Raw genomic sequence first — 72,089 nt, forward strand, 5'->3', positions numbered from 1 at the left:
TTCTCATACACCTTTCTCCAGCTTTCAGCCCTGTTTTAAATCTCCCACTCCCTCCACCCCCCCATCATCAGGAGTATACACGTGGTGGTAAATGTGTGGTTGAGCATAGCACCTTAACTCTAGGGACCTTGCTGAGAGGAGCAACTCATCCCTATCTCTGCCCCAAACCTGCAGGAGGGCCAGTGTCGTGATTCTGAGCACTTTACAACACTCTTACACAGAATTGAAAAAAGGGCTAATAGCATGGATACCTTTGCTTATGTCCCTGGCATCTTCATGTCAGAGTCCCCATCTGTTTATTCCATCTTCTGATTATCAGAAGGCCACATCTAAGAATCTGTTTATTAAACATGAAACAGCTAAGTAAAATTATTTGTATGCTGTATGAAAACAATACAGAATTCTACTTCTTCTGAGGTAAGGCGGAAGAAGGTGCTGGACCTGTATCTCCTGGAAGAATGGGCTGCAAGAAAACTGATGGAGGCATTGAGGTTGGGTGGTTGCTCAGATCATATGAGGGAGATTCAAGCTGTACTGGAGAGGATTACATTTCCAATGGAAGTTCAGAAGTATAAGCTCAAGCAGTTTTGACAGCATGTGGTGCTTTGCACCAGCTGTGGTTGATATCTCAGCTGCAGCCCTATCTGGAAATGGAAAGTCTAGCTGCAGGGATGCATAATCTGGTAACCTCCCATTTGGATAATTGTACTACATTATACATGGGACTGCTGCTGAAGCAGGTTCAGTTAATGCAAAACATAATTGCAATAGAACTGACTCAGATTGGGTATTACATTCCTTACAGGCTTTGAGTTTATTCCCTAGTCCAAGTTGAAGTACTGAGTGTGCAGTCAGATAAACAGCTCTTAGACCTTCTAACAGTCTCTCCATTAAAGACTATTTTTTCTAGTAAGGAAAAAGAATAAAGCAAGCAGTGGAAAAATGTGAGAAAATTACACATAGAAGACAACATCATCTAGACAACGGCTTCCATTAAATCAACGAATAATGTGGTGTAATTCCAATACAGAAGCCTCAGTTAGAAGCACAACTTGAAAAGTCCTACATGGCTTGACACAATAGGATATGATGAAACTCTTCCTTCCTTCATATCAAACTCAACTTCTGGTTGCATCCATGTGGTCTTCTTGGCAACAGTACTGAAGTGGTTTTCTATTGCCTTATTGTCTAGCCTGAAGATTTAGGTAGCATTTGGTTAGATTTGGCTACCTACCGCAACCTTTTCTATATGTACTGAACCCTTAAAACCAGCTACCTGGATGGTTTCCACAAGTATCTGATCATTCTCTGTTTGAGGATCCTATGAAAAAATAGCTGCTTCAATGGTAGCCTCCTAAAAGAGGGCTTCGGTGTGATGTCTTTACAGGAACTCACCTGGCACATACATTGCAGTTGGGGCCTGTTGTGGAGTTGCACAATTTTACATATTTTAAAACCATTTCTTTCTCCTGGGTTTACACACAAGTCACTGCGATAAATTTCTCTGTAGAAGCTCCAAGCTGCAGTGAAGAGTTTTCATAGAAAAAAATGAAAGATAAGCCTCTATAACAAATAGTTTCTATGCAGATATGAAACAGCCTTTGTATGTGGGTGTGTGCGTGCTCGCCTTCAAGTCAGCGCTGGGTCCTGGCAACTGCCTGGACAAGTCCCTGCAGTTATCTTGGCAAGACTTTCGGAAGTGGTTTGCCATTGCCTCCTTCCTAGGGCTGAGAGCAAATGGCTGGCCCAAGGTCACCCAGCTGGCTTTGTGCCTAAGGCAGGACTAGAACTTGCAGTCTCCTGGTTTCTAGCCTTGTCCCTTCACCACTCCACCAAACTGACCCTCAAAGCAGCTGTAGTGATGATTTTCTTGGTAAAAATCTTTAAAGAACCCATCTTGATTGGTTTTTATAGAGTCTAAGGATCTAGCCCCCCCCCGTCCCACCTCTCTCTCCAGGGTTGCAATTTTAAGTTTATTTCTTCCAATCTGTTGTTATCATGGATTTGTAGCAGCCTCTTTCTGAGACTTGGTTGCTGATGACATCTGTGTTGTATTTACACCACAGTCTTCTCTGTTCCTAAGCTTGATTCCCTCCTTGCCGGCTTCAGCCATCACACACATCCCATTCAGGGACAGGCAAGCAGGCTTTCTCATCTTGCTTGGAAAGGCTTCTGCCAAGACTTCTCCCAAAGCTCCCTTGGTCAAGGTCTTTTTCCTAGAGGCTGCTCCTGGGTGAGCTTCCTTCATCCTCACCACCTTCTGAGTTATTTGTGCACGTGGGTTAATGTGTGTCAATGGGCAGGATGTAGGTTTATAACTCTGCATGTATGGGTGAGAGATTTTTTTCTGTGTGTGTGTGTGAGAGGGGGGGGGAAGAAGAAGGAATGATATGTATACATATACATACATGTGAATAGAGTGTCAATAAGCCTGGAATGAATTTCCTACCTTGCTTTACTCCCTGCGGTTTGCTTTAGCTTCACAATACTGTATTTAATTGTATTGTATTGCAATTTGTATTGAACTTCATTGATTTTCTGTGATTTTTATTTTATGTGGGTGATGAAGAAGAGGATAATGAAAACTGGTGTGCTTTTAACTTCTGAAATTATGTTTTGGGGTGTTTAATAGATGCATTTATCAATCCACAGCTGATTCTTTTCCTTCCTTCAGAGTAGCTCTTTTGTCCACCAGGATTAAGGATTTTGAGAGTAGGTTTGCTCATCAGTTTATTTTTAACAATCTGGTCTTGGGTCTCTACTGAACTCTACAGGAACTCTCTGCAGCTTGCAAAGTATGTTTTGCTGGGAAATGAAATGATGAATTTAGGGTTATGATCTAACTTTCTGTAGACACTTGAGAAGGGGAACTTCAATGACATTTATTCAACTTTATGTTTAAAAGGCCTTTATTTTAACTTGACATTTTGACCACATTGTTGAATGATGAATATGTCTAGATACTATGCTATATATTTTTAAAATCCAGATACATGTCAAATGCATTAGAGACATGTCTACTAAATGAAGTGTCTTGTTCCTGCAGCATGCTAAAGAAGATGCTGAAGAAGATAAAAAATTTTGAGAAGGGTCATTGGTTTCATCCTGTGAAGAAATTGCATTTCCCCCCAGTTTGACTTGATTTAATAGCCAGATTGATTTTTGCAGCTGAAAATCATAAGACAAACTATGTCTTTCATTACTACTGAAATAATGCTATGATGCTTCAGTAGTTCTAAATCATTTTCCCTAAACCATCCATTATCCAGATGTGCATCTTGTATTAATTGCTATTAATTTTTTTCCCTGCAAAGGGAAGTTAAATTAATGCTCCAAATCTCTGTCATATTCAGCTTTCTACAACTGTCTTTCATTTGTATTCCATCCTTTAAAAAAAAAAAGTCTCTTCAAGCTTACACACAACAGAAAAGGAATTAAGAGGAAAGATGAGAAATATGCATGATACAGATTACATTAAAATGCACATCGTTTCAGAATATGAGACTTCAATGTAAATATTGGTAGTGCATATACTTATTTTAATATAGTATATTACAATCATTTTAAAGGGTTAGGGTTTAAAAAGAGGCAGAAATCTAAGTGTTAACAATATAATTCATCACTCTTCGCCTTATTTCTTAACACTTAAGGTAAAGTATTTTCATTAGATTCTGCAAAACAAATATGTATGTCACTTATGTTTCCACTTCACTTGCCTGATTTTCAGTGCATTTAGCTATACCAGAAAACCAGTCATGGACACATTTCTCAGAGCATAGAAAGCTGCCTAAACTGATGAATCAGACTATTGGCACTTCAAGCTCAGGATTGGCTACATTGGCTGGGAGAAGTTCTCCAAGGTTTGGTGATTCTTCTGCGTCGTCTATACTGCTCCACTGAACTCAGAAATCTTTGCTTGCTTGCTTGCTTACCTCTGATTAGTCATACAGTATGCATGGGATTACACTGTCAACTTTTGATTCCTCTCTCTCCCAGCAGCATGGAATACCTTTTAAACCTTATATCTGCTCTTGCACAAACACCTTTGAGATCTTTACAATGAATTCTAAGAAGAATGGAGTATTTATTTTCTTGTTATAAGCCTAAGATTGCATGGAAGAGCACACTGTACAATAATTAAAAAAAAAAAATCCCATCTCACCCCTATGGGTGGTATGTGTCTTCCTCAGTCTCGGGTCCTCTACCAGAAGCCTGGGAGTTTGAGGGTTCTCCGCAGTATCTGAGCTGTTCCTAGCCCTGCCCTCTTCTGGACAGAGAGCTCTGAGGTTGTTCCTGGGATCTGTTGGAGCCATTCTCCCAGCTTAGGAGTCACAGCCCCGAGTGCTCCTACCATCACTGGGACCACTTTGGCTTTTACTTTCCATATCCTCTCTATTTCCTCCTTCAGGCCATGGTACTTCTCCAGCTTCTTATGCTCCTTCTTCCTGATGTTGCTGTCAGTTGGCACCACTACTTCTATCACCATCACTGTCTTCTGGTCCTTTTCTACTGCCACGATGTCTGGTTGATTGGCCAGTACCCGCCTGTCTGTCTGGATCTGAAGTCCCACAGGATCTTAGCCCCGTTATTCTCCACGACCATCTACTGTTGGATGCTGCTACTGTGATGGTGACTGGTTCCTTTGCACTGGTGTTATGTGTCTTCTCTTTCTCGCATATGTTCTTCCAGTATAGTTCAGTTTCTGCTGTTGGTGGCTCTGGTGTTACTGTGTTGTTATGCTGCAGTTGGGAGTACATATTGGATGGTTCTTTGGAGAACAGGGCATTTATCTTCTTGGCCTCTGCTTTTCTAGTGTATCTCCTTAGCCTGGTAGCCAGTGCTGTGACCCTTTGTTTAGCAATCTCTAGGGCTTCAGATGGAGTAAGGCCCTTGTATTTTTTCAGTAGCTGAGTCTTATCCTTAATCTCCACACCCTTCTGTAGTTCCACCAGTTGACTGACTTCTCTCCAAGTTGCCTTGACCTTAGCCTCCAACCTCATTTTCCGGGTGTGTGTGTGTGTGGTATGTACTGCTGTTCTTGATTGTGTAGCCAAGCACCTCCAGGATTACAGTGGCTGTAGCATATACCAGTTCGTTGGTTTGAGTTATGGTGGTAGTATGAATTGTCATGAGGGCTCTATTGGCACCTTCTAGCATACTATCTGATGGTACTTCTCAACTGACCCTTGGTAATCAGTCTTGAGGGTTGACTGTAGCTAATTTATCCATGAGCGTATGCCTCATACCAGCTGCTGTGCTCTGTAATGGAGGGGGTGGCAGTGACGTTCCAGCTTCAGGTGTCGGCTGCACATCCAGTTGTTCTTCTGGGCCTTCTTGAGTGTGTAGTTGGTCTGTCTCAAGTTGTGAGAACAGCTTCCACTTCACTGTGTTGAGGCATTGGATAACTAGCTGTTTCTCAGTTAGTGTGTATGTAGGTCTTCTGTCCATCCATAGTTCCCTCATACATTTCATATATGCCCTCTCGTTAAGTCTACTGTTGCAGTAGCATTCCATCAATTCCAGGTCCTCTTATCTCATCCATGTATGGTTTGTTCCAGTAGCCCACTTATTGTCAGATTGTCTTGGTTCCCCAACATCTGGCGCAGACTTGCTAATCTGGGCAATGTCTAAGTCGGCATAACTCTCTTAGTTCATGTCACTCTCATATTCGAGGTAGGCAAGTGAAGCATTAGGGGGTCTTAGGTAGGTACCAGCTGGAATTCGAACCCCGGTCTCCTGCATCAAAGAGTGGTGGTCTACCCATTACGCTATCCAGCCACTCAAAAATGGAATATTTATTTTCTTGTATTAAAGTTATAAGCCTAAGATTGCATGGTAGAGCACACTGTACAATATATATATATAGTAGCTGCTTTAATTGCTGTCTTCTTTTCAGGTGGAAGTTTTTAGAACTGAATTATTTATATAACGTGAGTTGCTGTAAGAACGATTCACCAATTCAATCAAAGTGAGTGTTTTTCTGTAGTAATTACCAGCAAATTACAAGGTAGACAATATTTATTTTTATAGTGGCTTTTTGAAGAAAAACAAAATAGCAGCCACTCCGAGCTTCTTGCCCTCTAGAAGAATTTTTGTTCACTTCCAAAATATAGCTGAATGAAAATAGCTGGATTTTGTGGTAAGGAAGGATCATTTTTGTACAATTTAACCCGAATATATATATATTTGTCTTTATTTTTATTTTTGCTCCAGGAATCTCCTCTGGAACACACTCACGGTGGCTAACAAAATTTAAAAACAAACTAATAGGCCAGTGTTAACTTCTACTCCTCAAATCAGTTTTCAAACCCTAAAAGATATTATAACCCTCAAAAATACAATACAGATATAACAATGCAAATAAAATTTGAAAGTGCAAGGTAGACAAGTGTCAAATAAGCAATTCCACATTTCATTTCTCCCTGCAGTTTCTAAAGACACACATGGCATAATGGAAAAACTGGTAAACAATTTTAAACTTTCTAATACAATTCAACTTTATGAATTTTTACAGTCTTCTTTCTTTTTAGGTCTAATAAAGGGGATGAGAAATGAATTATTTGTTAACACCTATGGATGCAAATTCTTGGCCCAATGGCATCAGTCTTCAATAATGATTTTCTGCACTTTGTTGGGGTTTGTTGTATATTTATGCAGGATTTCACGCTGATTCTAAATAAGCTTGTGCTTTTCTCAGTAGATTTGCCTTTAATCCAGTCACTTAAAAGTAGTTTCAGAGCAGAAATATCTTGCTTCTTAATTAAGACAGTTCAGATCTTGGGAGCCATGCATTCAAAACAAACTAATTGTTGCCATTAAAAAAAAAAAAGATCTGTATGGTGTAAAATAGACATTCAGAGCCAGCCAGCATCTGAATCTGAATGCACATTCACATGGGTTAGATCTAGTTTTGGTCACGGGGGCACCAAGAAATTCCTCCATCTCTTCCTCTCCTCAACCGTAAACAAAGGTTAGTCTTTTAAAGGCAAGAGGCAGAATTCCAGAGAAATGGATCAAGAAGTTGCTGTGCCTGAGTTGAGAAACTAGTGGGGGGTACCATCTCCCCAGTGGCTCTGATAACAGCTGGAATTACCCCAAGAAGCCAGGGGAACTCCAGATAAAAGAAACAGAGGATTTTTGCTGCAAGACGATTCTGTTTAGAAGATAAGAGGCAACCAAGTTTAGGTAAAATACTGTGTCAGAATTTTTATCTTTATTGTGTGTACTACTTAGGTCGTCATGTCTCACGTCACATGATGACTTAAGTCACATCACATGATGACACATCACATCATGTGTGTACTACTTAAGTCATCATGTCTCTTGTTCTTATTTTCTTGGACAAGCAGGACATTCTGTGAAATATCAAGAATTATTTTGTTTTTCTATTAACTTCTTGTAAGATATAGACTACTTTAGAAGCAAAGGTCCTCTCCTAGCTTATTAATTAGAATAGACCAACACCACCTTATAGTCTGTCAAGAACACTGCATGTATTTTTGTCAATCAGGTTTCATACATCGTATCTTTGGGAGGCTTAACCCTAACCAAACTTTGTTTTTGTTTATCTCTTGTGAGATTGGTTTCTCTCAAGCAGGGGAAGAAGGGATGGAAAAACCCTAACCCTAACAGTTTAGCCCTGCCATAACCAGTTTTCCGTGTCTAAAGCTAGGCTTGCATTATTTCACCCTCTGGAAAGCTGATCAATATGGAAGAAAACATGGCATTACTCACCCTGTCCCCCAACCATGTGGACAGGGCAGCTCATTTTTCTTGTAGCTGAGAGGCCAAGAAGCCATACAAAACTGAATCACTGCTAGAAAGTAACAGTTAAATCCAGTCCTATTATTTTAAGCTTAAATAGCTTTGAAAAGAAAACGCACTTCATGAAAAAGTTCAAAGTGCTAAACTTGTAAGTTGTGAGCCTTTCACGGTTGATCTGGAGTGAAGTGACACCTAAGCTGAATAAATGAAATGAAAAGATGAAATATCTTGGAAATGGGTGAGGAAAATCCCTAAAATATTTGCCAACTTTCCTCTAAAAAGGATGGGACATTTACTTTTAAAGTGCCCAAAGGATTTAAACCTACTTTGCAGTATGATAATTATTAGCTGCACTACCTTCAATGTGTGCTATCAGCCTGAAGAGAGTTGTTAAATCAGCTCTCCTTTGTCATCTTCGGGGGGAAAAAAAAGAATGTAATAAAGGTGGCCAAAGATGCAAATATTATTGATGTAGACTACTTAGAGCTGGTGCTCTCAGGATGGATGGATGGATAGATAGACAAGAGTTGTAGCCAAGGCTTCTTCCAAGAGACTGTGTAGATCTGATCCTTTTATATATATGTATATAATTTTTATTATTTTTTAAAGAATAAAAACAAGAGAAAAGTAAGGAAAGGAAAGCGATAAGCAAGTGAAAAAAGTACAAAGAAAGAAACAGAGAAGAGAAAGTAGGAAGGGAAGGGAAAGGAAGGGAAGGGAACATTATAAAGAAGCGGCTTCTGGTCTTCTTTACAGCAGTTACAAGTACGTTTATATTCTACCCTCTCTGTCTAAGGTTATGACATAATTTGCTTCTTTCCATAGTCTACCCTTTCTAATCATCAAATCCATAAATCACAAGTTCATTTTTTTCTTTTTTCAGCAAAAAGCCCAGAAGGGGTTTCCAGTCACTAATAAATGTAGTTATTATCCTTCCTCTAATCAAACAAGTCAATTTTGCCATCTCTGCTAATTCAGTCATCTTCACCAGCTATTCCTCCATGGTGGGTATTTTAGAGTCTTTCCACTTTTGAGCATATAATAATCTTGCAGCAGTTATCATATATAAAAACAATTTTCCACAACTCTTTTCTAATTGTGTAACCATTAGTCCCGACAAGAAGAGTTCTGGTTTCAGCTGAATATTAATGTTTAAAATTCTTTGTATCACTGTTATGTATCTGAACCCAAAATTTTCTAGCTTTTTTGTTTTCCACATTTCAAACATAAATTTGAAGTACTTTTATACATTCTAGATAATTTTTCTGGAGTCATATACCAATGGTACATCATGTTATAAAAGTTCTCTTTTAAATTATAACATAATGTAAATTTCAGACCTCTCAGCTACATATTTTCCCATTGTTCCATCAGTATATCATGCCCAAAGTTCTTAGCCCATTTTATCATACCCTCTTTCACTTGTTCTTCTTCCATTTCAAATGTCAACCAAAGTTTACACATTTTAGCAAATACATGTTCATCATTTGTACATAGTTCAATTTCAAATTCTGTCTTGTGCTGTTCAAATGTCTTGTTATCTACCTGTAGATCTGATCCTGAGTGGAATTCTCTGGAGAATTCTCTACAAACTTGAGTTTTTCGTCAAATGTGCGTGTCCTACTTGCAAGTATCAAATATCAGTGGAAAAGCAGCTTTTCAAAGAGTTATGATGCACTGAGCATTCCTTGGCCACTGAAGGAAATGATGACGCGCCTGCTCTTCAACTTCTGGTCTCCTGATATGGTAGCGGAGTGTTAGGACTAGGAAAAGGATACTAGCTAGCAGCATAAGCAGCTTGCCATTAACACATGCCATCACCATGGCTGGTTTTTATTCTTCATACAAAGGCCTTTGTTCAGTGCAAAATTGAGCTGCCTGGAAGACAGCACTAAAACTCTGCTGTGCAAATCTTATTTGAAAACAACAAAGAGAACGTGAGTGGAATTTAGATCCACTAATAGGAACAGTTAATGCAGTTTTCTCTGTTGAAGAGCTGCATAATAAACATGATTTGTCAAGAGAACTGATTAGCAATATCTCTAGTTAAAGCATCTTTTATCTAGAGATAGGCCCATGGCCTGAAGTGCTTTGGATCTTCTTTGACTTACAGAGAATTTAGCAGACTATAAAAAATAATCAGCCATCAGTTATTATTTATAAGTGGTTAATTTACACCAAGTTATTCAAGAGTTTAGGAATGTATTCACAGCTATGGAAGATTATTTTGGCATCTTTAACTCATGTTTCTGTAAGTTTCTGTACAATTAATTCAGCAAAGGTTATTTTATGCACAGGCAAATTTTCAGCAAGAAAACTCTTCTAGTGAGATCAGAACAGTTTTAAAGTCAAACCATTTTTATATTCAAAATATTTGCTTATCTTGAAAGGACACCCATTTCCCATCAATTTAGTATTGATCTAAAGAGTTTATGTCTCTTTCCATATTTGGGAATCTTGACTGGAAGATATGTAGTAATATAGTTTGCATATAACACTAATTAAATGCTTGATAAATTGATTCACTCTAAACAAATTATTTGCCCAGTATGATATAAGCATATATGTAAAACTAATTGATAGTTTATGAGTGATGAGTATTCATGTAACTTATTTTTTTCTTTATTTTGCAAATAGTAAATTTTTAAAAATGAGAAAAAGAGATACTTTTTTAGAAAGGGCAAGTTTTGATTGGCTATTAGGTCTTTGACAGTGTAGCAGACTCACAAATGATCCTGTAGCATTCTAGGATCCTAAAATAGTCAAGCCCTCCTTCATTTTAATTGAGATTATCAGACAACCTGGCCAATGAAAAGGCAGGTCATATGGAAGTTCTCCATAACTAGCAATCTAATAATAGACCCAGTGATATTGATGGGAAAATTATTGGGTCAATTAACATCTTTGATCTCTCTCCCTGCCCTACTTTTGATTACTATTTAGACTTTCTGTTAACATTTTTCAATTTTCATCTTCACTTACTAAAATATAGGGTGCAAAGAAATAAAAATAACTATATTACCCAAGTTTAACATACTTCATACTGGTGGATAGTATGTATATCTATTACAAATTGGTGTAGTCTTAAAGTCTTGATAAAAAATTGCTTGCATTTCTCTTGTCATAAATACTTTTGTACTTTATTGAAAGCAAAGTTTTGAACAGATAATCCTAGAGGTTCACATACTTTTGCCATACCCAAATACATAGCTTTGAATCATTTTCTTTGATAAATAAAAAACAAGTACAATGTTTTTGACTCATTTGTTTAATTGGGTTCTCTTTTTCTAGTTTTAGGAATTGTGTGGAGAACATATCATGTTTTAGGTCATATTTATGCAGAAATATTGAAAATTCAAAAGGGTTCATCAACTTTTAAGCACTACTATAAATGCAATATGCTTCATGCACTTTCAGAAAGTGTTAATCAAATAAATAGAAAATGGAATCCAAACAAATGTCTCCACCATCCCTAATCAAGGTTAATTAGTTTTTCCTCATATTAAAATGGTACTTCATGCTTTAGGCCTTTCTCTGATTTAACTTCAGCTCTTTGAAATCAACACTACCTTTTAAGTTTTTCTTTTTGTAGGATCTTTATGAAACTAGAAGAACTTCCTTTGCTATTAGTCAATAAAGATTTATGTTATGGTTGTGCAGGTATTAGAAAATGAGTAGTACTAATTATTTTACTGATTTATTGTTAATGTTGGTTATGTTTTGTGCTTAGTGATAAGCACATACAAAATAACAATTACTACTAATCTCCAGTTCAGTGACACCACCTTTGTTTTTCCTTAGCTTCACAGTATGTGAACATCAATACCCAACTCCAGCTTCCAAAATCCGTCCTCTACCTGAGATAGCCAGGCAATGGGAAAATTTTCTTGGGCCTCACAGAAAGAGGAGGTCCTTTCCACAGTATGCCTAACTATTTGAAATTGTCCAAAGCCTTCAAGGCAATAAAATAGTCAATTACCCTATACTTCCAAGGCTTATTTCAACATTTGAGGATTACCTATGTACTCCCATTTACTGGATCATTGACTTTAATGAACAAAAAACAAAGAAGGAAAAAAGGAACAGCAACAACGAGAAGAAAATGGGTTGAAATATTCGATTTGACATTTTGTGCCTTGGGCCTTTTGGTATCTTACAAAGACGAATAAGATTTAGAGTGGTAGTTATGGTTAGTGGTAGTTGAATTGTATATTACAGTTGAGGGAGAGGGAGGGAACAAGTGGTGTTACAGACAGGGTAAGTATTTCAGTTGATATGAGTATGAATTTATGGTTAGGGTTAAGCATCCTTTAGGTCTATGAATAAATATAACGTAGGATTAGATTCAGGGTGAGCTTTTATACTTAATGGTAGTCTTAATATTATGGTTGGAAGTGCATGATGATTTTCTGGCTTGGATAAATATTTGCATACTGAAGAGGATGAAGATGGGGTTAGGGCTAGAAATTTCTAAGGCTTATGGTTATATTTAGCATTTGGGTCATATCTAGGATGAGTGATAGTGATAGTTTTATGTTTATATCATGACTGGACATGTATGATGATGTTCTGATTTGTATAGATGTTTGTATTGGGGTACAGAATTTAGGGTTAGTGTTCCTTGAACTCTATAGATAAATTTAGCATCTGTGTAAGATTTAGGGTGAGTTTTTAATGGGTAGCAGTAGTCTGATATTAAATTACAGTTGCTCAGGAGTGATCATGTGATGGATACAGAAAATACTTGAATTGTGCTAAGCGTGAATTTAAGGTAAGTATTAGGCTCCCCTGAGATATGTGACTAAATTTAATGTTAAGATTAAATTAGGGTTAGTTTTTATGGTTTGTGGTACTTTTATGCTCATGTTATCAATGGGGAAATATTTCATTTGCATTGAAAATAATTTTAGAGTTAGGTTAACTTTCCTTGAGGTCAGTGATTAAATTTAATGATAGGATTATATTTAGGGTTAGTTTTTATAGTTAGTAGTAGTCTTATGTTCATGTTATCAACAGGGGAATTATTTGAACTGCACTGAACCTGAAGTTACAGTTAGGCTTAGGCCTCTGTCAGTCTATGAATAAATTTAATGTTTGGATTAGATTCAGGGTAGCTTTCGTGGTTAGTGACAGTCTTCGCTCTTTTTATGTTGTTAAATGTGCAATGGTTTTTCTGGTTGGGGTAAATATTTGTAATAAGATGAGGATAGGATTAGGGTTAGGCTTCCTTGAGGTTTATTCTTAAATTAAGCATCTGAGTTAAAGTGTGGATGAATTTCTATGCTTACTGTTAGTTTTAAATTGATATGGTCAGAAGTGAGCACTGGCATTATTGATGAAGAAAATATTTTTATTTGTGTGAGGAAAAGGGGTTAATTTTATGCTTCCTCGAGGTCTATACTCAAATTTCATATGTTTAAGCAAATAGGTTAGAGATTTCTTTCTTTCTTTCTTTTAAATGGGGTAATGTGATAGGTGAAACTTCTCCCTTCATGTTTGTTTAATCTCAGTGAACCAGTTGGTTTAACTCTGTAGGGCAGAATCAAAACAAAGAGAGAGAATGACCTTGTTCAAATGCATAGTTGACTAATAATCGTGGCCTTTTATTTGTGGCATTATTATTGTTTAAGAAATGCTGAATGCATAGATATAGAGACAATGGTGAGAGATACCGAAAACAGGACAAAAATCTCTGTTATCTCTGTTAAACTAATACAGGGCAATAATAATGTAGATATAAACCATGATACCTACATTATTATTGCCCTTTATTAGTTTATTATTTGTAAAACTTGGGATCTCACTTGTTGCCTCAATTCTTTTAAGTATCTTGGAATAATCATTCCAAGGAAACTTTCTTCAGTTGTGGATGTAAATATATTGAATCTATTTCAGATAAAAATAAACACAAATAGTTAAAAATTCTGTTGAGTTTATGGGGAAAGACAAATACTGTAACCATGACTATTATTTCAGGATTGATATATTTACTCCTGTACTAATACTTTTAAGTTATTTTAAGCCAATTGATGAAATACTAAGAACTTTTATGGGAATAATTTTTTTTATCTTTTAAGATGAATTTTTTAATAGGAAGGGCAATCTTATAGGTTTTCTATATGTAAATCAAAGCTATCTTACGATGATGGGGATTTTAATTATCCTGACTATCAGCTTTATTGTTGCTCATATATTTTGACTTCACTTTCTCTATGGAATGTAAGTGACCAAGTAAAAAATTCATTATGGGCACAATTTGAAAGTTGTTATGTGACCTCTTGATATTATGGCGTGGATTTGACTCCATCTTTACCAATTCTGTTGTATTTACTGCATTAAAGACTGTGAGGCACAATAGGAAGATGTTGGTATGAAAATAAAATTTTGACCCTTATTCTGGGACAATCCTAGTTCGAAAGCTGCAGGTAAATGTTTTTGTTTTTTGTTGTTTTGTTTTAAGATCAGCTTATTGCCAATCAAATTTTTAAATAATTTGAAACAGGAATTTGAATTGCCTAAAATTGTGATATGGCAATATATTCAATTAAGAAATCTCTTGATTTCAGAGTTTGGTCCAGATGTCTTAGTAGCATCAAAAACTTGAGTGATTTGTTAATATGGGGTTTTTATTTTTGTACTTGGAAGCAGTCTGACTCCTTTCTTAGCAAGATTTCGGAAGTGGTTTGCCACTGTCTCATTCCCAGGGCTGAGAGAGAGTAACTGGCCCAAGGTCTTTGGCTTTGTGCCTAAGGCAGGGCTAGAATTCACCAGAATTCTCCCAGCTTCTAGTATGGGGCCTTAACCACTACACCAAACTGGTTCTCATTTATTGAGCATTGGGTGCAGCAAAAAGAATATTCTTCAATTTATTTATTTATTTATTATTTATTTATCAAATTGATATAGCCGCCCATCTCACGGATGTGACTCTGGGTGATGTACAATAGAAACAGAACAATTAAAAACAGAGTCTTAAAAACCCATTAGAAAGCAATTAAAAACATAAATATAAATGAAACCATGGGAGGATACATTCAAGGTCTCACATGCGATATAGCCATTTCATGGGATCCTATTTCCATGGGATCCCCAAGCCTGCTGACAGAACCAAGTTTTAAGGGATTTCAGGAAAATCAGTAGGGGTGGGCCCAATCTCACCTTGGGGGGTGGGAATGATGTTCCACCGGGCGGGTGCCACAGCAGAGAAGACTCGCTTCCTGGGTCCTTTCAAATGCAACTCCTTCGCAGGTGGGATCTATAACATGCCCTTCCTCCTGGTCTTGCCAGGACAGATAAATGTAACCAAGGAGAGGCGGTCCCTCAAATAACCTGGTCCCATATCATGTAGGGCTTTGAAGATCAAAACCCGCAGCTTGAATTGAACCTGGAAACAAACTGGCAGCCAAGGCAGTTCATGAAGTAGAGGTGACAGCAAGACCCAGATTTAAAATCTTGAGTTGCCAATATGCATTTGCTTTCTGCTTATGAATGGACTTTCTATTGATGCAATTGAAAGACTGATCAATATTATTTTCTGTGATTGGGGTTTAATAAGTTTAAAAATTACCCTTTTCATGACATGCCAGGATTTGCACTTCAAAAAAATAGGTGGCACCAAGCTAAAAAAAAAAGGATGGATGGAGCAATACAGCCTTCCACACACATTTGATATAACTTAAATAACAGTAGATCTTTGCTGTGCCCAGAAATTAGTTTGAGAGCAGCACTGAACTCATAGCTAGTTTACCCAAGTCTCTACACCTAGTTTCCTCACATACTTTTCTTATTAAAGCAACCTAATTTTGAGGGAAGTTTAAGGTAGGTAGGGATTGAATTGTGGTTATGGCTTAATATGTGTTGCTGTCTGAAGCAGGGTCTCATTTCCCCACTTGCTAAGGTCAATAGGATGTAGGCATTTCTAAAAATCTGTTCCATTTTACTTTCCACTTTGGAAGAGCAACCTTCCGTTCTATCCATTCTTTAAAACACAGTTCTTAAAAAGCCAATTGATCTTTATAAGTAGTGCAGGTCTCCCTTAACAGAAGCTTCCTCTTTGGACCTTGCTTCCTAGAAAGCTCATAAGATCCCATTACGTTATATAATCATGCAGGTAGCCTAGGAAGTGCTGATGCAGGTTAAACAGATGGCGTATGTTAAAAGTAAAGAGAAGAGTAAGGACTTTCTACACTTAACAAACTGAGTGTAAGCTCCATCCCTGTTGTATCCACCTTTTACATTTTTGGTATCTAGGCTTTTCAATCTAGCCTTTGCTGGGAGTTACTATTCCTGCCATGATGAGTTCCACTGGGGTTGGTATACTGAAGTTTCTTTCCAGGAAAACCTTCCTAATGATCAACACCTTAAAATTCCCTGCTGTACCAAGATGATACAAGAAGGAACTGGGCTTTTTAAGAAATTTTTGAAAGGAACCTGGTATAAGTTGGCAGCCCCACTTTGGGTTGTATCAAGATGGTTTTGGGTCCTTGGTGGCCATAGTCTTTGTTATTGTTAGTTTTGTTATTCTGTTATTTTGTTTTACTATTTTAATCTTCTTACTGTAAAGGAGGGAATGTAAGCTGCTCAGAGTCCCACTGGACTGGAACGACATAAAAACATCCAGTTAAATAAGATACTAATTCTTGTCTTCCGCTGGCTTTCCTCATTGTGCTCTGTTTCACTGTGCTGAATGGCATAGAAACTCTGGTCCGCTGTCTATGTAAATTCCTCAAAATCGAATAATAGATTCTAGTTTCTCTTCCTCTCACCTCAATTTTAGACCTCCAGAAGCTTCCTGTTTCCCTGACAAACATTATTAATAAGAATACAAATAGGTGTCATATGAGCATAGATACGAAGGCACAAGTACCATGATTTAAAAAGAAGCAGAGTGGGCAAATGATTGTTTCATCTGCGTGATATAAAATGTTATAGATACAGTCAGGTATAAAATATAAACCCCAACAGATACCACGATGCATTTAAAATATGCCACCTTTGTGCAGTTTAATTATGAATGCATTTGACAGCTGCTGCCCTTGAAAGGTTGAAGATCTGGTTTCCCATTTGCTCAAACCCCCATGCTCGCTTCCTCACCAGCCAGTTCTGGTCTTGCCTCTCAAACTTTCCAGCTGAAGTCGGGAGGCCTGCCGGTGACCTTAGAAGAAATTACTTCTGCTTCGAGAGTTATTCACAGCTGCAGGAATTAAGCAGAGCTTTTCAGGACTCTTTCAGGAGGAAAGTGATGGTTCTAAGACATGTAAGCAACACTTCCTTTTTATTCCTTGTTCTTCTCTGCCCCCCTCCTTTTTCTGCTCTTTTAAAAATCATTACTTCATTTAATAGCACATTAATGGAACACAAGATAACAGCTGAACAGCTCAATACTATGAAAAGTAACACCTTCAAGGTTAAATGTCCATGACCGGGCAGTTATTGTGTGCAGAGGCAGAGAAAAAAAGCTCATCTCCATGCTGTGAATGTTTTGAACTAGGAATGAGTGGAAAAGCAGTCACATTTGGGAGGGAGGAAGTAGCGACAAAGCTGCACAATTTCAGTGAGATGGAATGAAATCAAAATCACAGATGTTATATACACGCTGTCAGCAATCTCCCACTGCATTCTTCATTGCACAAACTGGCCAGTCCCCATAGAAAGGAATAGATTGCAAATCTGAGAGCAAAAACTAATCTAAGCAAAGTCCTGTGGGGAAAAGGAACACTTCAGCTCCCTGGAACAGTCTAGTAATGATTTCAGCGTGTGCGTTCTTAAGCAATGCAATTAAAAAGGCTAATTTCATTGTGGAATAACTGAGCTGGAATTTATTGGAATGCTTAGGACTATTCATACTGGATTAAAAGAGGGCTCTCTTAATTGGCTCACCAGTACAAGAATCCTTGTGTCACAATCTCCACAGTTTTACAAATGATCACGATCTGTATCTCTTCTGCATTCATTTCTATCTGACCACTCCATTTACTGTCTCCTTCCCCTCATTGTGAACCATGGTTGTTTATATAATCCTCTATTAAGTAGTGCTCCATGAATTTGATTGTATGGATGGATTGAATGGATTGTATTCTATAAAAGCTAATGCCACACAGGTAGTCCTTGTTTAGCAACTGCCTTGTTTAGTGACCATTCGCAGTTATGATGGTGATGGAAAAGTAACTTTGCGACCAATCCTTGCATTTACAACCCTTGCAGGTCTGCAAAGCAAAGGAAAGTTGAAGTAAGATCGTAAGGACCGGTTTCACTTAGTGACTGCTTCGCTTAATGACAGAATTGCCAGTCCCAATTGTGATCACTAAACAAGGACTACCTGTATTACATTTGTCACCTGATACTTCAATAATTTTATCACAGTTGATTAGCAGATCTCTGAAAATGAGCTCTGTTCAAATGTTAGGGCTACATGCACTGCATCTATCCCTGGGAAAAGTTGTTTGGGTGAGCATGTGGCCAAGTTTCTGAATTATAGGGAGGTTGAATGCATTTAGGATCCAGTGCAGATCATCCTATCAATTTCAGTGGTCAACTGTACAGGATGTACAGCTGACAGGTACGAGTATTTGAAGCTAGTGCAACATTCATAGACCTGCTGCCTCCTAGATTATAATTAATATGACCTACTTTTATCTAGACTTTTCCTGTTTATAGATCTCATATAACTTGGATAAAGACAAAGTCCATCACTGTGAGTAATGCAGGTCAGAGTAGGATAAGCTTAGTTGGGACACCATTCTGTAAGTGGCTCTAGAGCCATCCCAGCTGGATATAACTGAATCTCCTGAATTCTGTCTTCATTTTATTTTCTTGCACTTTAAGAAGAGGAGAACTTTATATCTAGTGGTGTCAACATAGTGCTGCCCCCAAATGCACTCAAGTTTTTGATGCCCTGCTCACTCCTGGTGGAATGTGTAGCTGTAGTGGGGTTCATTTTGGTGAATTTCCAAGGTCTGGGGACAGATATAGGACGTGGTAAGAGATATTTCTGTGGCTGACAGGCACCATGTTCAAAATAAAAATGCTTGCTTTTTTTAAAAAAAGGCAGCCAGCAGTTAAATGGATTGTTGCTGCTGTTTTTTTTTGGGGGGGGGAGGGATTAATTATAAAATGTTTTGTGACATTATAAGATAATAACCCCAGTACGAAATCTACAAGGCTAGAATTCCAGGAAATTGAAATAAATGTCGCTGAATAAAACCAGATAATCCATTGTTGGAGGAATCAGACCGAAAGACTCAAGTACTGATTCATTCATTCCTTAAGAAAAAAAGTGGATTGTCAGAGGCAATCACATTCAGGATTGTACTGCTATATACAGGTCAGGAATGGTGCTGTTGGTGAACAAATCTGGGTATAGAAGTTAAGTCTGCTCCTGTCAATGAGAGAACGACACTCAACCCTTCCTTCTGTTACTCTAATGCAATGTTTTTCAACCTTGACAGCTTTCACACTGGCTGGGGAATTCTGGGAGTTGAAGTCCACCCATCTTAAAGTTGCTGAGGTTGAGAAACACTGCCAACGCGCTCTTCCTCTACCCCGAGCCTTGCTCTAAGCCCATGCTGTGCTGCCACGCAGCCTGTTGCCTCGCCCTGTGCAGCCTGCCATTCCGGGTTCACGTCCCCCTACCGCCTGAACACTGACCTTGGTGAACGGCCTAGGATTTAAGCAAAAGAACCACAAGCAGTCCCCCCTTCCCTCCTCACACATCACAGCAAGCGGCTATACATTAAAAACAGGAGCACCAATCTCAGCAAAGAGAGGGTGTGTGTTTTATTATTTTAAGCTGCCGGCTGATCGCTATCTGTGCTGTTCCTTGCTCGCACGCCATAGATCATTTTGTTTCTCCTCGCTCTCTTTTGCCTGCTTCAGCCTTCTATGTATATCTCTCCAAAGGTGCCTCCGTTTCCATTTACCTTCACAAGTCTTTTGTTTCTTTTTATTGTAATATGGCTCTTGTTTCTGACACCTGAATTCCAGACAACAATCCCCGAGCAGGCTACATTTCATCTCAGGCTATAAAGTATCTCTGATGCTTCTGATGATCGTGCAGTTGAGTAATCCTCCGCACGAGGCAAGCCAGATTTGTAGATTCTAGCTGAGGAAAGCAAAGCAAAGCAAAATAATAACCCCGTAGACATCCTAAATGTCAGGGCTTGTTGGCAATCGCAGCCTATGGAATATGGTTTTATTTTCGTTTTATCATCCCTTGCTGTAACTGTAGTTTGGTGTTACAGATCAGCTGACAAGAAAGATTTACTCCTTTTCAGGGTCTTTTTTTCACTCTTGTATTTGACACGAAACCTTGCTTATCTCTAATGAGAACAGGCTTCTTAAATATGCTGCTGTCATCCAGGCAAATGTTGCAACAAATGGATTCTAGAGGCAAGGGATGAAATTGAAAGTACCTTCCTTTTTCCTCCAATAGTAAGGAAAGGCCCGACAATAGCCCAGCTTTCTAGTTACTCTGGTATTACGAACAAGAAACTGGAGGGATAGCTCTGTTAACATTTCTTCAAAGATAATGATCCCCAACTTCCACTTACTTAAACAGCCCTTCTTGGAGCATCTCAGGTTTCTGTGATGGATTTATTTTATCTTCTAAATATCTCCAGGAGCTAAAAGCAGGACGAGTATTATTTCTGAGCACTATTTGTTCCTTTCATGGAGAAACACTGCAGATTTATTTTTTTAGCTAGGGCAGTCTCTGAGTATCTCTGCTAGTAAATTACAGCATCATTTAAAAAAAGAGAGATGAGGCCTAAAATGTGGAGGGCCTTTGGTGATGATTTCTGGACGTTTTGCAAACATATTTTACATAAATTGGAGCTCCGCCAACTGCAGAGAGGGAAGTTTGCACTTCAGGACTGTAATGGACTTGACTGCTGTGTGCCTATGTTTAAAAAGAAAGAGGACCTTATATTATTTTGCAAATTCAGTTACAAATTAGTTCCCTGAGAACAATGGCATGGACACTAATTTGGCCTTCAATAGTGCTGGGTGTTCAAAAAATGTTTGGTCAAGGGGGCCAGAGTTCTCAGCAAGTTCTGTGATATTCAATAAAAAACATGTATGTATTTATTTATTTAATTTGTTGCCAAACACCCAGTGACTCTGGGCAGTTGCAACAGAGAATATATTACACACTAATTTTCATTTTTTTAAAAAATAAGCATACTGTTTTATTATATGTATACCAATATTATTAAGACCAGCAGCATGCCAGCCCACAATTCTATTTTTGCAAGAATAGAGGTGGTACCCCTGAGCGCATGCAAAGTCCCTTTCCCTTTTCCCTGAACAAATACATTTTATCCTATCCCTTCCCCACTGAATTAAGACAGGCAATATTGCAAAATTCAAAATCCAGGATGGGGGTTGGCATGGAAATAAAATTAAGGAAGAGCGTATCTCTGAGCACATTCTCATTTAGAACTGATTTTATAGTACACATTGCATAATTCATTCCCTTCAAGGTCCTGCCCCATCCCATTCCCTCAGCTTTTCTTCATTCTGCAGCCTCAATTAAATAGATGGACTTACGTTTTGTGGCACACTTAAGACTAAAAGAAATACTGTTTTTAAATCTACTGAAAGTCACTATGAGATCCTCTATCAGCCTTACTGTGTTTTGCTCTGAAGTAGTGTATGAAATGCAAAGGTCGTGTCTGAGGACGGTGGGCACTGGTGGCATCTGCTGGGTGGGGGCCAAAGAAGTCAAGATCGGGGCCACAGTGGTATGATCAAAGTCCTGCCTCTTTGTGTGTATGGGTGACGTCGGTGCCTGTGCAAAAGAGACAGGGCTTTGATCGATTGATTGCATTGCTGTGAATGCAATCTTGACTCAATGAGGACGACAGTATGTCAAAAATCTTAGACTTGAAACTGTCACTTCATGCTCCTATTTCTCCCACTAGCTGTTGCAGTTTCCAAAAAAAAAAAACCACCAACCCAAAAACATCATACCAATGAATATGAAGTATCACTATACTAGCTAACATGACTGAGAATGTGTAGTTTCTCAGCTTCCTGATGGCAGGAAATGAAGCTTCAGGGAATGAAACACAGAGTCCATGTTACACATGTCTGTATCGTTGGCTGCTTCTTGTGTATCACATGCAGACGGATTGCACTGATGGAGGCCTGAAGGAGTTAAAGCCTTCTTGTCTTGCTAAGGTATGTGTTTGCTTCCTTTGCACTTCTGTTTGTAAAGGTAAATTAGGCAGATCAATTAAATTGAATAAAAGAAATTAAACCAATTAAAACAAATAATAAAAAAGGAACCTTACCAAGCAAAAAGTAAATCAAATGAAAATTAATTAAACGATTACAAGTCAGATGTTAATTTCTCAAAGGATAAAAACCAATATTATTATATAAATATCGGTGAAGAGATCAGAACTTTCCAGTGGTATCAGTGAGCCTCAAAAACTCTACTGTATTTAAGGCATGGTTAAAGCACTCTATGGATTAGAGTGTCACATGAAAGGAAAATAAGGTCTATTTCACAGCATTTTCCTCCACATTTTAAAAACTGAGATGATGAACGGGTGACCTTCCAGATGTTGCTGATCTACAATTCCAATCATTTGTCATCATTGGATTCCTGGGAGTTATCAGCAACAGCTGGAGATGTGACCACAGGTTCCTCATTGCTGATTCTGAATTTAATTCAAGTAACTATCATCAACTGATTAACTTGTTTCCATCCAAGCAAACCAAAGTATTGCCAGGGACCAGAAATAATTAACTTTATTTTTATTACATTTTTTGCTATTTTCTAATCCAGCACAAGTTCTCTGTGTAATGGAAAATAGGTTGTACATCTCTAAGTTGATATCAATGAATAAGAGGAATTTTCTTCAACATTTAAAATTAGATACACTTATTTCTTTTACCACCTGTGAACTTTCAGTGAAATATAAATGTAACATCCATAGAGCTGTAAAATCAGTTAAGAATTTTAGTTTCCATGAATGTCTGAAGAAACTGGGAGCAGAAATTGGCTGAGGACCATACTGATTGGCTGGAGCTAATGATGTGGCTTCTGACCCTTCCTCCTTAGTTCCTAGAGCAATTTGGTGCAAAAGCGTATGTGAAATTTTGGGGGGTTCCTGTTGAACATGGTACTACTGTTAGAAGACCTTTGATCTGTGATCCCTATCACACTGAATCAGAAAAAGCTATAAGGAGAACAGTTCTTATTAAAGTCACAATATTTATGAAAAGCACAGTGGTATTTTGCCAGTCCATGGTGCTAGCTCACTGGTTGCATTTTAAAAGCCAAAAGTACCCAGAAGATGGGAGAGCTATAGAGGAATTAATTGAATTCAATTAATTGAATTAATTAAGGATGGCATTCCAAACTAACCAGATAGAGAGCAAACAGTCTTTGCCAAAGGCAGCACAAAGATCAAGTTGTTTGAAGAGAGAAGGATTTGGATCTAGCAGTGAAATTATGTACACTTGCAACTCAACCTGAATATGCTGAATTAGTTCAAATTTCATCCAGTACCATCAAATATCAGTTCTCATTGCTGAAATCAGTGGGCTTTCCAACACAGATTTGTACATCTTTATGCAGAAGAAATCCTACTTCGTTCAATTAGACTTAGTCCCAAGTAGGCACTCATATCATGCAATTTAAAGGGTTTGATGAGGCTAGATTGCATTGGAAATTCAACAAATCTGCAATGATTGGAACATATGCTAATAGGAAAATGTACATACTTAAAACCTCATGCATCCATTTGAAAGCATCAGTCATACTTTTTTGTCTGCTGAAACACCGTCAGTTATTATTATTATTATTTTTGGAAATTTCTCACTCAAGGGATTTGCTATTCAATACCCATTTTAAGATTTAAGCAAACAGATATGGGAGAATAAAGTCAGATTTCACCCTGATGGCGATTTTGGAATGACAATTATAGCTAAATATTGGACAGGAAGACAGAAAAAGCCTTGTCAATCTCACTAAGATATTCAAAGACCACTGAGTCTCAGCTAATGAGCCAACTGGTTCAAAGCTTTATAATCTTACTTGAACATGTCTGTTCTCTCAGCAGGTTTGGCAATTACTTTGGATGGACTGGACTGTTATGCTATCATTCCCCCACTACTGTTTGCTTGAGGGAGGGAAAGATCTGCATATCTGGCTGCCTAAATTACAGGTCTCCAGCTACATGCTTATGAGCATTCTTGGGGAAAAAATGGTTTTGCATTTAGTTTAGAAGTCTTCATTACCTGAAAGAAGTGTTATTATTTCAGCTGTAACAATCATCAATTAAAATAATGATTCGTTTATAAAATATTTGTCCTTTGGTTCATTCAGTCCTGTAGTTCAGAGGTGCAAATCAGTTTGCTGGAGGGACAGAAAGATTTGGAGCAGGGTTCAAAGGGCCACTGGGGAGCTTCAGTCAGAGCCTGGTCAATGAGAGTGGCCTTCCTGTGGCCTTCAGAGAGGCCCTCACACAAAGCTATTTGGTGCCAAATGGCCTATCTTGCATTCTTCCCCATTAGGTGACCCTCAGACAATTACACAAGGTCTGACTTACCTAAACCTGACTACTTGACTTTATGAACAATTTCCCATGGACCATTTGTATGGGGGCTGTTTAAAAAATATGGTAGCTGTTTTTTGTGCCCGTGCAAACATGGCAGGCAGGCACAACACAACTGATTCCTAGAATGGTGTGGTTACTTAAGTCGGGGACTGCCTGCAACAGTCTCTTGCTTCAAATAGCAAAAGGTCTTCAGCTGGTTATGAGGTTTATCTTATATACAATTAAGTGGGCAGGACAAAAAATAGACAAAAAATAGATTTGATTAAAAAGTAATCAATTAAATGCAGGACATTGGATTACTTAATCTCTAGTTAGTAACAGCAAATTGTGGAGGGGCTTCAACATTTGCATCCAAAGTTTGAGTGGTAAACTTATGTGGTTCTAAGTTTGCTGTTGGATACTAGGAGTAAACCCATTCTCCCAAATAGATACCTTCTGCCAAGAAGATAGTGTAACTATCTTCAGGTTGGTGGTCTCAGCCCCTAACTGTAACTTTCTGGAAGAGTAACGTAGGAAACAGCAAGTGCTACCTTTTAGGACATATGAACAGATGCTCCATTCATCAAGATTGCATGGTTATGATATTGTCAGGAAAATTAAAATCCCGTGGTTTTAGGAGATCACAACAAGGTTGAGCTTGCTCTGAGATAGGCTTTAATGCAACAGCATCTGTCTGATATTAGTGGAGAAACATCAGAAAATGATTCTCTGATTAAGTGGGAAAACTTATAATAGGTTCATTGCCTTCCCTTGCATTATTGTCCGCAGGAATTTCCTTCTGTATAATCACATTAAAGTTAATAACAGTTTTGATGTTATGGATTGGTTTTAATAAAATATAAATATGTGAAAATGGTCCTTTTTTATTTTATTTTTTTTATTTTTTTTTGTGGGAGAGGGGACCAGCTAACATCTGGAGGATTGCAACTGCCTACTAACTGAATTTCCTGATTTTCCCTTGTTGATACAGTTTCATTCTTATCTGGTGAGAAGTGCAGACATTTGCTGACCCATACTCAATAGTGAAGTGCTGAAGATTTTCAGAAATTATAAATCCTGAAATATATTGTCTATCTTACTATTCTATGATATATTGATCAACCTGAAGTGTTGAAGATTTTCAGAAAGTGCAAATCCTGAAATACATTGTCTATCTTATTACCCTAAGATATATTGATCAACTTGGAGATATGCTAATGACTCTTCTCTGATTAATGGGATCAACTAAAGAGACAGTTTGCTTAAAATGTTGAATGTACTTTGAGGTTTCTACAGGCCAAGCAAAGGTCAGCAAATCTATCCCAGTCATTCCTATTGAAGTGTTAAGGTCATGTTTATCTAGCAATATTAAAAGATATTAAACATACACCAGTTTCTGCGATCCATGTGCAAGTGTGTAGCTTACCCCTAGCTTTAAATTATTTTACTCTACACATCAGATTAATAAAGAAAGTGAATCAATGAAGACTCTGTTACAGATCTTTGGAAACACCAAATTTTGCATCTTTATGCTCATCATAGGGCTGTTAAATAATAAAGTACTTTGTCTTCTTTTTGACAATATTTTCAGCCTGACCCATATTTATAAGAAGCTATTCCAGTGCAAGAAAGAAGATTTTGCCCACATTAAAAATCTGCTTGAGCAACACTATTATAATAATTTGGAGATTTAAATTGCTTTATTTAGAAATACATTTTATTGATTTTCAGATTAATATATTCAGGGACTTATGCATGAAACGTGTTAAAACTATGGGAACAATGAACTTCATTTTGCCTGGTAATGTTATTTCTAAATAAATGCAGTTAAGAGTCTTACTGTAATGTTCATAATCAGTGATATTTCTTCAAATAAATTTAATAAAATATACAAAACACATTAAGGCATGTAATTGCATTTGTGTGCATCCTTTCCTTCCTAGGCTCAATCAATCAAATTTTGTACAGTCATAGACCAGCATGAGGAGGGTGGGGTACAGGCTTCCTAGGCTAGTCTCTCCTCACTACCCTGTTTCCCCCCATCCCCTTCTTTGTCTCAGAGCCACCAGAGTCCTTCCTCAAACACTTTCCAAACCCTCAGAACCAGCCTCACAATTGCCCCAATGCAGCAGTTGTAAGAACTCAAGATGAGCTAACCAGAACTTACCATCATTCTCCCCAAATGCCCAGTAAGGGAATACTAAAGCTGATCTCCACTCTGGTAGGCCAGTGCGACTCAATAATAGTAAAGTAGTAGATCTGCAGCATCATTTCAATCCCTGCTAACTCATGCTGATCATGGAAGAGAGTTTATGATACATCTTTTTGTTTTAATCTACCTTCCACTGAAAGCAGTATGGTGGGACATTAGCTATGTAGGCATAGGTGAGCATTTGGAGGATCAAACTGGGTTTGTTTTTCAGTACATCCAAAGTTAGCGATGCAATTCATCCCCCCCCCCATTCTCTTTTTGAGGACCTTCTACAGTACTTGCTGTCCCTTGTAGAAACACCACCACTGATAGCTTTCAACAAGAAAAGTAAATCTCTGGGGCAGATGCACCTCATCTGCAGCAAGATAGGTGCTTCATTTTGTCAGTAGGATGGCATTTCTACCTTATCCCCTTTCCCAAAGAGTGCCCCTATGAAAAATGTAGGCCTCTCTCCTTCTATTTCTCACATGATACCTGAGTGTTCTGGCATCTAAAATAACTGCAACAGTTAAGGAGTAAAGAATTCATCCTAATCAATAGAAGTGAATATTATTGAGCAGTGGTATGCTGGAGCTAGCCAAAGTTTAATTTTCTGAGCCAGTTGACAGCAGAGATGAGCCTCTCTAATCAGTTGTTCCATGGCTAGCAGGGCAGTGATGGCAATGAAGCCGGCAGAGGCATTTAGCAGCACGCTACTGCTGCTAAACATTTAGCACCACGCTACTGTTTTAGATCAGAGTTTTACAACCTTGGCAATGTTAAGATGTGTGGACTTCAACTCCCAGAACTCCCCAGCAGCATGCTGGCTAGGAAGTTCTGGAAGTTGAAGTCCACACATCTTAACATTGCCAAGATTCAGAAACTCTGATCTAGAGGTTAGAATTGGATTCTAATGTACTATGTTGAGACTGAGTTGAAAAATGTAGGCCTCTCTCCTTCTATTTCTCACATGATACCTGAGTGCTCTGGCATCTAAAATAACTGCAACAGTTAAGGAGTAAAGAATTCATCCTAATCAATAGAAGTGAATATTACTGATCATTAGGCCAATAACAGTGGACACACAATTACATTTACAAATCAAAAGTATGCCCAGAAAGTTACTGAACACAGTGGTGGCTTTCAGTGCTTAGAAGGGCTACTACGTTCAGCAGATACTACAGGGTAAAGGTGCACATATTGTAGCTTTAAAAAAACAACAACAACCCTTACCCACTGCTGGAATTACTTCTGTATTTCTTTAATCAATACTAGTCCCATATCAATGACACCTCAAAAAAATTTTCTAAATTGTGCACTAATTTTGCATATATACTATACTTATAATTTTGATTCTGCATTGTAAAAAGAGACCATTCAACGCATTGTTTTTAAAATCCATACAGTAATGGATTTTAAGTTCTAGAAGATCAATCCATTCCACAGTCTTTATTTAAAATGTATGGTGGTATTCCAAGGATTACTTCGTTTTAAATTTTACAGCAATCCCTGGAAGTATCCATGTTCCTTAACTGCACTCTGAGAAACTTAATATGCGGCCCCAGATTACTGCATGCTTTCATATCCCAGAGCAACAGTACACTGGATATTTCAGGAAGTTGTAAAAAAAAAAATGAAATGGTAGTCAGGAGGCCACAAATATAGGAAGGCTGCATTTTGTACAGTTCCATCAAATGCAGGGTTAACCCTCCTGAGACTGGGGAAAAAAAAATTGATGTATCTCAGGATTGTCTTAGACACTTCAAGTGAATAGCCAGTGAACCAATTGCACCACAGAGACATTTACAAAATACAAATGCTGTGGATGTTAACAATACTTCTGCCTAAGGACATTTTAATTTAGTCTTAGTTCATCATGGCCTCATTCCACTGCAGTCCTATTGACTTTAACGTGGCTATCACAGGCTAAGTGGTATGTGGTGTACAGCTCATTTCTTCAGTAGAATAACTCACTGCTTAACCACAAAGTGGAGTATTTGCACTGGGACTATAAGACTGTTGAATAGCCATTAAAACCTAGAATCTTATCACAAACAGAGGAACATAAATTATGATACCTGTTAGCTTAAAATGTGATTATAGTTATTACTGTTTAATCGATCAGGGATTTATTGCTTCTCTCACATCCTATTCCATACACAGGGACACAGACACACTTAGAAATCAAGAGATAAGATTAAATAACAAAACCTGGCATGCTTTATTAGCATCTGCCTTCACAGAGTCTAATGCATTTCATTTACAGCCTTCCACTCTGACCGGGTCTAATGCATAACAGCAAGGACTTTCTGGAGGTAATCATCCTGGGTAACCCCCATTGTCTGTGACAGTGAGCATGCAGGAAGGGCCTCGGAGCTAACGGTAGCTAGTATCACTTCCAGAAGATGTTTCTATCCAATTCTGAGGGATCCTCCCTTTCCTATCCATCCTCCACATGAAGAATTTACCACATGAAGAATACTTTGAAGGAGCTGTTTGAGGGAGGAGGGAGTGAGGAAATCTACTTCTACCTGCCCATCTGGATTCATTGCGTATGTAATTTTGCTGGCCACAAATGCCCTTTCAAAATCCTGTGGCAAGTTTGAGTGAACAATTCCTCTTAGGTTTCCCCACAGGAGTGAAAAATTCTTCAACTATTTCTCAACAGCAGGTCTCTCCTTTAACTGTAATGGTATATTTATCCATTGATCAATCAAGCAAACAAACTTGTAGGCTGCCTCAACTGCACTTTGCAATTCTAGGTGGCTTACAAGAATTAAAGTAAACAAGGGGAGGAGGAGGAGGAGGAGGAAGATTAAGGCCCACTACCAAACCATAAAAAGTTATTAAGTGAGTCGGGTTTTCAAGGCTTTATGCAAGAACAATACTGACAGGGCTGTATGAACTTCAAGGGGAATTCTGTTCCAAAATGCAGTGATGGCCACAGAGAAAACCTCTTTATACGGCTCTGCCAGATGACACTGATTCACCAATAGAACCAAAAGTAAGCTAGTCCTGCCAGACCTTACTGGGTGGACAGAAACAACTGAAGAAAGTGGTCCCACAGGTACCCAGGTGATGAAGAGCTTTATAGGTGAGAATCAGTACTTTGAATTGCAGCCAGGAGCCATTTTTGCACCCAGAACCAATGCAGCTTGCAAAGTAGTGGCGTTACATGATAGGAAACACCAATAACTACTTGCATATTCTAGACTAACTTCTGAGTGATCTTCAGGAGCAGCCCAGTGAAGTTCATATTGCGATAGTCCAAACAAAAGGTAAATAAGGTGCGAGTGATGAGATGGACCTCCCAGTCCAGAAAAGATTATAACTGGTGCTAAAGGTGGTTCTGTGCACAAATCTTCCAAACCACAGCTGCCACTTCTTCTTTGCTCAAGAGCCACAAGTTCAGGATCCCCAACTTCTACATGAGTTGCATGTGGGGAAGTGCAACCTCATCAAGAAGTAAAACTGACAATTCTTTGGAACCAGAAGGTCCTTGAATCCAAAGCTTCTTGGTCTTGCTAGTGTTGAGCCTGAGCTTATTCCTCTCCATCCAGATCCTAATAGCCTTCAGACACCAGAACAACCATCAACATCACCTGTTCAACCTGGGGTTGAGATGTAAAGCTGTTTTTTTAGCCCCATATTCATTATCACCTCATGCCAATGGGGCCTTATGGAGACGTTAAATGAGAGTATGGAAACCTTGATTTCTCCTATGAATACTAACTGGAACTGGTCCTGGAGGAAGGATGAGAATCATGATGTGATGGACTGGAATGGAGGAAGGGGGGTGAAAACGGTGCTCTCGTCTCCAGAGCAACACTCTGGAGATAAGCAGAGAAAGCTGGCGCATCCCTAAACATTCCAGAAGATAGTGAATAGCTGTGCTGGGAACTGGTGGTCACTCTGAGAAGATTCCTGTAAACAGGCGCTGGCTAATAAACCTTCCTGACTGAACCTGCATGGTCTCCAGGAGTTCTTTGGGCTAGGCCTGACACATGGAGACACAACCCCCCCTTTACTCTCAGCTCCCAGAGTCATTCCAGAAGCTGAATAATCAGTGGTATCAAAAGCTGCTGAGAGGTCCAGGAGAGGCATCCCACCAAAAGTCAGCCATAAGCATGATCAGTTCTGTTTCAGTACCATTTCTTGCCAAAATGCTGAATGAGAAGAGCCCAAATAATCCACTTCTTCCAGGGCCAAGTGCAGTTGCAGCCCTACTACTTTCTATCATTTCTGAGTCCACTAGCAGCAGTGCTGGGGGAAAAAAAACCTCATGGGCTGTCATGCTGTCTTCCCTTGAACATGGGAGGCTTCAGACTTCTGGAAAGTTGCCTGCATGATGAAAGGTAGGATATTCACACTGCCACTCCCCAGCTACCTCAAAACTAAGTAAATGTAAACACCCCACCTGTGAGAAGCAACTTCTTGTTCATCAAACTGAATGAGAACTGTAGAAAAAAATCAAGAACATGTCTCTGCCTGGCCCTAGGCTTTAATAACAATAATATTGTAATTGTGAGGAATTAGATTGCTGGTTTTCCTTAACACACATTTCTTTATTCTACTTATTTATTTACACATAACATGAACAGTGATTTTCACATGCCCAGTTATTCTTATGAAGACAAAGCTATGTTTAGTGGTACAGAATTTTGAGAATGGACATGGCTGGCTGGGGAATTCTGGGAGTTGAAGTCCACTCATCTTAAAGTTGCTAAGGTTGAGAAACACTGGTTTAGAATGTTGGAGTTGAGTCCTATGCATGTTGAAGAGGGGAGGGAGGACAATATGTGCCCAAATCCTACATGACATCATTGAAGCTCATGATCTGAACTGAAGCCTCAAGGCAAAAGTTGGGATTAAAGTTTTCACAATAACAAGACAAAATCTTAGCCTAATTGCTGCCTGCTGTCATCCTTGACTTGAGGGGTTTTGTTTTGGGAGTTTGGGATGCACCAGTTGTTGCTTCTAATATTTAATCTCTGCTATTGTAAATTATTTGCTAGTAGCTGCTATTAATTTTCTATTTAATTGGATTTTATAGTGTTTTATTCTACAGAGCTTTGGTTATGTAGAGAGTTGTACATTGCGTGAATTAAAACGTGGGGTGCCACCTGGAGCACTGTAAGTTGAAAGATGTGGTTGACTTGGCCTGAAGTCTTTTTGAGTTGAATGGGCCTTACTTCCCATTAAAGGGGTTATGGGTTTTGACCACAAAACGAGTATTCTAATCAGCTGTTACCTAAAAAGCATTCTGCTGAAATGAGCAGTGGCATTTGTTCAGCAGTAAAATATGCTTTAAAATTGGCTGTAAGTCATATTATACAACCTGGTATTTTTACTAGTTTTTACTGAGATTGCACCTCAGGTTGCTTCCTCAAAAAATTTGAAGAACATATACCAAATCATTTGTTCCTTCTCTGGCTCAGTGTTGTCTGCACTGAGTAGAAATGGCTAGTTTTGGGTCTCTCTCAGACCCGTCTAGAAATGGTGGAAATTGAATATGTCTGTCATCTGACTTATGTTATTTCTTTACTAAGGCTTATATGGCACTCCAATAAAAAATGACTTTGATTCAAATTCCAGGATTTGGTATAAAATAAAGTTAATATTATTACACCCAACAACACAACAATACATTATTATCCTCATAGTACCATATCTACCGTGGGGAAGGCTCACATTAGCATTCCAGACAACAACACTGTGTTGGGACCTGCACTGATCTTTCTGTAGTGGCTATCATCAGATGTGCGGAGTTCACTTAGAAAAAGTGGTTCTTGTAGGTATCTAGGTAAATTTAATTTTAAAAGGATCTGTTGGAAATCCTTTGTATTGTTTTGTCTGAAAAAATATTTTTACATATTAACACTACAACATAACGTGGATATCTATTTCAGAAATTATTTGACTCATTGTAAAAATAAATGAAAAAAATAGATAATTTTTATTATAAACTGTCATAAATACACATCATAGTCAACATGCTGAATGTCAGCATGAATTAATGAACTTACAAATACCCAAGTTGATGTTTAACGCTCCCCTGATTTCATTTCAAGACTGTTGAAATGCATTAAAAGGTTATGTTATTTCTCAAGGCACCTATGAAAGGCACTAGAGTTTCTGTTTGGTTTTGATAGTTTTTGTTTTTGTTTCTTTTCCTATACTGAAAGCTGAGAAACATTCTTGTTATACCAATGAAATGAGCCATAGGTTTGTCCCCCTCCTTTTCTATGAAAAACTGTAGAAAGTTCAAATGCAGTTGTGGGAATGCTGGACTAATTAGGAATTAAGGATCTAGTTGTTGTTGTTGTTTTAATGAAATGGCAAAGATGCCTCTTTAGTACAGGCTTACTCTAGGATCCTTTGCAATGTGCCATCTGGGGCACATACATCCGCACATATATCACAGGCACTTCCCTATAAAAGACTTTTCATGGACTATATCCAAAACAGCCCTCCCATTTTCAGAAAGCATTCTGAAAATTCATGAATATTCCATGAATATTCCCATTTATAATACACAAACGTTTGCCAGTGTCCTTCTCAGTCGACAGATGTCTGTACATGAATCACCTTGAACAGCATAAGAAGTAGAACATATGTTTGCAAGATGGGGGAAGAGTCACTTGATAAAACTAGCCTCCCATCTTTGTATCAGTGGAAATCTTCCTCTAGGCAATTCGTACCCACCCACCCCTACCTTCTGTACATGGAAGGGCTCCTTCCAAAGGTAGAAAGCTACCTTTACATACTGGTGGTTTTATCTCCATGCTTAACTGCTGAGGGTCTGAGAGTCTGTTGTCCTGACATCTGAATTATTCCAAGGCACTGGAAAGAATCAACTACTGGGGCATTAGATGGAAAATGAGAATGGCTGCCAGAAACCAACTCTTGACTCCCTCAAACAGAGTATGGATAAAAATAGTACGTATAAATATTCAAATGGCCCAAGATGAGCGTTTCAGTGTACTGATCTTTCAGTTTCTGGCCACAGATAGGTCTAGGAATTCTTCCAGCTCAGTGGAGCCACTGCTTTGTATGTCTCAGAGTCAGGTTGCATATACGATCATGGCAATGGTATTTGGAAAAGGCTGAGCCAATTTATGCTAAATAATAGTTTCAAAAGTTCAAATGCCTGGATATTTTGTTGCCTCTGATGGAGCTCACATGCTAGCAAAATAATGCTTAGGATCATCCAATGCAGATTTCAGCCCTACATGGAAAAAGAGATGTCAGATGTTCAAGCTGGCTTTAGAAAAGACTGAAGAACACCAGACATTATTGCTGATGCTGCTGGATAATTCAGAAAGCCAAAGAATACCAAAAAGAAGTCAGTATGTGCTTCATTGATTATAGAAAGGCCTTCAGGTGTGTCAATCCCATCACGTTGTGGAAAGTGCTGAGAAAAATGGGAATCCCAGAACGTCTCATTGTCCTCATGAGAAACTTATAGAGATAGCCCTTGACTTACGACCATTGTTTAACAACCATTTGAAGTTATGAAGGCGCTGAAAAAAGTGACTTATGACTGATCCTCACACTTACAACTGTCACAGCATCCCTGCGGTCACATGATCAAAATTTGGGAGCTTGGCAACCAGCATGTATTTATGACCCCAGTTTCCTGGGGTCATGTGATAGTCATATATCGGGCATTTCTGACAAGCAAAGTCAATGGGGAAAGCCAGATTCACTTAATGACTGTGTGATTTGCTTAATGACCATGGCAAAAAAGGTCATAAAATCAGGCACAATTCACTTAATGACCCCATTGCTTAGCAATTGAAGTTCTGGTCCCAATTGTGGTCGTAAGTTGAGGACTACCTGTACACAGGAAGCTATAGTACGAACAGAACATGGTGAAACAGACTGGCTTGGTTGGCAAAGAAGTGTGACAAGGCTGTATACTGTCCCCTTATTTATTCAACCTATATGTGGAATATATGTTAAAGGAAGCTGGATTGGAAGAAGATAAGCATGGTTTTAAAATTGGAGGAAGAAACATCAATAACCAGCACTATGCTAATGACACTACCCTGATAGCGAAAAATGCAAAGGATCTGTAAGCCCTAGTACTAAAAGTCAAAGAGCACAGTGAAAAAATAGGACTAAAATTAAATATAAAGAATACCAAACTAATGACAACAAGTAGAACAACCAGCCTTAGAACTGACAATGAAGATATCAAAGTGGTGGACAGCTTCTGCCTTTTAGGATCAACCACCAACAGTAAAGGAACAAGCAAGTCAAGAAATATGCTGCAGACTAGCACTTGGTAGAGTTAGGCCTTGGAAAAGATATTCAAATGCTGTGATGTGTCTATACCTACAAAGATCAGAATCATGCAAGCCATGGTGTTCCCTGTGACATTCTATGGAAGTGAAAGTTGGACTTGAAATAAGCAGGACAGGAAGAGAATTGATACTTTTGAACTTCGGTGTTGGAGAAGACTCCTGAGAATATCACAGACAGCCAAGAAAACAAACCGGTGGATCATTGAACAAATCAACCCAGAGTTTTCACTCGAGGCACAAATGACCAGGTTTAAATTCTCCTACCTTGGACCCATTATGCAAAGATCCAGCTCTCTGGAGAAGGCTCTAATGCTGGAAAGGTAGAAGGCAAGAGAAGAAAAGGATCCATCCAGCAGCAAGGTGGATGGATTCAGTTACAGTGGCAATGAGTGCACCATTGGGAGTCCTGAAAGAATGGGTTAAGGATAGATCGCCAAAGAAAAAAATGGAAAAGAACAAAAAGCCCTCTCCCTTACCATAATTACACAACCCTAATCAATTAAGTAACTAAGAAGTTGCTATTCTGTCTTGTTCCCCCCAAATTAACTGCTTGAGACAGCTCCATTGCTCTGCCTTTTATAGCTTCAATGTCCTGTTCTAAGTGTATCCTTGGTGTCCTCTTTCTCCTTCCTTCCTATCAGGCAGGGCAGTCTTTGAACCACAGTGACTACTAGCATAAGTACTGTTCGCTTTTCATGTTACAACACTTATGTGATGGGGCAAATTAAAGAGTCTTAGAATGATATCAGGAGTTCAGGAGTATATTAGGGTTTTCTTTTCTTTTCTTTTCTTTTCTTTTCTTTTCTTTTCTTTTCTTTTCTTTTCTTTGAGTCAGTGTTGAGTCCTGGCAACTGCCTGGACTAGTCTCTGCAGTTTTCTTGGAAAGATTTCAGAAGTGGTTTGCCATTACCTCCTTCCAAGGGCTGAGACAGAGGGACTGGCCCAAGGTCACCCAGCTGGCTTTGTGCCTAAGGCAGGACTTGGACTCACAGTCTCATGGTTTCTAGCCTGGTGTCTTCACTGCTACTCCAAACTGGCTCTCCATTTTCTGTTTGGCAGTCCATTATTTTTAGTGCGGAACATGGCCTGCCTACGCAAAATTGCAATGACCAAAAGGTGCAGGAAAGAATACAGTGTATTTAGAAATCAGTCATGGTTTTCTTGGCAATAGTAGGGAAGTGGTTTGCCCCTGATTTTACCAGGATATTTTTTTAACTTCACAGTCTAGCTTCCTGCTTTTGAATTCCGTGGTAACCTTCCATCCAAGTACTCATCATCCCTGGCCCTGCGTAACTTCCAAGACCTGGCAAGGTTCCCCAGATTAGTTCTTAGGAGGCACCACCTCCAATCACTAATGTATTCTCTTGAGAAATGTCTGCTTCCCTGTTCTGAATAAGATATTAACAAGTTGCTTTAAAGACCGTTTTTGTTTTAAATTCTTAAAGTTATAATTTCATCTAACAATTGGAATGGAACCCATTTCTATGCCTGAACGTATGGTGTTTTTGTCCCTCTGGATAATAGTTTGTGATGCTTCATTTAAATTATGGATTAACTAGGCTATCAGCACATGACCACTCAGACTTTTTCTTCACAAAATTTCTCATCTAAATTACTACTGAAGCACTGATGCACATTTCAAATCTTTGAGATCCAAAACACTTCTATGATCACAATTAACTCCAATTTATTTTACCAAACACTCCAGAGAAATATTAAACAAATTCAAACTTTTGTCCTCTGGGAAATGTTACGCTGAATGACTGATCTGTTTATCTCTGTTATCTGTTTTGTACTGTATACAGATGGTTCCACAGCTAAACTCTCACATTTCCAGTTAATAAAGAAATTCTTGATCTAGGGATGAAGTTCAGAAAATGTTTATTGGCCTCCTCAAAGTAAGTTTTAAAAAGGTTGTATATTAGATTTCTTGTTTTGGTGTTACAAGAAACTTGAGGACTCTCTGATCCACATGATTTGGTCATGTTCATCCATGTCTTTTCGGTGGGGTGATGAAAGCTTCAAGTCATTAAATATGTTAATGTAACTGTGGAAAAACATAAAAGTTAAAGAAATATACATGATGCTGAAATTTAAGATTTTATGAAGAACTCTGGTTGTATCAAGACTGGGATTTGGCAAAGAGAATTATTCTACATAGGTTGAAAAGAATTACACTCCTGTTATATGTTGTTTGTTATATTTTATTGTATTTTTTTAAAAAAATAAAAAGATAATTAAGGAATGCTGTTGGCTTCATTAGAAAATTCCTCTACCTTTCTAAATAGTGCTAGGTTAAATAGATCAGAAATGTGAAAAAAACCTCATACTGGGACCTTGATCTGGTGAGGCCTCTTCACAAGAGTGTGGCAATTCATCTCAACATGGTGAAGTGCTCATACAGCTGCTTTCTTCAATGTTAAGAAAATTCTAGGGAGGTCTCATCTATCTTGACCTGGTTGCCATGAATAGTTGGAGACAGAAGGCCCTGATGAATAGTGGGAGTAGTCTTGATATTCTTCCCCATGCCTTCAGACCATGTTTCCCTACCTGGCTTGGCACAATGTGGTTATGAGTTATGTAGAGCTCCTCAGTGCCACCACTCATCCTCCTTAAGGAAGGAAATACTTTTAACTGTCTCCTCCCCCTTAACACCAGCTGATAAGAGAGACTGGCCTTACAGTTTGAATATTTCCTTGTCAGTAAATTGGGATGATAATGACAATAGTTTTGAGGCATGTGGCCAGAGAGGAGCAGCCCAGCCTCCTTTCAAGGAGGTGAAAACGAAAGCATCCATTTTGTGAACTGAAAATCAGGTTTATTAAAAATAAGAAAAGGGAAACAGTAAAACTTTCTTTTAGCTTTAGGTAATCAGATGCCCCAAACAATTACAGTTGGGTGGAATAAGGCAAACAGCTACGGAGAGACTGAGGCAGAGATTCAGATGGGTGGGATCTGAGGCTGAATACACAAATGTAATGTTCAAACAACAACAGTAAACTACAAAAATGTTCAACAAAACATACACAAATGTAATGTTCACAACAACAATAAACTACAAAAATCAGAGCCGATTCCCAAACAGTGAACACGTTCCAACTATCAGAATCCATAGCACAAAAGAATTGGATTGCAAATCCTTTCCTACACCTTCCACTTTACTTCAGGATAGAGAAATTTTCCCCAGCTCACTGGTCCTAATCTCTGACTCCCATAGAGAACAACCATTAACCAATGTTTTAGGAGCCCTTCTTCTTGTTAGCCCTGCTGACTTCCTAGCCATGGTTCAGCACCTTTTCTCACCTTCAACCCAGAGATGCTCAGCTGTGTTCTTATCATGGACTCCAGTGAGTCTTGTGGTTTCATTTAGAGTTTTTGCCTCTTTCTGCTCTAACAGGCCCTATTCTCTGCTCTGTGAAGTTCTTCTCGGCACTGATTCAGTACCCATCCTCACTTCCAGTCCCAGAAAAAGTTAATGTTGCTCTTACCAGAGTTCCCTCCCTCTGGAGCACTGCTTAGTTCTCTGCTTCTCTGAGAAACTAGCTCACCAAAACCATTTGGCTGTTTCCAGGCTCCATCTTGCTTCCATTTTTCAGCGGTCTCTCCCTCTCAGTCTTCCAGGCCTTCTTTCTTCTTGGTCCATCTCTGGTGGTCTGTTTCCTTTTGCATCTCTGCAAAAGGAAATCTTCCAGAAATCTCCCTTCCATTGTCTTAGCACAAAGGACTACCTAAGCAAACCTGAACGTGTTCTCCTGTTCTTGCTTCTGTGTTTCAAGCCATTGCTGTCAATCGTGTGATGGCTGGACTGAACAAAGCTAGTGAAGGGCAGTGGCGCGGGTGGTGGGGGTGATGACCTGACCATGTCTGTGCCTGCTTTCCCATTCACTACAAAGATGCTTTGTTTGGATGTTGGGGTGGGGTGGGGCATCTGCCTGTGTGTTATGCATGCGCAGAAGTCCCCAAGCGATGTTGCCACTTTGCTTAGTAATTTGTCTTTGAAGGAATGTGTTGCTCAAGCTGTCAAAGTGCCCCTTAAACTGCACAACCAAAATCTCACATGGTCATATAGTTACATATTCATACAATCTCCTCACAAGCAGATTAGGAGGATTATTTATCACTCCCTTGTTCTTTAGCTACTGGCTATCATAGAGCTGAAAGACACAACAGTTGGAGGTAATCTGGGTATCAGCGAGAAATAATTTTTTTTTTTAACAGAAATCAGGAAGAGCCTTAACTAATGTCATGTTAAAAAAAAAATCACTATTTTCAAGAAATGCAAAAAGGAAAGAGGAAAGGATGTGGCTGGGCAATAAGACAGATGATCGGTTTGTACAAAGTCCAGGGAACAACCACAGACTTTTCTAGGCAGGACCAGAAAAGACATTGGCCATGTGCCCTCGTGCTGAGGGTGGAGTTACTAAGAAATAGGGGAGGGATTTTCTTTATAATTGGAGAGAGGAATCCTATGCATATACAGCTGATTCTGTCTGTAGCATCTCGACTTCTACTCCTGAAGGGGCATTGTTGGGCATCTGACCACCACTCATATCTTCCAGGGAGAGATGTAGCCAGCATGCGGTGGTGGCTGCTGCTGCTCATCCTCCATTTCTTTTCTTTGTTTGCATGCATGTATTGAACGTTTGAGAAGGTTCATAGAAGTGCTCCTCATAAACATATATGCTTTGAATCTCCATTTCTCTCTCTCCCCCTCTTTCTCTATTTTGCAAAGGGAAAAAAAAAATCAAAGAGATCAAAAAAGAAACTTTTCTCCCCCTTTTCTCAGTAAAATAAAGAAATGCTAGCAACAGCACAAGATCTTTAATTGAATGCTCTTGCTATTCGATTTGAAGTTCGGTATGTTCAGATCAAAGAACGGCTTCCTGATTTAAGGATCTTTGGAACCTAAATGGAGAAAAATAAGAGGTATGTAGAACAGGGGCTTTCCAGGCAGAAAGTCCTAGATTCCAGCCTTGGCTTTTCCAGGTACAACTGGGTGATAAAGCCTTCCTGTTTTTCAAGTGAGATAAGCCCTCCGCCTGGTGATCTGAGGGTGTCATACATTCTGAGCATTCTTCATTCTTTCTGACATGAAAAGAAACTATTTCAAAAGAGAAATGGCTGCTCTTGAAAGTTTGGGCTACATTATACCATCATTCCAGGGGCAATCTGTGCTCCCCTGCCCTGCCTCCCAGCCATTATCCCAGCTTGCTAGCATTAAGAGAAGAGAGGATTACCATCATGTCAGTCCCAAAGCTTTATTTTTTTTAAAATGTTTTTTGACTTGGAAAGGAGTCCACGTTTGAAGGGGAGGGTCAGTTTCTGGCTGTACTCATGTGCTGTCTAAAAAGGACAACCACCGACTGACTGGCAATTGCCTAAACTTGCGAACTTAAGTGTGCCAACCACCACAGGTTTCCTACCAAGACTGAACCAGGCGATTCACACTTCTCCTAGTCTCAGGTGATTTTTAAAATAGATTCAGAATGGTTGATTCAGTTGAAAAACATTGTGATCTGAAGTGCCCCATGAAACCTTGGCAGAAATTGTGATTAGTAAACAGTTGTGAACTAGATGAATGAATAGTACAGTCTAGCTTTTTATTCTCTCATTGGATAAAGTGTTAATGAAAGAAAACATCACACTTTTAATAGGCTTAAATGTCTGCTAACTTGTTATTCATTTCTCTCTCATCTTCCAATTAAATGGGAGGAGAATGGAGAGTAGTGAGATCACTTTGATAATTTCAGGATAAAATGGATTTCTATAGACTTAGGAAGTGGTAATGTAATAGCAATATGGGCAGCCTGGAATACAAAAAGATTAGAATGAGTTGTATGAGGAAGCATTAAAGCCATTTCACAAAGTGTGTATCTAATTCAAAATAGCCACCCACGAGCATCTTAGTGCAGTCCTTTATCTACTATAATTTTTATTAAAAGTTTTAAGAACAATAATAAGAACTAATACAAACTAAATTAGAGCAGAGAGAAAGAGAAATAACAGAAAAAGCTAAAAGTGCAATAAAAAATAAAATAGAAAAAAGAGAGAGAGATAAAGAACGATATAACAGTATAAAGTAGCAGCTTCCAATATTCTTCATAGCAGTTGTAAGTAGAATTATATTTTAACTCTCTCTCTAAAGTTATATCATGACTCTCTTCTTTCTATAATCTATCCTGTCTAATCATCAAGTCCATAAATCATAAGTTCATTTTTTTCTGTTTTATGCAAAAAATTCATAAGGGGTTTCCAGTCACCATGTAATAATGGTCACAATAATGTAGATATTGTCCTTTCTCTAATCAAAGAAGTCAGTTTGTCCATCTCAGCAAGTTCTTTCAATTTCACAAACTACTATATTCCTCCAGGGTGGATAGTGCCAAATCTTTCCATCTTTGTGCATGTAGTAATCTTGCCGCAGTAATCATATATTGAAATAATCTTCCATGACTTTTTTTCTAACTGTTTATCCATCAATCCTAGAAGGAAAAGCTCTGGCTTCAGTTGAAATCTTTAAAATCCCCTGTATCAATGTATATATTTGAATTCAAAATTTTTAACATTTTTACATGTCCACCAAGCATGATAAAATGTCCCTTCATGTTGTTCACATTTCCAACATACATTTGAAATGCTTTTATACATTCTAGATAATTCTGGCATTATGTACCAACAATACATCATTTTATAAAAATTCTCCTTAAGATCATAACATAATGTACATTTCAACCCCTTTAACCACATATTTTCCCACTGATTCATCTGTATATTATACACAAAATTCTTAGCCTATATTATCATGCATTATTTAACCTGTTCTTCCTCTGTTTCAAATTTCACCAAAAGTTTATACATTTTAGCAATTACCAGTTCGTCATCAGTGCACAATTGTACTTCAAATTCTGTTTTACTTTGCTCCGTACTATTTTTATCCATTTTGAATCTTTCTGATAACTGTAAATGGAAGAACCATTGAGTTTAGTTAAAAAGCCTGCATTGATCTTCACAAATAAAGTCCTGTAAAATTATTTTCAATGGTTCAGCCAAAATTGTGGTAAACAGTTTATAGTCATTATTTAATAAACATATTGGATTATAATTTCTTGTTAAAGTCAAGTATTGGGCCTCTTTAGGCATTCATGCTATATCAGCCTCTTTCCAGCTATCAGGAATCTTTCCATTCTGTAAAATAAATCTTTCCGTTCTGTAAAATAATATTCACTGTTTGCTGTAAAGGTTGTAAAATCTCATCCTCAAGGTATTTATAGTAAGAACTGGCAGCCCATCTGAACCAGGTGCCTTTTCTGTTTTAGTCTTTTTAATAGCTTCACACACTTCCCTTATTGTTATTGGTCCATTCAAAATTTGTTTCTAATTCTCTGTAATCTTTGGTAAATTTTGTTTATGTAAATATTCATCCACTTTTTCCAAGGAAATTTCTTGACCTTTATATAAAGTAGACTAATACTGATGAAACACTTTCCACATATTTGCATTATCTGTTATTATAATATTTCCTTTTTGTAACTTTAATATCACTTTCTCTTCTTTTTCTTTTTGCAACTTATATGCCAACCATTTCCCTGGTTTATTTGCAAATTCAAAATCTATTTGTTTTGCATAGTTCATCTTTACTTCCATCTCTCTCATTGTTAACATAGATAATTGCCTCTGTAAAAGCTTAATTTGATGGTTAATAGTTGTCATCCCTGGGGATTTTGAAAATTCTTCATTCTTTTTTTATCATTTGTATTTTCTCTTGCCTTTTCTTTTTAAGTTCACTATTATGTTCTATCAAGTATCCTCTTACAAAAGCTTTAGTTGCACCCCAAACAACTTTTATTTCTGTGCCTTTATTAAGATTATTCTCAAAAAAATTATTTTAATTTCTTTTGCAATCCTCCACTATCATTTCTTTTTGTAACAACATCTCATTCAATCACCTAAAAGAGCCATTTCTCCTTTTAAAGGTTAAAGTCACTGGATTGTGATCTGAGAAAGCCTTTGATACTGTTTCCACTTTATGAACATTAATAGCCAAAGTCTTAGAAATCCAAATCATATCTATTCTTGAAAAAGATCTATGTCTTCATTTGGGGCATAAATTCCCAGTATCAAAGTCTTAGCCCTCTGTAGATTAACTACCATCCCAACATATCTGCCATGATCATCAGTCTATATATATGTTTTGGATATAGTTGAGGATTTATATCAACTCCATTCTTTTTTTTTTTTATTCCTGCTGAAATAAATTCTTCATCCAAATTTTTGTGACTCAAATATTTTATATCTTTTTCCTAATATGCATTTCTTGTAAGCAAATCACATCTTTAACAATCTTAACAATCTTTTGTCTGATCTCCACATTGTTCTAGAATTGCTCTAAATCTTAAACAAAATTCTTTTTTTTCCTCAGTTCCAGTAATGCCAGGTTGTCTAAATCTTTCTCTATCTCTCTATTTATAACTTACTTTCCAAAACTTCCACTTTGTCAGTAATTTGCTTTAAATCTCCAGACAATTGTCTTACAGGTTCTTCAATCTTCTTAACTTTTTCTTTCATATCCTTTTTTATTTCTGCAAATCCTTCTTCCATTCCCTTTTCAAAAGCATCCAACCTATTGGCAACCCTTGCAATCATTTTCTTGCCAAATTCCTCAAATTTTCTGCAATAAATCTGCCAAAATTATCTGTAAATTGTTCTAGTGAACCTCTCCTTCCTTCTCTTTCCTTGCAGTTTTTCTTGTGGTTGCCATTATGAGAAAGTAAAAGTATGTCAATTACTAGGGTGAAAGTAAAAGTTCTTTGTTTTGCTTTTCTCTATCTTTAACACTTTAGTCCCAATTAATTCTCCATAGTTACAGTCACAGAGTCTGGCTGATATTACCCTTATCCTCTTATTTTTTAAAATCCACCAATTATCTACTATCCTTAATCATAAACAATCAGCATTCTAATAAACGTCCAATCTGTTTGTCTAATTAATTTTACTATTTTCAAAGGCAGTTTCGTCAGTAAAAAAAAAACTTTGTTTTCTAAAATTACTATTCATTTGATCCATTAAAAACTTTCTTGAATCACAATCTTGATAAGCTTTTTGCTTTTAAATTAAAATCCTTTAAGATAGCACTTTTCCCCCCTCTTCTTAGTTTCAAAAAGAAGGCAACTCACCAAAAGTCTTTGTTCTTTCCTGTCATTTGGAATATCTCTCTTAGATTGTAAATTAATTATATCCAAGGGTGTTTAAGGAAGTGAGCTTTTGCTGGCCGTATGTCCATAAAGGCTGCATAGAGAGGGCACATTGATATTCCCTCGATTCCCAAGCCACTCAAGTGACAATTGATCACAATATTATTCTAATTTGTATAAAAGATAAAAGCTTACAGGGCATATCTTTACAGATATACAAAAGCTACATAAGCATTTCAATGAATGATAGCCATTTTTATTATATCTGTAGCTAATCTACATTGATAAGTAGTTCATTTATAAGGTGCTAACAACATCAACTCTGCAGACTGTTGAATACTTGGGGCCATATCTTTACCTTCTCAATTCTGAAGAATGAGCTTAGCTATAAGGATGGAATGGAAAATCCACTTAAAAGAAATGTTACAGAGAACTTTGCACCTGAAGTTATACTGTACATCAGTTCTGCTGATGTATATATATATATGTGTGTGTGTGTGTGTATACACACATACACATACATACATACTGCATATGAATGGTTTGTCTCTAACAATTAAATCTCCAAGCCTTTTTACCAGTTTAACCCAACAAATATGAAAGCTTTCTTTGAGTGATATTTCAGTGTGTTTTATACTGTATATCCTTAAAGTACAACTGAGTATATGGATAGAGTTTAGGTTATTAGGGTAAGGTAAATACTGGGTGTATAAATATTTTAAAATATTTATACACCCAATTTAAAAAAATATTTATACACCCAATATTAATACACCCAATATTAAAAAATAAGCATATGCTTTAGCATATATTATTTATTCAGCTGTAGATATATTTAAAGGATTGTGACCCCAGATGAAAAGCTAAATGTACTTCGTTAATGGAAAGGGGAATGGGCTACCACAACAAGAAACAACAACAGAAGAATAAAATAAAATGTAAAGAAAGAGAAATGAGGTTAAAGAGTCCATCTGTTTAATAGAAACTGAAACAAATACCGTATTTTCTGACTATAAGACGATACTCTTTTTTAAAATCCTTACCCTAAAAACTGAAGGGCGTCTTATTCAAGGAAGTCAGCTGAGAATCACGCGGTTGCAAAACTGCCCATACTTTGTTTCTGCAGAGAGGCTTCCTCCTATTGCTAGCCTCCAATCACGAGTGAAATAGCTTGTCTCCCAAACAGACTTCCTCCAATCACGAGCCTGATGTAACTGACGTCAGCTGATGCTGAACAAACCAATTAGAGGAAGGCTGTTTGCAGAGACAAGCTATCTGCAGTTTCACTCGTGCTTGAATGTAATCAGTTAAGCAAAAGAGCCTGGAAATAGAGCTGCAGAGAGATGGTTTGGACCTCCTCCCACCGAGTGTATCAGGTAAATGTTAACTAATTACTAAATAAAAATGTGTTCTGCACTATCTTTAAAATATTGATTTTTTAATTTTGGGTTGGAAAAGTGGGGGTCGTCTTGTACATGGGGGCGTCTTATTGTTGGAAAAATACGGTATGTCAGAAGTACGGCTCCATAAACAAAAGAACACTGTGCACAAATGTAATAGCACAAGGAAGTACTGTAGAAGTGAAGGCAGTCCAAGTTGAAGAATGAGATGATGGTGGTGCTTTGATGGAGAAGAACAACCAGATGTGGCTAATATTACCATTTGGTGGAGAGACTGGAGTCAACAGGGACTGGCAAAGGGTTGCCTTTTTCCTGCTTGCTGCTGGGGAGAATGCTGCAGCCCTGCAGGGTGTATCCTGGCTTGTCCAAGGCTGAGATGCACGGCCTTGGTTCCGAGGTTCATGAGACGTGGATGAGGTGGCCGGCCTTCTCTGTGGCAGCCCCTGTATTATGGAATGTGTTACTCCCAGAGGCTCAGACAGCACCTCCCTTCTTGTATTCAGAACTATTGTGAAAAACTTTGGCTCTAGCTGATTGGTGCATGGACATCCGTCTTTCGTGTGTATTTCTGTTGTATTTTTAATTGATTCATCTTTTTGTATCATTTCTGTTTTGCTTGTTGTATATGCCCAGAGTTGTAAGATTAGAACAGTTAATAAATATAGTAAATACATAATGTGGGTTTCCTTTCTGGAATAATTTGTATAGCAATATTGTCCTAAAACAATAAATGCTATTACCTTTTAGCCTAATTTGTTACCCAGATGACCCACAAAAAATTATGACCACACTCTTCTTTCAACTTATTTTATCTGGTTACATTTTCCTACTTAATTTATTTCAAAGAGAAAAATAAATATGCAATAATTTCAGTTTAATTTTTAAGTCATGTATACAGGTAACATATCTCTCCTTCAAACACTTCAAATATTTTGTTCTAGTTTCAGTTATATTTCAACTTCTTCATTTCTTCAAATGTTAGAGACAATGGAACATAATAATGTTAATATAAATTGTTGTTCAGTCGTTAAGTCATGTCCGACTCTTCGTGACCCCACGAACCATATTGCGCCAGGCCTTCCTGTCCTTCACTGCCTCTCTGAGTTTGCTCAGTTTCATGCTCATTGCTTCAGTGATGCTATCTAACCATCTCATCCTCTGCCATCCTCTTCTCCTTTTGCCCTCAATCTTTCCCAGCATCAGGGTCTTTTCCAAAGAGTCCTCTCTTTGCATTAGGTGACCAAAGTATCTGAGCTTAAGCTTCATTATCAATCCTTCCAATGAGCAATCAGGATTGATTTCCTTTAAGATTGACTGGTTTGACCTCCTAGCAGTCCAGGGGACTCTTAAGAGTCTTCTCCAGCACCCCAGTCCAAAGGCATCAATTCTTCAGCGCTCAGCCTTTATGGTCCAGCTCTCACAGCCATACATTACTACTGGAAAAACCATAGCTTTGACTATGCGGATCTTTGTCGGCAAGGTGACGTCTCTGCTTTTTAATATGCTATCTAGGTTTGCCATACCTTTCCTCCCAAGGAGCGTCTTTTAATTTCATGGCTCCAGTCTCCGTCTGCGGTGATCTTGGAGCCCAAATAAATGAAGTCTGTTACTGCTTCCATTTCTACCCCTTCTATTTGCCAGGAATTGATGGGTCCAGATGCCATGATCTTAGTTTTTTTAATGTTGAGTTTCAAGCCAGCTTTCGCACTCTCCTCTTTCACCCTCATCAAGAGGCTCTTTAGTTCTTCTTCATTTTCTGCCATTAGGGTGGTATCGTCTGCATATCTGAGGTTATTGATGATTCTCCCTGCAATCTTAATTCCGGCTTGTGATTCTTCCAACCTGGCATTTCTCATGATGTACCCTGCATATAGGTTAAATAAGTAGGGTGACAGTATACAGCCTTGTCGTACTCCTTTCCCTATTTTGAACCAATCGGTTGTTCCGTGACCAGTTCTAACTGTTGCTTCTTGGCCCGCAAACAGATTTCTCAGGAGACAGGTAAGATGGTCTGGTATCCCCATCTCTTTAAGAATTTGCCACAGTTTGTTGTGATCCACACAATCAAAGGCTTTTGCATAGTCAATGAAGCAGAAGTAGATGTTTTTCTGGAACTCTCGTGCTTTCTCCATGATCCAGCGAATGTTGGCAATTTGATCTCTAGTTCCTCTGCCTCTTCGAAACCCAGCTTGTACATCCGGTAGTTCTCGGTTCACGTACTGCTGAAGCCTAGCTTGTAGGATTTTGAGCATAACCTTGCTAGCATGTGAAATGAGTGCAATTGTGCGATAGTTTGAGCATTCTTTGGCATTGCCCTTCTTTGGAATTGGAACGTAAACTGACCTTTTCCAATCCCGTGGCCACTGTTGCGTTTTCCAAACTTGCTGGCATATTGAGCGCAGCACTTTAACAGCATCGTCTTTTAGTATTTTAAATAACTCAGCTGGAATACTGTCATCTCCACTAGCTTTGTTGTTAGCAATGCTTCCTAAGGCCCTCTTGACTTCACTCTCTAGGATGTCTGGCTCAAGGTCAGTGACCACACCAGCATGGACATCAGGGACATTAAGATCTTTCTTGTATAGTTCTTCTGTGTATTCTTGCCACCTCTTCTTAATCTCTTCTGCTTCTGTAGGGTCCCTGCCTTTTTTGTCCTTTATCATGCCCATCTTTGTACTAAACGTTCCTTTGATATCTCCAATTTTCCTGAAGAGATCTCTAGTCTTCCCCATTCTATTGTTTTCCTCGATTTCTTTGCATTGTTCATTTAAGAAGGCCTTCTTATCTCTCCTTGCTATTCTCTGAAAATCTGCATTCAGTTGCTTATATCTTTCCCTTTCACCCTTGCTTTTCGCATTCCTTCTTTCCACAGCTATTTGTAAAGCCTCATCAGACACCCATTTTGCTTTCTTGCATTTCTTTTTCTTTGGGATGGTTTTAGTTGCTGCCTCCTGTACAATGTTACAGACCTTGTCCATAGTTCTTCAGGTACTCTGTCTACCAAATCTAATCCTCTAAATCTATTCATCACCTTCACTGTGTACTCACATGGAATATGATCTAAGTCATACCTGAGTGGTCTAGTGGTTTCCCCTACATTCTTCAATTTAAGCCTAAATTTTGCAGTAAGAAGCTCATGATCTGAGCCACAGTCAGCTCCTGGCCTTGTTTTTGCTGTCTGTATAGAGCTTCTCCATCTTTGGCTGCAAAGTATGTAATCAATCTGGTTTCGCTATTGACCATCTGGTGATGTTCATGTGTAGAGTCGTCTCTTGTGTTGTTGGAAAAGAGTGTTTGCTATGACTAGCTTGTTGTCTTGACAGAACTCTATTAGCCTTTGCCCTGCTTCATTTTGTACTCCAAGGCCAAACTTGCCTGTTATTCCGATTACTCCTTGACTTCCTACTTTAGCATTCCAATCCCCTATGATGAAAAGGACATCTTTTTTTGGTGCTAGTTCTAGAAGGTGTTGTAGGTCTTCATAGAACCGGTCAACTTCAGCTTCTTCGGCATCAGTGGTTGGGGCATAGACTTGGATTACTGTGATGTTGAATGGTTTGCTTTGGATACACACTGAAATCATTCTGTCGTTTTTGAGGTTGTACCCCATTACTGCCTTTCCCACTCTCTTACTGACTGTGAGTGCAACTCCATTTCTTCTAAGGGTTTCTTGGCCACAGTGGTAAATATAATGGTCACCTGAATTAAATTCACCCATTCCTGTCCATTTCAATTTGCTGATTCCCAAGATGTTGACGTTCAATCTTGTCATCTCATGTTTGACCACATCCAGCTTGCCTTGGTTCATAGATCTTACATTCCAGGTACCTATACAATATTGTTCTTTACAGCATCAGACCTTCTTTTCGCTTCCAGATACATCCACAGCTGAATGTCCTTTCCGCTTTGGCCCAGCCGCTTCACTCTTTCTGGAGCTACTTGGAATTCCCCTCCGCTCTTCCCCAGTAGCATATTGGACACCTTCAGACCTGAGGGGCTCATCTTCCGGCGTCATATCTTTTAGCCTTTTAACATTGTCCATGGGGTTTTCTTGGCAAGGATACTGGAGTGGGTTGCCATTTCCTTCTCCAGTGGACCACATTTTGTCAGAACTCTCTGTCATGACCTGTCCATCTTGGGTGGCCCTGCACGGTATAGCCCATGGCTTCACTGAGTTATGCAAGCCCCTTCACCACGACAAGGCAGTGATCCATGAAGGGTAATATAAATTACTGTTTGCAAAATATTGTTTTAGATAAAGGCCTTATTGTGTGTTTGTTTGGGCTTTTTTAAGTAAGTTGACTGAATGCCATTTAGTTGCCTCTCTGTGAGGTCTTTGAGAAAAACATGTTTTGTTTTTTTTAATTCATTGGTAGTCCTTTTAAATTCCATGATTTGGATGTTTTGCCATTTGCCTAGCATACTGGCAAATCTAGTTTTTACTTATATTTATCCTCAAACATGACCTTGATAAGAACCCCATTCTGGACAAGCTTGCAGAAACCCTTCAGTGCTCCACAACATAACCTGGTCACTCATCCTGTCCAGGTTGTGTATTTTATCTAGCTCAAGTTTCTGCTGAACTAACTTCCAGGCCATGAAAGGGAATAATCTGGTAGATAGCAATGTTCTCATGAATATTTTTATTGAGTTCTTCGATTCATGTATAATGACTATCTGTACTGATTTTCACATTAGTTTCATTTGTATTAGTTTGACTTTCATAGCCTAACAAGACTCTAGTTGGAAAACTAATCATAAAACAAATCCCGGTACTGTCTACTTGGTTGTAAAGCTGTGGATCAATCCTTGCAATTTCACTGGAGTTGCAAGGGCCAGGAAGTAGCCCTGTTCAATTCAAACTGAATGTCAATGTTCCAGCAAGCATTCCACATCCAGCAGAGTTTCAAGATTCAAGGAGTTTGATCTAGAGATCAAGGAATTTACAGAGGCATGTACAAGATACCTAGATTCCAGGTAAGGCTGTTACTGAATTTATTCCAACAAGAAATCTATCTACCGAGACATCCTTAAACACCCAAGTCTTCTGTACTCCCAAACAGGTGCCGTTAAAGCTCAGCAACTTTGATTTCCTAGTGTTCAAGTCTGCAAAACTTCAGCTCTTATTGGGAGCACTCTCTTGCTTCCAATTCTAAATCAGTATCTTCTGTATCAGGATCAGGAGTGCTAGGGTCTCCCAGTGGTCATCCACTCCCTAGGCTTGGCTGTGTCATTTCTGGGTGGTAGATTCCTCAAGTTGGTCCTTTTGATCCGTTGGCCTGTTTACTTGGGCTCAGATGGGGGCTTTACTTTCACAGCCATCACCTGCATTTATTTTCACTTTAGCTTTAATATTTACATTGATTTCAGAAATGCTACCTTTAAAAAATGTAAATAGTGAAATACAAAAATATTAGATCACCACCACCAAAAAGACAGTGATTATACAGTGAAGAAATAAAATCTAAATATATTATAATGATTAAAATAAACTAAAAGTGACAAAAACAAAAAAACCCTAATTGACAAGAAGTAAAGATCCGTATTGATTTGCCTTTATATTTCATATAAGATAATAATGTAAAGTTACAATCCTTTATCTTATAATTAAGTTTAGGCTATAGAGAGACATGAAGACATTGCCTGATGTTCTGCTGCTTGAGGGCGAGAAATCACAAAGTGCAGGAAGATTGGCTAAGCAATTGTAAAAAAAAGGGACACAACCTATAATTTGCTTTCAGTGCTGGCCCATCTTCTTACTTTATTCTCAAGCTTCCTTATTTTGTCTTCATAAATAGAACAATATGTTCATGCATTCTACTCCCCCTTCAAGGGATCCCATTATTTCTGACAGGCTGAACAAACAGTATACATTTTTAGAAAAATACCCAAGCACAGCAGCATAACTCTACCGCTAAAAAACCCAAGCAAGTGAAATTGCAGAGGTGACAAGGCCACCAGTAAACATAAATCTTTTATCTTGCCCACCTTACTTGCAGGGCTCAGGAGTTGAGAAGTGGATTAACAAACATTAGATTCTTGATGGTTTCTTAAGACTGTGAACTTATGTTGTTTTGCTTCAGACTGGAGAGTTGGCATATAAAAGCTCCCTTTGAGTTTTCTATAAAGTATTCAAGGAATGTATCCATTTGAAACATCATGAGAAATTGGTATGAGAAACAAAGAAAGGAAGTGAATAAATGCTTCCGTTTTCACTTCGCAGCTGGTTTAAGTGTTCAGGTTAGCTTTATATTGAAACAAATGTGAAATGGTTGTGAAGTACATCCATTTCTTTTCAAGCTTCTACCTGTAAAGTCTGTTGGTTGAGCAGGCTTCATCAGTTGGGGTTCATTTTATGTGATCCACCAACTATAGCCTATTGCAAATTGTCGCTTTTAGAATAAAGGAATTCTGAATGCAAGGCTTTGTTATAAACACCCGAACTGAATAGAGCTTACAATCCATCCATTAAAATTAACTTATGGGTACCCCAACTTTTTTCATTTCAGCAGTATGGTTTATGAAGGAGATGTCATGTTGTTGCTATGAGTGGGGGAATCAGAAATCCCTTCAACAAATCACCAGCAGATCTAGATGTAGCTTCTGCTAACTCCTGTATTAAATGGAAGTGCAGAAGGACTCCTATTTGAAGTATCATGTCTGAATGTGATGGAACAGAGTGTCACAGCAGTAAAACTCAATATAAACATCTGGTACCCTTAAACAACTGATGGGGGCTCAGCATGGCCCCCAGGAGTGCTAATGCCTGCCCTGGGCTCATCCACACCATACGATGATGAGTGCCTACAAGCTCCCATTTGTGGTACTATTTCAAAGGGATAGTATGTTGGGAATAGGAAATTTAAAACAATGTTTGAGAGTTGCCCATCATTGTCATGGCCATGCAGGGACTTCAGTCTGAAGTCAATTCTGCATATCTAAGACTTGTCTGGCATGGCAGTGGCATGGAGCAGAATGGACAGGGTGAACTCAACTCTGGATGTGACCTGTTGTTTAGCCAGTTCAGCTGTTAGGCATGCAGATATATAGGGACAGTTTTGCAACAGTCAATGCAATCTGTCACAGAAGAACACTGGAAATGGAAAGCAGCTTGCCTTAAATAACATTTAAATCCCTTGCAGCATTTCCAGACTCCAAATTTAGTTCAGTTAAGATAAATCAAAGTAAATTAAATCACCATAAAAGGTAGCCTTGTACGAGGGTTGAATGAAAAGTAATGCCACCACCTCTGTAACTTTAGTTTAAATAGGGTTATTTTAATAAATGAAATGGAAAAATCCCCAAGATGAGCTCTTCAGTTACCCTCATTTACTTTTCCACGTAACTACCATCATTTGCTAAACATTACTGCCAATGATGACAAGCTTCTTAAAGCTATTCATACTTTATCTTTTCAGTGCTTTCCACCTCTCCATTTGGGTCAAACAGATGCCCACAAAGCTATATCTTCTATTTTGGGAAATGGTGGAAGTTGTATGGTGTCAATCAGGACTGTATGGTGGATGGGGTAAGATGGTGAGAGCAACTTTGCAATTGCCTCTTGAGTGGCTGGTGTTGTGTGAGACCTAGTGTTGTCATGTTGCAGCAAAATTTCCTTCTTGTGCTTCTGAACTCTGCTTAGAGTTTGTTTTGAAGTTGCTTATGTGAAACTTGTCAGTTGCTGTTACAGGTCATTTACTTTGTTCCAGATCACCCAAATCAGCTCTTTCCATCTTTACGTTTTGGGTCCAGAAACACATAGTCAATACAGTCATCACCATAAACAACCTGCATTTGATGATGAATTTCAATTGGAGGGACTCTTTCAGCAGTCAAAAATTCAATAATGGTGCATTGCTTGAAATTCACAGATGAGCACTCATTGCAGGCTTCCATTTCACAAACAATAGCAACACAACGTTTTCGCACAGGAACTTCTTGCCAACTGAAATGAAAGAACAGATACTAAAGAAAACCTCAGAGCTTATAACTCATTATTACTGCCATCTATTGGTGACTTATAACATTGGAGGCATTATTTTTCATTCAACCTTCTCCGTAAGATTCAGTTTCCAAGCATGCTTTAAGCCTATATATTCCATTTATTTCTGTTTAACAGAAATGGAGGCCAAGATCACAATGTAATTATATTACATATATTGATATACAACTATGGATGCAGTTCCTTTCAAGCACACTGTACAGAGCATAAGATTTCTCTTTTTTGTGTGCTTAGGTATTTCTTTAAGGAGATAAAGTTAATATATAGTAAAATACTTTTTGGATTAGGGTATCCTACTTTTTCCTCCTAAGTAGCTTAGTACTTTAATTTCTAATCTATTTTGCATTGTAGAAGTCCATCGTTTTCAAAACTCCAGATTGCTTCATAAATTTTAGCACATTTCTTCGGATAGATGTGTAATTGAAAAATGAAATCTGGTTTTGTTAAGAAGTTAAACTCGGAATGTTCAAAAGATCATTAAAGCAAAGTACCAATTCCACATTTTGCAGTGGCTTATTTATTTTGTATTCAAAGACATATCATCGTTATTTCCAGTGATAGGGATTATAGTCCATTTTACAATATTGGAATTGTTTTAGGAGAGTTTTATTGCAGGAGAGTTTTCATAATTAAGATTTCAGTCTTTATATATATCCTCTTGTTCCATTATTCAGTCGATCCCAACTCTTTGTATCCTGATGGACATCATTTTATTGGGCCTGTCTGTCTGCAGTTGCTTCTTTGAGTTCTTCTAAGCTCCTGCTTCTGTCACTGGGGATAGTATTGATCTACTGCACTTTATCTTCTGCTGGCTTCTTTTTTTGACTGCCTTTGATTTTGGAGTAAACCCATGGAACCCAATGGGGCATGTCTCTGCTGAGAGCATGTAAATGCAGGCTAACGTAAGAGCTTATCTCAAAAAAAAAGAAGATGCCAGAAAATTAGGGCAAGGCCCAGAGAAGGGAAGAATACGCAGGTGGGCAAATGATGAAAACAGCATTGCAGCATCGCAATGCACATTCTGCCTCTTTCCTACATGTGTTATGACATTGCACACATATACAAATGAAGCAGAGCTTGTCTTGTGATGCTTTTGATGAAAACTTCTGTTTCTGTGGATGCCTCTGATACAGTAGCATTCCATGCATACTTATTCAGAAGCAACATCCTAGAAAATGGATAAATTTCCATATGGTCACAGACTAAGTGGAATGCATCCACCTCTGGTCCTATTCCATTATTTTCTCCTCCACTGATGTCTGACTTCAGGAAAAAAAAAAAAAAAAGAATGAAAATCAAAGCCATGTTGCAGCGCAAGCCTTGTGGAATATGCCAATGGATATGATAAAAGCAGAAATGGTCTAAGTACAGAGCAAGTCCAGATTTTCTTAAAATCTATCCATTTTTTTTGCTGTAAGACGATTTCCTCCCCTAGCAACCTTTTCTACTTCATTTAGTCCTGAAACCACTACACTGAATTTTAAGCTAAGGAAGAGTCTAAATATTACAGAAAAAAACAAAAAAAAGATGATGCACCCAAGCAGCCTTCTCTGTTGCTGCGCCTACCTTATGGAACAGCATCCCCTGGAGATTCAGATGGCCCCAATCCTGTTGGCTTTTCACAAGGTTAAAGATCTGGATGTTCCTACAGGCATTTGGGCTGCAAGATTTAGTGAGCCCCATTGGTTGTTTGTTTGTTTGTTTTTTTGAGCCCAGGCTTCTGGTACGTTTTTCTTTTTTAAAATATATATATTGTTTATGAACTGCATTTTGTTCCTTTGGTTTTCATTTGTTGTTAGCTGCCTAGAGTCACTAGAGTGAGGTGGGCAACTATATACATTGTAGAATGAATGAATGAGTGAGTAAATAAATAAATAAATGGCATGCCACGGAATCATAGAGTTGGAAAAGACCTTAGAGGTAATTTAATCCAGCCCCTTGTTCAGTGCATCTGATAGATGACCATACAGCCTCTGCTCTGATCTCACAAATATACCATAGTTTTAATCCAGTTTCAATCTCATAGCTTAGAAATAGAGAGCTACCTTGCTGTTACTATGCAGCTAAAAGTGGTAAAAACAATAAGGGACTGTAAAGAGCTGCAAAGTGGGGAGTGGGTGTCCAAATGGCAAATGTCATTCAACATGAGCAAGTGTGAAGTGATGCACTTTGGTGCCAAAATTCCTAACTACTCATACAGACTAATGGGATCAGAGCTAGCAGCGACTGAGGAGGCAAAAGATCTTGGAGTAACGGTAAACAGTTCAATGAAGGTGTTGACACAGTGCGCATCCCCTGTAAAAAAAAAGCCAACAGCATGTTAGGGATAATAAAAATGGTACTGAAAATAGAGATGCCAATATCATAATGCCCTTATATAAATCAATGGTGCATCTGGAGTATTGTGTGCAGTTCCGGTCACTACACCTCAAAAAGGATATAGTGTACTTCATCATATCTCTGGTTGTTATATTTCACCCATAAAATATATATTTAAGAAAGGATATAGTGGAGCTAGAGAAAGTAAAGAAGAGGGCAACTAAGATGATTAAGAAGCTGGAGCAGCTTCCCTATGAAGAAAGATTGCAATACTTGGGGATTTTTAGCCTACAAAAGAGGTGAATGAGAGGGGACATTATTGAAGTGTACAGGATTATTCCTGGTGTGTATAAAATGGGCAAGAAGAAGTTATTGTCCCCTTTCTAAATTACTAGAACCAGAGGTCACACAATGAAGTTGTGTCCTTGGAAGAACCAGGACAGAAAAAAGATTTTTTTTTAAAAACACAACACGAAATTCAACTTCAGAATTCACTACCACAAGATGTGGTGCTCACTACTAGCTTGGCTGGCTTCAAAAAGGGGTTGGACCAATTCATGGAAGTCTTGGGGATCCATGGCTATTACCCTTGATGGGAGTGTGGCTGACTCTGAAGGCCATCTGCTGGGAGACCAGGGGGCTTCCTTGTGCAGTTGGTTGACCACTGTGAGAACAGACCGCTGGACTTGATAGGCCAGGGGTCCACTCCAGCAGGGCACTACTTATGCATTTACATTCTTAATTCATATTGTCTACACTGATGATAGTAGTTTCAAATAGGAGTCTCTTCTTGAATGCTGGAAATCAAATCTAGGACTTACCTCCTGGAGGTAAATCACGCGTTCTGGTCCTGAGTTACAGCTCAGATAATGGTTCTTTGGTGAGGAAACGTCCCTTAATATGCACAATGCCCATTTCTCCCTCACAAAACCACACTTTCTCATTATTCCTGGGAAAAGAAAATATCCAACACTGAACTCTGCTTGTTGTGCATTTGCTAGACGGCTTTTTATTGCTCTGCTTCCCTCCCCCCGCCCCTCCTCTGAGCTTTTCTTCTCCAATATGAACTTGCTCTGGCTTTCCTCACTAACCTCTTCCCCTTCTCACTTATCTGTCATTTCACCCAGCAGCTACTGCTCCAGCTGCTACTGAGCACTAAAGTAAGTCCTGATGAAGTGTCACTTCCAGGCCTGTAGCTCAGCTCTCATGATTCACAGACAAGATGTATTGGTTACAGATGAAACTAAGTGCTAGAATAGACTGGGTTATTTTTTTTTCAGAGAAAAATTCCCGTTAACTGAAAGGCAAGGAGGGGAATGGCTTGTCAGAAGTGACTACAACATTTAAGCTTATCAACTTGAGAAAGAGCAATCCTATTCAAGATTGTTTTATTTGCAAGTGTTTTTCTGGCTAGGGTTCAAAATCTGTGTGTCACTACTCAGGAAAAAAAGAAGCAAAAGGACCCGAAAATTAAGTAACAACAAGAACTCTTTTGTTCAATCAGTCAATCCAATCAATCAGTCTTGTCCTACTGCAATTGTTTGTCATTTGTTTTCCTTTCACAGGGAGTTTCTGTGTATTTGTCAAATAGCTGGAACTGTGTTTTCTGACACCAACCTCAAGTGGAAAATTTCCCCCTCTCCTTTTGCTTATCTATTGAGCTCTTAGAAAAGGGCTGCTGAAGTTCATAATGAGGGCTGTCTGAATGATTCATGGAAAAAGGTAATCTGAAGCCATAATCTGTTGCTTCTATAAGAGATGCAGTTTCATCTTTTTTTTTTTTTTTGTTCTCATATCCTTGATATGTGATATATGAAATATCAACATGGTTTCAGCAAGACATTTGAAGGGTCTGAACTTGCAAATTCCAAAAAAACCTGATACTATTTTCCAGATTATTGAAGAGATCAACACTCTTCTGACTATTTAACTATCCAGACATTCTAATGCAGTTTTTGATACTGTTGACCTTGGAATCCTTATGGATTGACTGCCCAAGTTGAGTGCTTGGGATCTACTTTACAATTATTCTACTCCTATGGGATTGACCAGTTTTAGAAGTTGATCCTATGTGATAATTGTTCTACTTCAGGCCAGTTGTGTTGACAGTTTCCTTGGGGTTCAGTTTTCTTCTGTAGTTTTCATCTCCATGAACTTGTTAGAGTAGATGATGAATGTAAACTTTGTTGTCATCAATATGTAGATGGGATTGAACTGTCCTTCTCCTTTTCATCTAACCTAGATAAGGCAGTGCATGTCCTAAATTGGTGTGTGAGCAGGGTAAAGACTGGATGAAGGCCAATAAATTGAAGCTTGATCCAGACAAGATGGATCCAGAGATTTAGATGGCCTTAAAAGTAGAATGCTTTTTATCTTCTTCGGGCCTTTCCCTAACCATGGCACAAACATCTCCTGTAACATCTATTTTCTGCAATGTCCCTTTGATATTGCCTTCACCTCATCTCCAGCTCATGAGTGAGACTGGCTTAAGTAGTTCTTAGCTGTGACAATTTTAAAGTACCACATTCCTCCCCCTCTCCCCCTGCCCTTACCTTATACAGCCTCAAGCAGTATAAAATCTGTTTCACTTATTGTCTTGACGACTGCATGATTTGAAACTGAAGCAATAGAAGTAGGACAGGAATTAGTAATGGAAATAGCAGGTATTATTTTTGCTGATTCAAGGATGGTGGAGAGCAGTAGGGACTTAGCAGTGGGGAAAGGCTTTTAGACTGACATACCCATGGGATCCTTTCTGATATATTAGTTATATGCAATAGACTAATGTTAGTATATTCAATTAATTGATAATATCCTGAGTCCCTCTATGTGCTTTGTACACAACATTCATTGCTGCATACCAAAATACCCAATGGTCAAAAATAATGGCATTATAGACAAAACCTGGGAAGAATCTCATTGAGGAAGCAAATTCATTTGGTCGCAACTTCACTTGGAGGAAGGGAAAGATGTTGTTGTTAATGGAGGTTGCTGTTAAAGGTGAGAAAGCCACTGATACTTCAGGAGTTGAGTCATGGTAACTTTGATCCAGTTTGCCTTCCTTCTCTAGAAATACATGAACCATATTTTCTAGTCCATTTCCATAACTGAAAGCATCATGTGTAACTCTATTTATACCCCAAGGTAAGAGTTACTTTGATAAGACCAGCTTACAGCAAACTTCAACAGCCAGTTCACTTGCTGCACACATCGAAACCTTAGCACTGTGTCTTTATGCAGGAGAAAAGCCTTATGAGCAGAAGAAGCTGCCTTATGCCAGACCAGACCGCTGGTCCATCTACTCAGTGTTGCCAGAGCTGCTGCTTCAGTGTCCTAGTCTTTCCCAGTCCTCCCTGCAGGTAGCAGGGATCGAGGAATGCACTCTCCTGCCTTTCTCCAGTGTGGTTTCTGCTTCAGTCATGGGATTTTGAACAGTGTGATAAGTCATCATTTGCTCCATGGCTCCAATAAGCAAGAATTACCTGAGGTCCCAGTAAGACATGAACTCTGGTTTTTGTGTAATAAGACATAAACCATGGTTTACAAGGATGATATTTGAGTTCATACAACAAGCTAAGCAAGCCAGAACCAAACATTATGGTTTAATGTAATGTCTGAACCCAATCATAAGGGTACACACAGTCACATTGCAGGAAAGTTGATTTTGAAGAATCTCCTATTGTGGCTTCTGTCTAGAAGATATAGATGCAATTCAAACAACCAAGCCAGATAACTCATTTTCTGATGAAAAGAAATATAAAAGCATTTTATATAACCAAGTAAGTTAGTATATATGTTTTTATGGTTTATTTCCTCACCAATATATTTCTGGGCACAGTTAGAAGTGCTGGTTGTTGCACTTGGTAAATACAGAAACTTCATGAACAAAGCAAGGAAACCCTCCGAGTCATTTACAATGTCAGCAAGCAGCAACAAGTTTACTTCAATAAATATTTGGGCTACCCACAGCATTCAAAAGAAGCGCTTCCCAAAGCACGTTAGTAGGAATAAAGTGCCCTACTACTTTATTCAAAAAAGAAGTAGTGGCATTTGCAAATTCCTCACTCAGTTCCTGGTTGTCTCCGTATGTACATGCATGTAGAAGCGGAACCTCTGCTGTAGCTACCAGTGAAGCAAAGTAGCTGTAGGTGCACATCCCTACGGAGATAGTCAAGACAGCTCTGAAAACAGCCCTACAGGGCTTGCAAACAGTGCTGCTGTCTTAATGCATCAAAGGGAGATGCTTTATTTGTGCTAAGAAGCTTGGTGAAGAACTTTTTATATAGGTTACTGTAAATATTTTTCTAACACTAGAAAAGTGTTAGGAGTGTTATATATATAAATAGGACAGCGATATGGTTTCTGTTATGGGATCTATCAATAAATGGCATCAGCTGGTGGATCATGCCAGGGTTCAGAAGCTAAACACATTCAGGTCTGGTTAGTACCTGGATGGGATTCCAGAGAATCCTAGGGCTGTAGGTCTCAATGGAAGGGAAGGAAGAAGAGGAAGAAGAAGAAGAAGAAGAAGAAGAAGAAGAATAAGAAGAAGAAGAAGAAGAAGAAGAAGAAGAAGAAGAAGAAGAAGAAGAAGACGACGTCAGTGGCAAACTACTCCATATTGATACCAAGAAATCTCCATGGAAATGTTCATGAAGTCACCAGAGTTAACTGAAAGTAGACTTAACTTTTTATTCTACATTTATATTGGAGTGTAGCCAATGGTGCTGTTTGCCTTTCTATAGTGTAAGTATTCCATGGCCCGTGGCTGTGTCATTCTGGGGCCAAACGTTCTGCACACTCCGCTTCAGTGAAGTATGCTTCTGCTCACCTAAATCCTTCCTACCTTTGTATTTCCTTGCCCCACTCCAAAAACTGCATTGCCAATTAGAGGATCCTTGGGAACAGAATGGGATATGGCTTGGAAGTAATCAAGACAGGTGAAAATAAAATACTGTACCTACTCTGGGTGAGGGGAAGTGTTCTTTTGTTAAAACAAAGCCACTAGTGGGGAGGTAGGGAGGAACCGTAAGCCTGTCTATATATTTATATATGCCATTTAGCATGGGAGTATTTTTTTAAATATATTTTTTGATTAAAGCCAATATTATTATGCAGCTCAGGGTGAACTATGCAAAATTAGATTTTTATTTTAAAAAATCCAGAAACAGTTGCTGTATTGTGAAACATTTTTTCCAGCTCAAATATCACAAAAGGGTTTAACCTTCCACAGCATTTATTTTTAATGGCACACATGAAAGAGAGTGACATTACACTTCAAAGCTGCCGAGATGATGCATTTGCAATCATAGTGTCATGGGGAGATCTATAAACAGTGCTGGGGAGACTTAAAGTGCTTCTGCATTTCCCCCCATTTTTAAACCACAGTTCCACTTTCAGTAATAGCCAACCCTGGGAACATCCCATCATTGGGATGCTACAGCAACTTTATGCTATAATGCAAACTATATTTGTCTACCTTCCTTAAACAACAACCACAAACTCCACAAGTCTCTATACTGAGATCAAAGAAGCACACTTACACTTGGAAGTAAGTCTCACTGAAATCAACAGAGCAAATTTCTGAATAAACGTAAACATTATGCAACCTAGGATCAAGTTGCAGACAAGCAATTACACGTCACCTAAATCTATGCAGCTCTGATTAATCTGAAGAAGAGAATCAAGTATATGCTTCACCTTTTCCTGCTCACACCAACAGAATGCTAGAATTTTGCATGATATACCTTTGGCTAAAGACACTGATCAAGAAGTGTGCTCAGTACAATTACCTTCATTTTGGAGGTTCTCCTTTGAAGGAAAACAAGCCACAGAGTGCCCTTCTTCAGATGGAAAATATGTGCTGACTTTCCAATAGAAATCATTCCATGGCTACTTCTTGCCCTGGAAGATGCTGTTTATATCCATGAAGCATGTGTGTCCACAGAGAGTTGGGAAGGGGGAAGGGGGCAAATGACTAGCATGTGTTGTGACATCACAACACAGACTCCACACTTTTTGAAGTTACATCATAACATTTCACACAAGTAGGTAAGGGGAAGACCTTGCATTGTGATATCATAATGTACATTTCACCATTTTGACAAAAACTCTATTTGCTGCAGTCCTGCAGGGTACAAAAAAGGCTGAGGGAGGAGAAAACTGTAAAGGGCTTGATAACTAGGAGGGGGTGAGGTTTGTCCCTCACAAACCCCACCACTATCCTGCCAGGACTGTTTCTGAGATCTTCCTTCTTTCATTACCTCTGTGTTTCAGGGTGACTGAGTGTAGCTTTTCCACTTGGGACAGGTAATTAAGCTTATCAGAGGTATATTTCACACAGCAGAGAAATTAATTATGTACTAATGGTGTAATTCAGAAATTAACTTGCATTTTCATTTTAAATATGTCATTGTTAATCAGTTTTTTAAAAGCTCACTTCAAATTTGGGTGTGATTAACCTGAAAGGCTGAAACTGTTTCTTGTTCTCTTTCAAAACTATTGAGTCATTGGATCTAAAAAACTGTCGAGAAGACTAATCTCTCTAAGTTTTGAATTGGGCAATGAAGTAATACAGGGTTGGGATAATCTTTTCCCATAGTAATACAGACCCAGTGTTATTAGACTTCATTACAGCTCCCCTTGACTGCAACTCAAGCTGTTCTTGAATGGGGAGATGCCCTGTTCCTGAGATATGAAAGGGCAAAACATGGACTCCACCTTCTCAGGAATAAGCTTTTAAATAAAAGGAAAAGGGAAAAAAAGTATTTTCTTAGACCCAGAGGAAGGAGACAGGAAAAAATTGTGTTCCAGGTAATAAATTAAAATGCAAACTGAGTGGCAGATTCAAATTTATTTTGAAATTAGGGACTTCTGGGGGAGGCATGGTGAACTGAAGACATCTCCACAAAAGTGGACCCGATGACCAGGGCAAAGACTGAAGAACCAGTGAGCAGACCAGTCCTTCAGAACCTCTCCAGACAAGGAGAGGATGGGAGATTGCCCACACGTGCTCTGGACAGATGGTCCTCACAAGGAGACTCTCAGGACAGTGGTCTTCTGCGGGTTTGAGCTCCAGGAGACTAAGGGATTAGCCATCTTGCTCGCAACTATGGTAGAGCCTTTTAAAGGGCAATAAGTTTGTAAGTTTCACTTTCTAATCACTTTCAGAAATTGCCTATTAACCATCTTAAAGCTATTAAAGACCTTTGGAACGACAAGTTTGAAAAGTTGCTAGGTATGTTTAGCTTCAACTCTTAAGACCGTTAGAAGTAAAAGGAAGGAATATAAAGTTAGTTTATCTGATCAAGGTTAAAATGAAACTTTTTTTTTTTTTTTGCAAAGTTCTGGTAACCCTTTACAAACTTTTTGCTGACACCAGGATTGAAAAGTTGATATTTTATGGATTTGTTTATATATAAGGGATGGGATATGGGATGAAGAGATCTGTAACCTTATAGGGGGTGAAGAGTTGCTAAATTCACCTATCCTTGTAATGAAGGCTGGAAGTCACGTCTTTATATATTTCTTTCCTTTTTCTTTATTATATTCTTTCTTTTCTTTCTTCTTTCTTCTTGCATTTTTCTTTTCTTTCTATTCTCTTTTCTTTCTTTAAGTTTAGTTTCTATTAGTTTTTACTATTATAATCAAAATCCTTAATAAAAAAAATATACACATTTATTTTGAAATTAGTTTGGTTGTGTGGAGCTGCCTCACAAAACCCATGTTTATGCATTCAAATATCCACATATTCAGTCTAAAGTAAATCCAAAAGGAGAAGGAGAAGTGAGTGGGGCCAATTCTTCCTAATGGCAGCACCAGGAAAAAAAATGGAGAAAGAACATAGAAGGGGCAAAGTGTATTTATGGGTAGGCAAGGACTTTTGGATACTTTTGATTGTTAAACAGAAATAATGGATATCTTTCATATTCATCTTTATGGTCGTTAAAGAAAGGGGCCTACTTTTTGAGGATGGATTTGCTTCTCTGATTTTTCTAAGGTTACAGCAGTTTCTCATTTGGATATTTGCATTTTGCCTCTCAAGTTACAAACCAAAGTTCTTATACCTTTTTTCAGCCATTAGTGTCCCCCCCCCCCCACCTTTATATTGTGTCTGGGCAGCAACTGCCCACGTTGGCTGAATTTGTGTTTGGGTGTCCATGTGCTGTGGGAATAGGTTTTTCAGCCTTTTGAAAGCTGCATCTTGGAGGTGACACGTGAACTAGTGTGTTTATGCACATGTGTCCATGTGAGAAATGGGTGGCTCTGCAGCATCTTTTTAAAGCTAAATAGAGAAGGATGGTGACTGGGTCAAGCAACTGGCATCTATATGTATAGGAGAGAGGGCATAGTGGAAATAATTTGATCAGAGACTCTGCAGTTACTGAAAATTAGTGGCAAACTGTCAAAGGAAGTGAATTCCTCCAGTTATTCAAGACCCAACCATTGCTGAATTTTGGCAGCAAATTGTAAGTAAAACAGGCCATAGGTAGCTGTGTTCAGGGCTGTGATATGATTGATATGGCTGTCTAAAATTGGGTGGGAACCAAAAAAGGCATCTGGAGGCTACAGATTGCCACAGGTTACTCACTCCCACAATACACACAGTAACAGGTTTCATTGAGCTCAATGAGAACTTCTCAAAAATATACATAGGATATAGGAGTCCACTTAGGTTTAGCCCACCCTCTGGATCATATCCTATGTGGTAAGGACTAGCTGGTCCAAACTGAATATACTTCTTTAAAACTACTTTAACCCTGTGAAGCTGCGAATCAGTGAATCTTCAGCTGACACATTACACATAACATTAAGCAGAATTCCAGAAGTAATTATTTCTCTGGATGAAGAGAAAGCTTCTGATGTGATTTCTTGAAAGTTTCTGATTCAGGCTTTATTATGGGTTTGCTCAACATTTTGTATCTTGGACATAAATGTTCTATTCAGGCTCTAGAAAAAGCTTTTGATAAAGTGCTACTGAAATTTTTGGAGCAAGTTTTGATCAAATATAGCTTTCCTTATTTTTTATAATTTGGATTAAATGGTATTCTAATCGTTCTGCCAGGGTTGCTACTAATTGAATGATCTCTTTATCTTTAAAGATGTCTCATGGAACTCATGAAGGATCTCTTTATCTTCTCTTATATTTAATTTCATATTAGAATTATTGGTGTGTCTTATCAGGCAATCAAAGGACATTATGGACATAAAAGTGATTAAGTTGAACACAAACTTACTAAGTGCTGATGGTATATTATGTTTGATAATAATGAAAGTTCTTTACCAATGTTTATGGATTTAGTATAAAAGTTTTGGTAAATTATCAGGTTATTTAATAAGTTTCATATAATACCCATTACTTCTAATGTTCAACAAAAACTTGTAAAAAGTGGGGTTTTACTTGGTGTTTCAATTCTTTTAAAAATTTGGGATAATTATTTCAAGAAAAATCTCTTATACTTTATATATAAATAGTTCAGATTGTTTAATACTAATTTAAAGAATATTAATAATGTAATAATAATTGTTAATATTGATATAAACAGATAGTTAAAAATCCCTTCATGAATGTAGCTTCCTAGCTTATCAGACAAGCTATGACAGCCACAGCTGACCAAATAAGGAATAAAGATTTCCATAAGAAAATGTTCCTTATTCCTTTGTCATGTACAAGCAAAGTCAGGTTACTTCAGCCTCTCCCTCACTTGGTTCTAGAGCAGGGGTCAGCAATCTACAGCCCATGGGCCAAAACTGGCTTGTTTTTGTATGGCTCACAAGCTAAGAATGGATGAGCAGGCAGCAGATCACTAGGCCTGAGCCTCAGTTGAGTTCCCTGGGTGAGGAGCAGGGCTGAGGGTCAGAGGTGGGGCATCCTGGGCAGAAACTTTGCAGAGTGACTCAGCAAAATATCATGTTCATGTTTGCAATGCCTTTAAAAGGTTACCTATCAACTTCAACATGCTGACTTAATGACTTACACATACATTATGGGCTTGCCCTATTATTGTTCCATTTTGGTTCAACATGCCTGTTTGTGTGTGCGTGTGTGTGTATAGGAAAATAATAAGATTTAAATATATGAACATGATTTTGAAATATATTATCAAGCAATTGGAATTGGCCTGTAGGAAGAACTATGGATTTACTGAGCATGGGGTGTAGCAAAAAAGATCATTCTGCTATAGAGGAAAGATTCTGCCACTCCAGATTTCCATGATATATGTTAATTCTCTCATTTTCAACTGGCTCTCTGTCAATTAAATGGAAGAACTGATTAATGTTATTCCATATGGTTAAGGTTTAATGTTGTGTTTAAAAGCTGAACTGTTTGTTGTAAATGTGACAATATGTTCCATGTTTCTTTCCTTTTTTTTTAATGTTTTCTGTTCTCTTTTTTTATATTAAGGCAATACTTTTTTTAAAAAATAATTAAACAATAAGAGGGAGACAGCTGAATCCTGGGATCTCCTGCACTGGAATGTCCAAGGGTTCAACCTCTCCTCCCTCTGCCTCACCCATCTGGAACTGGTACCAAATGCCTCTGAGAGATCTAACAGTACAAGAAGAAGTAAACCAAGAAGTAAATCAAGATCACACCACAGGTCATCTGCAAAAGTGACTAATGTGGTTCCTGTCCCATGGCCAAGTCTGAACCCTGGTAAAAAAAGGATCCAGATAATTATCACTCAATTCTTGTCAGTGCCCTGATCGTCCAATATTTACATATGCAGGATGGTATAAATCAGCATAAAGTATCTCCCAACCTAAAACGCTAAAAGAAATTGATTTCACAGTTAAAATTGAGAAACTGCCTTGTGCCTATCAAGGGACTGAGATACATTTTTTTTTTCTCTGATCCTATAAGCCACTCCACAGAATTTAAAACTCTTTCTCTTTCTCTTTTTTTCTCTCTCTGGATCTAAAGCAAAAAAGTGGCACACCCTGGAAACACTGGGAAGACTACAGAACCAGACTGTTGTATATCTTTACAAATACTTAATTTAGGAGGACATGTGCTATCAACCAACCACCCCAGAGCCTCCAAGACAAACTTTCTTTTACTGGATGGAATTTCCTGTCTTTCCCAAATAAACTGCTTTGGGTAAGGCATCGCACCTTGTCACTGTGAAAGTTCTTCTGAAATTGGGAAATGTTCTGTAGAGGGTTGTCTTTCAGTTCTGCAGCAGATTCTAGAAGTTCCCTGAGTAATTTTAAGGGAAACAGGAATCTTTGAGAGTAATACTGCTACAGTATTTACTATTAACCCCTCATCTTCTCTTTAGATTCTATGTATGTACCCACATGTAGATAAGAGCATACTGATAAATTTTGAGGTAAAGAACCCATTATGACAAACAATATGCAGACACATGCACATACAACCTCTAACAAGCCAAAATAGTACTTAGTGCAATGCTTCATTTCTTAGGGTAGCGTGAACTCAGTCTTTTGTATGAGTATCTGGAAGTAAATACCAGCAGACTCAGCAGAGCTTACTTGGGATGACATAGGTTCAACTGGAGAAGCATGCCAAACTTTAAACAAAGATTTTCATTCAGCCAGAATGCAGCCTTTCAACATTAGATAAGAAAGACAAACAACTCTGTGTACTCTGTTTGAAAGAGTAAGCCACCTTTTGTGCTTAATTCAAACAAAAGTACAACATATACATTAAATTATCTTATTTCACAAAAACACTACCAATTCCACTGAATCTGGGTAACTGCTGGCATTTCTGAAATTATATAATTAGAAATGTCCATCTGATTGAACCATATTAGATCAGAGACTGGAAGTGTGTGTGTGTGTGTGTGTGTGTCTGTGTATCTCAAAATTATTAAGCAGCATCTCTTGGAGTTACTCTTATCAAAGCAATCCCTTCCTGTTATGCAGGGATCATGCAGCAGAGGACTAGCGTGCAGGCAAGATCTTTCATCTAAAGAGTATTTAAAAAGTATGTATCCTGAAGCAAAGAAGGACCACAGAAATGGCAACCACAAGCCTCAGGGAAAGGGGCTGGATTATATTGAGGAAACACACAAAGAAAGCCTGTCAGTGGGAAATGGCAGTAAAGGAGAAAGGAGTGATCTCTGGGGAAACAGCACTGGATGGGGAATAGGCTTGTAAACAACTAATGGTGTTGAGCGAATAGCTATGAAAACATGAAAAACATCCACAAAGTACTCAATGGGGGAAGTAACAGTAGGGAGAAAATGGCTGTGAAGGGGAAAGTAGCAGCCACTGGAGAAACAGCACCCAGTGGGGAACGAGCATTGAAGAAGAGGGAATAGCCAGAACAATCCCTGGAGGCTAATAATGGAGCACTGCCATTTTTAGGGAAGAGGGCAAGTCTGCTGTCTGCTCTCTCCAAGTCTTTTCCTTGGCCTCAGAGACAGGTTTTGGCAAGCAGGAGGGGGGGATACTGGAGTCAGGAGTTCAGCAGAAGGGGGCAAAAGGAAAAGGGGGACTGAAGAGTCAGGCTATAGGTAAGAGAAAAAAGAACAAAGGAGGAGGGGACTGGAAAGCTATGTAGATGATTGGGGTGGGGGGAGAGAAAGGAGGACTGAAGCATCATTTGGTGGTCCTATCCTACTCTCCAAGGTCCTGGTGGTAGATAGAACCTCCAGCAACTCCCTGAAGGATGGGAAGGTAAGGGGTCCCTGTCAACACTTGCTCAACTGGTTAGCTCTGAAGCCAGTCTTCCCTGGCACTGGGGATTCAGAGTTGTTTAGGGTGGACATTGGCATAGTGATCCTGTACAGCTGATCAGATCAGATGGCTTTTCAGTACTGATGATATTTATAATGAAATCCATATTTCAACAGGATGGCAACATGCTTTCCCCATCTCCCCACAATGCTTACTTTATCCCCATAGGTAGTAGTGGCATTAAATCTGAGCAAAAGGTCATCTCTCTAAGCATTTGGTGGTGGTGGAAGTAAGGGAAGGAGGCTTCCTCATAAGAATTACCTGCTATGTTATGAAGGCTTTTCCTCCTATTTAAGCTTAAGAGGTGCCCTACTGGGATTTCTAGGGAGAAAGTTACTCAGGAGCTGAAAGGGAGGGAATTTCTGATCATATCATTCATTATATTCTCCTCAGAAGAGTTAGTAGAACTCTCTGGATCTGATGGCAAATGGCACTCCTCAATGGTGAGGGAGCTCTGGACCTTTAGTCCTCTTGCTGGGCTGCAACTGAGGAAGTGTGGCAGAAAGGAAGGAGGAGGGTCATATGGTTTCTTCTTTTCCCCTGTAGCCAGTGTAACATTGGGCCTAGGCTCCCCAAAGGGCACTAACTTACCACCTCACTGCAAAGTTGCCCTGTCCCATTCTTACTCAACCATTAGACTTGGGGTGTGTGTGTGTGTGTCCTCCCCTCCTGCCATTCAAAATACCAGCACATGGGTGTAGTGCTTATGGCACCTCCCTCAGAAGACTCCCCACACTTCATCACCTGGAAGTCTTTCTCTTTCAGGTGTACCAAAGCTATTCTTAAGCTGCAATCAATCAATTAACCAATCATCTTGCCAACCACTAGATGGGACCAAAGAGTAAGAGCTTTTGATATCAGTATCTGTTTGTTGCTATCTAGTAGCTATCCAATTTTTTGCAGCCCTGATAGGGTATGTCTGTTCTCTCTCCTCGTTTCTTCCGGGCTACTATATCTGGGTTGCAAAAATTCAGACGTGACAGCAAAGCCACTAGCAAATGATCAACTGGATTTTCCAGCTCTGATATGATAGCTCTACCCAGACCATCAGGTCTGTTGAAGACATGGGGCAAGGAGGAAGAGGAGGGAAAGGGGACCCCAGTGGGAATCCCTTGATCTATGGGCCCCAAGGCAGCTGCCTCCTCAGTCTCCACTATATTTACATGACTGAATCCCTTTTCTTTTCTTCACAATATGAGAGAGAAATGTGGAAACCCATGTATTTAATTTCTATGACTGCTGCAAACGTAGCGAGAACCTGCTCATATTATAGCTTCCACCAAATCTAGCCCATAATTATTATTTCTATAAAAAATGAATACTAATGTTTAATAAAGAATTCCTAGCTAATTAATCATATAAGTTGTACCTGGTTGATTGATTGACCAATCAATTGAACCAATTAAAAACTGGATGTGAAAACCATGCAACTGAAGAAAGAGTCATGTAATACATAAATATCAGAAGATTGCTACACTGAAGTATTTTCTCCTCTGAATTAGAAAACGAGCCCTCTCTTCTCTGCTAGTGCCTGCCACCCACAGTCCCATTCAAACCATTACAAACTCATGTAAAAATATGCTACTACCTGATCCTTATGGGATTATGGGTGACTTTTTAACTGATTTTTAAGTCAAGCAAACTCATCAATTAATTGATTAAAACAAAAGTTTAATAGGAATACTATCTGGCAAAGCTAATTGCAATTTTAGCATCAGCAGACATATTCCAGCAAGAAACACATGGAGAAATTATTAAAAGAAACACAATAACCCTTCTAATGAACAACAGTGACCCAGATTAGAGGAGCTGGAATGTCAGCTACAAGTTTCTTTGTAATGAAACAGAGCTATAAATTCTTACACTATAAGATTTAATTGAAATTGGTGGCTTAAAATGTCTTACTTCACACAATGATTTGTCCATGTGCAAAACAATTGTACCTGGACCACACAGGTTGCTGACCAGCACCTGGCGTTGGAAGGGCCTTGATGCATTGAGTTTCATCAAAGGGTCTTGACTGGGGTCTTAAAGCATCATTTGCTTAGGTTTCAGGAATATGGCAGTGCAGCGTAGTTGGCGTAGAACAAGCTCTGCTGAAGTTTCTTTTCCTGCCTGAGATTACATACAGTTGCACTACAACACAATCCATCTTGGCCTTGTCCATCTTAAGGAGAGTTGCTATGCCAACACCAGCTGATAAAGGATGTCTGGGAATGTTTTGGGGTCATGTTTTATGGGAAAGATAAAGATGTCTTAAATTAAGCTCAAACTGCATCCATATCCTTCTCTTGCCAGTTTTTCAAAAATGGTTTGCTATGACCTTCTTCCAAGATATATTTTTATCAAAATTGGTTGGTTTTCAAAATCAGGACAGAAAGATCTTTTTATTTTGTTTGAAAAACTTTGTCGGTTGATCTAAGCAGACTGAGGAGACTGAAGACTTAAAATACTGTATTTATCCGCCTCTAACACATATAGGCGTATAACACGCACCTTAATTTTAAGAGGGAAGTTTGAGTAAAAAAACTTAAATTTAAAATAAATGACTTAGAAGCAAAATAAAGGGAGCTCTGAACTTTTTGTGTATTAATATTTATACCACTTATAAGGTAAAAAGGGTCCCTCCTTGTGGGGGAGTTGGGCCGTGATATAAATTTGACATATAAATAAATAAATAAATAAAATATGTAATATGAAAGAAAAGCACCTCTTTGAATGAAGAAAACTGGCGCTCCCCATTGCTTGCGCGAGTGCCTGAGCTCCACAGAGCAGGAGGTGAGAGGCGGGTGAGCCAGCGAAAACCTGCGCTCCCCAGCTTGCATGAGCGAAAACTGGCGCGCCACAGCACTCGCGCAACGGAAAACTTGCATTGTCCAGCGCTTGCGCAAGTGAAAACCAGCCAGCTGGGGAGCCGGTTTTCACTCGCACGAGCGCTGGGGAGCGCAGGTTTTGCTTGCGCGAGATGGGGAGTGCCGGTTTTCGCTCACGTGAGCGCTGGAGAATGCAGTTTTCGCTTGCTCGCCTGCCTCTCACCTCCGGAGCTGCCCCAGTTACAACCCTGGCTCAAATGAAGGCTCCACTCTCCCAGCCCTGCCGCTTGAGTATCCGCGTATAACAGGCAGCTGGGATTTCAGCCCCAAATTTTAGGGAAAAAAGTGCGTGTTATACACTGATAAATACGGTACTTAATTGATAAAAGCTTGGCACGTAAAAATCTGGCTTTGTACCTCTGCATATTCAATCACACCAGTACCACTAAGCCAGGATTGCCACTTTTTCCCTCTGACAGGCTCATTTTCAACTGCTACATCGTGAGGAGATCCAACACAGTTTTCTTGATGCTGAGTGTAGGCTTACCTACTGAATTTGGCTAATGCAGATTGGCAGTGGGAATGTGGTTCAGTTTATCAACATCTGCATGTTTTTTCATACACGAAGCGGAAAGAATTTCTGATTTTTTAAAGGCAATTGTTGGAGAAAGTAAAACAGCAATATTCGTTCCTAATACTGGATTCTAAAATAAGTTTCACCATTTCAGATGCAAGAGAAATCTGTCTAGTTTCTGGTTTAAGCCTCCTAACCCTAACCAACACATAAAGCATGATACTGAGTTCTTTTGATAATCCCTCTTTTTCTAATGTTATGATTCTGCTTT

The sequence above is a fragment of the Python bivittatus genome, unplaced genomic scaffold, assembly GCF_059951505.1.
Source record: "Python bivittatus isolate LINGU-HERP-01145 unplaced genomic scaffold, Pbiv_v1 ctg000020_np1212, whole genome shotgun sequence".
NCBI lineage: Eukaryota > Metazoa > Chordata > Lepidosauria > Squamata > Pythonidae > Python > Python bivittatus.